The sequence below is a fragment of the Rhipicephalus microplus genome, chromosome 5, assembly GCF_043290135.1.
Source record: "Rhipicephalus microplus isolate Deutch F79 chromosome 5, USDA_Rmic, whole genome shotgun sequence".
Classification (NCBI taxonomy): Eukaryota; Metazoa; Arthropoda; class Arachnida; order Ixodida; family Ixodidae; genus Rhipicephalus; species Rhipicephalus microplus.
In genome coordinates, this window is record NC_134704.1 from 65665057 (window position 1) to 65737145 (window position 72089).

A 72089-nucleotide genomic window follows, 5' to 3' on the forward strand; every position below is an offset into this window, starting at 1 on the left:
TTTGTGGACATGGTTTTACCAGAACGTGTAGTATACAATCATTGGACCCGGAGGAAGGAAGGAAGCAATAGAAAGGGAGACGGCAGGGAGGTTAACCAGAAAGACATCTGGTTGACTACTTTGAGAAAAGATTTCAAGCTACACATGCTTGTTTTTAAGCAGAAGAGTCAATCTGCCGGGATTTATAGTCCTTCCAGTAGATGAACCACATCGCTGTTGGGTCACACTAGCGGTCATTTTTTGTATACTTTGAAGATAAAGTTAAAATTATAGTTCTGTTTTTCTGGGACAAAAGCATGCTCGTTGCCGTCAATATGATGAACGATCTTCTCGTTTGCGCCACAATCGGAGAGAGAGAGAAATAAACGTTCATTAAGAAAACAGTGTTCCGAGCGACACCCGGGGTCACCCTAAGGTGGGAAGGTTCCCTAGTCCAGGAACCCTCTGGCTTCGACTGCCCTCTTGGCCCTGGCGACGAGTTGTCGCTAAGCCCTCCAGGTCCTCGAGGACGAGCTGGGCCTCCCACGTTTCAATTAGGTGGTCGTCGTTTGTTCTTGGAGTTTGGTCCCGCTCCAGTTGCACGTCGTGGTTTGCATGGCACTGGCCTTCCAGGAGCAAGTGTGTCAGTGAGTGTCTGGTACGCTGCAGAGCGGGCACATGTAGCCATATGTCGTTGGGTAGAGGCGGTGCATTAACATGCCATGTAAGCAAGTATTGCTCTGTAGACGTCTGAAAATCAAGCTCTCTTCTTTGGTTAGTCTTGGGTGGGGTGGAGGGTACATTGATCGTAATAAAAAAAAATTGTTGGGTTAGAGTGAGTCGCTTTAAGGTAACACGCGCAGTAACGTGTGTGCCCGGGCGACCGGCTTTAAATCATGACGTCTTAACGATAATCACATGTTTTGTCACGCAATGGCAGTGTGCGCTTGTACCACGCAATATTACTGCGACATTACATGTTGTATAATGAAGCCCGTATGCCGGACGCGTGTGTTTGTAAAGCGTGCTAGTTTTTTCCACTGCATTTTCAAACAGAGGGAGTTGTTTTCGTTCTATTTCGCATCGCACGTGAGGCTGTGTGGTATAGAGAACCTGTTTGCCACGCAAATGACCTAGGTTCCATCCTCATTCGAACTCTTAATTTTTTATTATTTTATTTGATTATTTCTGAATTGTTAAATCATAGACAACCTCATGATTTTTCTCTCGCATCCAACGACGCAGACACATACGCCGGAATTCCTGCTAAACGAGCTCTTTAACATTGTCGTGTTAAACTCTTACCAACGTATTTCAGCGGTGTCATCCAACACACCCACATTGAATGGGAACTAGGTAGTGTCCCCATCATACGACGAAGCATTTAATTCTACGCAGAGGAAAAAGAGCAAGGAGCGATGGTGGTAGTGGTATCTTTGTTCTCGCTGACGAATCATGCATACGCACGCATAATTCGTAGCTATGTTTGTCAGGAACAAGAGATCTTTTTACCACTTGCTCAGCAACCATTTTTGTTTATTGGCAGTTTTATCTCTAAACTAATTTTTCAGATTGGCTTTAATTTCATTTTAGTTTCATTTAAGTATCCTGCCACCTGGTTTTTGGCCTATCCTCATCTGGGGGTGAGCGCCATCCATCTGAGGTCATCAGCCTCAGCATGCAGGACGTTTGTGAAAAGTTACAGAGCATAGTAATTTCAAAGTTTAAAACAGGAATTCATTAGGATTATCAATCCTCCATCTAACTCATGCCACATAATTATACTGGAGCTCCACATCAGAACACTGGAGCCACCCAGAACACTGGCACAGGGTACTGCATAAACGGGTCTCGGAAATGAGCTTCCGCATATTTTACGAGCTAAAGTGAAACATCACGTGTATGGTTGACCGGATTCATCTTGGTGTGACCTTTGATTGATTATTGATATGTGGGGTTTAACGTCCCAAAACCACGATATGATTATGAGAGACGCCATAGTGGAGGGCTCCGCAAATTTCGACCACCTGGGGTTCTTTAACGTGCCCCCAAACCTGAGCACACGGTCCTACAACATGTCCACTTCCATCGGAAATGCAGCCGCCGCAGCCGGGATTCGATCCCGCGACCTGCGGGTCAGTAGCCGAGTACCTCAGCCACTAGACCACCGTGGCGGGTTTCGGTGTGACCTTTGCAAGATGTTATGCGCGCTTCATCGGCCAGTGAAAACGATGGCGATCATGGTCACTAACAATTACAAGAAACACTTGAACGCATATATCGTGCGTGTCCAGAGTCGATTGAGCGGTTTCCTAGTAGACCATTAACCGATGATGGTGTTTTAGGTACTTGTCTCCGATGTAAACAACGCAAATGTGTTTATATTAATGGTAATATTCTTCTTAGAAGCCACTAGACTAAATGCGCGTGTGTAGATTTGCTCCACTATGACTTCGGGATCCAGAAACGTCCACAGCGTGATATCGTCGGCATAGATGACATGGCGCAATTCCTCAACTTGCTCAGGTTGTTTAGGGAGACCTGACATAGCGATATTAAAGAACGCTGGTGAAATCACAGCTCCTTGAGGTGTGCCTCTGCCTGGTCCAACCGTACCCCGTACCCCGGAGCAGTGGAAAGCACGCTTCGCGACGCGCTCTCCCCCCGAGGTCTGCCGGGCCCTCATTCTCAGGGCCTGGGCTGTTGCAGAGGTTACCATAAGTGTAGAGGTGTTCTGTAATAGGTACCTTACAAGTTTTCTTCGAATTTGCATTATAAAATAATTTCGTCGTCCAGCCTGACGGGACTATATTATCACTTCTCTAACTTACCGATGTCGTTCATCGCTGTTTTCTTCCACTTCCACCCTTCCCACTGTAGAGAAGCAAGCAATACACTAACTGTAGCTCAAGCAGATGTCTTGGCCTTTATATAAACAAAATTGTTCTCTATCTCTCTCTAAAAAATTAAGGTCATATGATCAGGCCTACACATTGGCCCCTGAATGGGGCAAGTGATCCGCCAGAAAGAGGGTATGTGCCAATCATACCAGAACGGTCATCATCATCATCAATACAAAATGATCAACAGTACGAAATGATGAGGTGTGAGTAGCCATTTCCCAGTGGAGAGATTCAAGCACTGGGCTTAGGGCGTCCAATAATCCAAGTGCGCTTCGAGCAGATGGTGTCTTCATATCTACGAACATCGCTCGGATGGCTTCTATGAGGGAACGCAGCACCGAGATCACTTGACGATCAGTTTTAGGCAAATCTTCCATGGCTGGAGACGACTCTGGTGTGGCCACAACCTGCAGAGGTTTCTTGGCAGAAGAGTGCGTCGGGAGCGTGGCCATTCCTCCAGAGAAGGAGGCTTCTCTGTTTCTTTCGTAGAAGTGGTGGGCCCTTTCGCGGCGCTACTGGATGGAACCGCTATAGAGTGGGAAATAGCGTTTCAGGAATGTGCCTTCTTTAAAGACTTTCGATGATGCCGACGTCGACGCCGGCGCCTGACTACCTCGGCTGCCTCCCTGTGTGTCGAGTTGTTTCGGGCCATTTGTCTGAGAAATGCGCGCTCCTTTTGGATTCGAGGACAGTCTTTCGACGAGGCAGCATGAGGACCACTGCAGTTGGCGCACTTCAGTGTAGTTGCCGACAGGCGTCTTCAGCATGAGGTTCAGCGCAGCGGGACACAGTCGTACGTTGGGGCATACGCCCTTGACGTGTCCTAGCCTGAAGCACTGATGACATTGAAGTGGCTTTTGGATGAATGGTCGAACCGGATGTCGGAAATGTCCATCTTTAACGTGGAACGGTATGCAATCTCCCTTGAAAAACACTTTTACGCAGTGCGTATTTCCAAGGCGCCGCACTTGCGTAATGACAGTTCCCTCGTTTGCAGGCTTGATGAGGGTAGACAAGTCAGCATTAGGAATGGCAGTGTCGATGTCATAAATTACACCAGCAATTAATTTATCATCCATCGGGATAAAGGGGCTCAATTTAATGCCGCCTAGCTCAGTCATTTGCTGCAGCTGTCCTAGCGCACTCACATCGTGCACGTCTACGGCGAGAATGTTCTTCCTTGGGTTTACTCGTACGTCCTTAATTTGATGTGACACCGCACATTCGAGAGCAACGGAAAGGGCTTGTCTGTTCAGAAGCCATAGGTTGCTTGATGGATCTTCGGACATGGAGATGATGACATGCGGCCAGCGCGCAGGCCTTGACTGCACAGTCGCTGTGCTTGCAGGAGCTGATGCTGCTGTATTCGCCGTCCTTCTCTTCGCCCTCTTACCCCGGACAGGTATAAAGCTGTCATCGGATGTGTCGTCTGCCGACATAGAATAGAGATCGGTGTCCTCAGTGTCACAAGGAAAGCCAGCTCGCTTCCTAGTGGTTGACGGGTGTTAGGATGTGTGACCAGGCGGGCCGCTGGCATGCTCCATGGCCATCACCGCAAGACGGGGAGGCGAGGCACCTCAAAGGACCGATAATTTCAAAAAAAAATACAGAGCGAAGAAACAAGCGTTCTTCTAAACAGACACTTCATCTTTCCCATGCCCGAAAAATATGACCCTGGCATGTGCCAGGGTCACAGAATTTTTCCCATGCCCGAAAAATATCACAAATGGGCATGTGCCAGGGTCACAGAATTTTAGCAGTTTCCACTAGAATGACGTGGCTTTCAATAACCCTGAAAATGAGTGCAATGAGAGAGAGAGGAGGAGGAGGAGAAGGAGAAGGGAGCAAGAAACAGAGATAATAATATCTGGAGTTCAGACAGTGAGACGAGGTGAAGGAGGAGGGAAGAGATTGAAACAGATATAAGGAAAAAAGTTATGGCTGAGAGAAGCTCGTAGTGAGGTGGAATTCGAACCCGCATACCCTCGATCAGAAAACGAACGTCCTAACTACTCGGCTATCCAGACACGCTAGAAGAGGGTAGCACTGCCTTGTAGAGTAACGCGTAGCAAGGAGTAGGAAAGAGAAATGAGTGACAGGAGAGATATTAATGGTGAGAGGAGGTAAAGGAGAGAGGCAGAGAAGTAAATAAACGTATAAAACAGAAAGAAATATTTGTGTGAAACATCTGTGATGAGGCGGGATTCGCACCTGCATACTCGCCATTCGAAAACAAACGTCCTAACCACTCAGCTGTTCGGGCACGCTAGAAGAGCACAGCACTGCCTTGTATAGCAACGCGTGGCATGGGATGGGAAAGGGTAATGAGTGGATGGAGATGTGGATGGTGAAAGGAGGTAAAGGGGGGAGGTAGAGACGGACATAAATATACAAAAAGGAAAAAAAATTCCCTGAAAAGTTCGCGATGTGGCTAGATTCAAACCCGCATACCCTTAATCCGAAAGCGAATTTTCTAACCCCTCTGCCATCTAAGGCTGCTTACGTTCAAAGCATAGTCGTGTGAAGTAAGGCGCAGCAAGGAGTGAGAAAGGAAAATATGCGGAATGAGAAGAGGGGTGGGTCCTAAACTACCTATCGCCACGCACACGCAAAAAATGGCAAGATCTTTGTGTCAGTGTTTGTTTGAAGCCGCGTTCTGCAATGGGTAACCGGAGAAATTAGGTTCATAATCAAGTAAAAGACCAATCAGCGCTACAATGAACACGACGGACGAGATTAGGAGAGGATATGTGTTGCTGTACTCACAACTCGAACACGTACAACATTATTTGGCGAGTCCCTACCAGGTTTTCAAAATCTTTTCTTTGTGTTGCATGTTCGCGAGGCCTGCTTGATTGGCAAGTTATAACCAGGTATTTTTTTTATTTATGGCATGATCGACTCGCTCGCTGGATTTCGTACCGAACGGTTCTGCCCTTGCGATCTCCGACGACAACGCAGCTCTGACCGACGGGCTCGCCCTACGCCATCTCCTGACGCCAAAAAGAGCTCTCGCCTAGTGGTGCCCCGTCCTCGAATGTCCATCTTTCCTGTCCTTGTGCCTCTCCCTATATCTATACCTTTTATTCATCCCTATCTTTTTTAATCCCTACTCCATCCCCTGCGCATAACTGTGTAGGTGCCACCATTGAGATTGACAGTAGTGGAACTTCGCTTATTTCTTCCTTTTCCCCGGTCAAAAGTCACCTATATATGGCATTATCAACCACTACGCCTGCTTAGGTCACCACGCAATTCTTTTAATTAAACTTGATTAAACGCATAAAAAATGCGAAACCACATTTTCGTCAAAACTTGTCGTTTGGCTAGTTGGCGCACGTTTGCAGAGTTGTACAAACCCAGTCACCACTGGTATGACGTTAGTCTTTTCGTCTTCAGAAAATGCAGTCGTGAGCCAAGAATCAGTCAAAAAAACAAGATTGCTTTATTTTCCTAGCTAATTGTACGTTTTGGGTAGGAGGGTAAACATGTTCAAGATAGTTTTCGGAAGGCATCTTTGTTGTTTCAGATGCGGAGCATCTAATACTCGAGGCTTGTAGTGCGGCGCCGTCCGCAAGCTTCCTCCTCTTTCTTCCACCATCTGTGCAGCCTTCCTCCTCTACACACCGCGTGCGCTTCTCCTCTTCACGAACATTCGCTAGCTGTATAATGTAGTGCGCATGCGCCGTCACGCTTCGAGAACATCGGCAGCTGACGCGCGCGCATGCGCCATCGCGCTTCGAGAACATCGGCAGCTGACGCGCGTGCATGCGCCGTTGCGCTTTTCCCCCTTCTCGAACATTCGACATCTGACAGTGCATGCGCCGTCGCGCTGTATATATACTCAAGGTCGGCGCTCGCTCGCTCAGTTGCCGCTGGTCGGTTGGTTTGTACGGCGCGTCGACGTCCAAGGCCGCGGTGAAATGAATTCCAACGAATCCACAAACACAATGATCGACGTCCCTTCGACCAGCGCCGCCCTTTCGCATACGTGTGTACGTGTTCACACATTTAACACCCCCTCCTACAACCACGTTAACCAATTTAGCCATCGACCCAAGTAAGTCGCAATTTAACACCCCATTTCACAACCACGTTAACCAATTTAGCCATCGACCCAAGTAAGTCGCACTTTAACACCCCGTTAACCAATTATATGCTCCGCATCCTCCTCAGTGTTTCCCCGAGGGAAGCTGCGGGCAATTTTTTTTATATCAGTGAGCATGTGCAATAACGTTTAGTTGAAAACGTGTCAACAGGAGGCGCTTCTCTTTACCAAGCACGACACAGGGACCGCATTCTAAATCTCTCTGTCTTGTCCGAAGCAGAAGCCTCGCTTTGCCTCTCATCTTGGGCAGGAGACCTCCATGGAGTCGTGGAACAATTCAGCGTCCGGGAGCAGCGGAAAAGACGAGTTGATGAAGGCCCTGCAGGTGTACCAAACGAAAGCCCGCGCCCACGTGGTGCTCGTGCCGGCGCTGCTGGTCACCATCGTGGGCTTCCTGGGTTCGCTGCATCGGAACTCGCATCTGCTCACCATCTACGTGGTGGCCGTGACACTGTTTGTGCTGCTGCTCTTCGCCATTTCTGCGCTCTGCATCGGCCCCGAAACGACGATTAAGCATGTGAGAGCTGCACCACGTGCCGTAGGCGTGCTCGAGCAAGGAATGGGAGCGATCCTCGCCGCCCCGTCCACCACCAAGTGCTGCCAGGGGCCCTGAAACAAATAACCATCGAATGTTTTCATTAAAGCACTTTAATTAATTTAGGAAATTCCGGCCACAGGAAATTAATCTGTGAAGGACGAGCCGAGGGACACTACAGAGCGAAACTATTTGCATATTAGTTATTTCAACTTCATAATCTGGAAAACACCATTCTTCTTATACCGCGACGCGAGCAAGCCGGAAAACGCGCGAAAAGAAAATGCGGGTGGTGACGTCATCATGAGAGTCTCTCACAAAAAGCCGTGATGTAGGAAATCTGGAGGGCGTCTACTGTGTCCTACCGAACTTTCAATATATAAAAAAAGAAGTACATTGCAATCTGTTGGTGCTATAGAGCTAGCGTACAAAAGCTGAGAAAATTTCATCGAGCCGATGCCGCGAAAATGTCAAAAATAAATTTTGATGTTTCTTATGTCACGCACAGCAGATATTTTGGCGCAAAATTTAAAAGTGAAACTTCAACCTTGCATTCTCTCCGCTAATAATGAACTTGTGATAGGGACGCATATGAGATTCTCAGACTGCACTTTGCTAATCTAAACGAAGTCATCGTTCCAGTTTAGCGCCCTTTTAATTTCTCTAACGCTGTAATTGCTTCCTTTCTTTCACCCCGGCGATGGCGCTGCAAGCCAAGCAGGCAGGGATGGCACTGGGGAAAGAAATTACGTCGCGGGCGCGTCATGACCTTGAGAACTTCGAACGTGCGGCTTACTTTCAGCGTGATCGCGAGCACGTGGGGACCTCGGTAACTACGCACCTCACGACGCTGACGTCAGCCAATGGTCGTAAATTTGGGTACATGGCGTGGTCTCGTGGGTATATGGCATCACTCGAAAAAAATGAGGGAACAATTTTTAGCTGACCTTTAATATTGACTGTTAATTCATGGGTTTCACTACAATGTTTCTATCGTGTTCTCAGAAGCCCCGAGAGCGTTTTTAGGTCATGCCGCGAAAGGGTTGCAGGGCCCCTTTAGGTTGCATTTCAAAAAGTGTTTATTCTGCGCTTTCATCCTCGTAAGCACGGGGCATAGAGTTTTCTACAAATGTTCTAGAGGGAACTGTGGAGCTAGTGTCTATGGGAGCATCAACGCACTTTGCTTCAGCCACCATGAGAATCATGGGTAGTAGACAGATTTGTCTAAGCTTCGTACTTCTGGCTGCGTTTGGCTCCGTGTTGCCTGAATCCACTTTGCCGCAAATATTAGGCAAAAGTTACGTCGTTACGCTTCACCACTGTGAACTTTTTTTTGCCTAAACATGCAGTTCCAATCGGCGCAAGGAGTTCACATTGGTCCGTTTTTTATTATTCGAAGAAAAATCAAAACGCAGCAAGAAGCTAAGCTGCAAGTGCGTCTGAAGCCCGCAAACATGAACGCAATCCGTGTACTACGGACCATCATTACCGTACAGTAGCGTACCAAGGAGTTAACACACCAGGCCCGTGCACCCCCCCTCACAGCCTAAGTTTTTTAGCCGGCACACAGAGCGAATAATGAACATTTCAAGGATATGTGCCTTCCCCCCACCCCCTTGAAAACAAGGTGTCCCTCTCTAATCCGAAAGAGATATCTGCTTACGCTCCTGTTCCCATTGCGGCTGAATGATCACAGTGCCAGTTTACACTAGTAAATATTGTAAGACTCCCTATGACATGGAGAACCAAAGGCAGGTCGTTGTCGAAATTACGTCATTGCCTTAGTTTTTTTTTTTGCCACCTTTGCAGTAGCGTGTGTACTGCGAAGCTCATTCTATTTCGGACTCTCCTAAAAGGGCGAAGGGGGACGGGGGTCCTCTGCGGCACAGCTTGCCCCCCTCCCTTTCCACATGATGGCGAAAGCTACGCACAAGTAATCCACACGCACTCTGCTTGTCCTAGATGGTTGCTTTTGAAGTACAACTTATGCGGTACAAGGAATGTTTATTGTTTCTGAAAATCAAGTGCAACAGGTCAGTGGTGCAAGTAATTGCTGAAGCCGAAATTGTAGCTGGCGATAAGGGGTGCATAGCCAGATCTGGGGGTGGGAAGGAGGGATTAAACTATGCGTACATATTATATAGAAATATATTACCAACTAGCCCAGCTATCGATTGTTCTACCGTCTTAATTTTCTGCTCAGTTGATTGTAGTAATACCAATGTTAAAAAGGCCTTCTCTCAGACGGAGTGAATTTGTTTGGTCAGAGAAAATTAAAACGGAATAATTCGAATCCTGCAAGCTGGTTGTTTAAAACTTATTAAGGGAAAAAAAAAGCCTTTACTTGTTCTTAGATATTGCGATTCGCCCGTTTACTTTTTTCAGGAATTCTATCGTCAATGTGGTTTCTGATATGTGATGTCCTTCTCCTCACAGCTGTGCCCGCCGTACGTCTCTTCCTTCGTGGAGGTGGTGCTGGTCGGGGGCTTTACACCATTGTGGACGTGGACGTCCTGGTCGGGCCCGGTGCACGTGATCAGCATAATCAGCGCCGCGAAGCTGTACGAGGCCACAAGCAGGGCCGAGCAAGTACAGGACCAGTTGGCGCAGGCCGGCTGACTCGGGAACGCTCTCCGCTTGGACTGCACTAGAAGCTGAGTTCCCCGCGATGCCAGGACGGCGCATATGTGTCGAGTGCCAAAGACGACGACGCCATATGGACGGATCCTATAAGGACGAGGCAGGCGTCGTATTACTTTTCTTTTTGTTCAGTCACGCAATACAATGTTTCCTTTTTTTCTTCGTTTCTTTGTCAATTGAGCATACGTTGCGGATGAGTTCCACGGAATACCGCCAGCCTGGCCGCTACGAAAGAGATAGAGTAACTGCGTATGGAGTTACACCTCTATGCACTAGAGTTGTGCATACGCCTTCCGAACGCCGTTTACAGCCATGCAATGTTACGTTGAAGTTGGGGCTGATTATTCTATTTCTCGACGCCGCCACCACTGCAGCGGAATGAATTGACACTATAGTCATCGGCATTCGAGTCAGCGGCAACAACTTCCCTGACAGCATTGCAGTGCCTAGACATCTTGGAAAATCATAACAGAACAGCTCTTTGGAAGCTGCAGAACCAAACCACGTGCCATCTGCTGCGTCATGAAATAGCACTAAGCTTTACTGACGGCTTTCTAATTCGCGTTGGTGATATAAATACCGCTCTCTTTGTTATGAGACTCGAAAAGTTGAGGAAAGACGAAATTAGAATGCCGTCATTCTTCACACTGAATGACTGCAATGACCGTGCGTGCATGCGCGCACGCATCCGCGCCCGCGTATGTGCGCGCGCATGCCGAAACGCGTATGCGCGTGCGAATGCCGAAACGCGTATGTGCGTGCGAATGCCGAAACGCGTATGTGCGTGCGAATGCCGAAACGCGTATGCGCGTGCGAATGCCGAAACGCGTATGCGCGTGCGAATGCCGAAACGCGTATGCGCGTGCGTATGCCGAAACGCGTATGCGCGTGCGCATGCCGAAATGCGTATGCGCGCGCGCATGCCGAAACGCGTATGCGCGTGCGCATGCCGAAACGCGTATGCGCGTGCGCATGCCGAAACGCGTATGCGCGTTCGCATGTCAGAAGGCGTATGCGCGTTCGCATGTCAGAAGGCGTATGCGCGCTCGCATGTCAGAAGGCGTATGCGCGCTCGCATGTCAGAAGGCGTATGCGCGCTCGCATGTCAGAAGGCGTATGCGCGCTCGCATGTCAGAAGGCGTATGCGCATTCGCATGTCAGAAGGCGTATGCGCGTTCGCATGTCAGAAGGCGTATGCGCGTTCGCATGTCAGAAGGCGTATGCGCGTTCGCATGTCAGAAGGCGTATGCGCGTTCGCATGTCAGAAGGCGTATGCGCGTTCGCATGTCAGAAGGCGTATGTGCGTGCGCATGCTGAAATATGTATGCGTGCACGCATGCTGAAATGTGTATGCGTGCGCACATGCCAATATCGAAGAGATAAGCCTCGAACTGGCCCCGCCGTGGTGGTCTAGTGGCTAAGGTACTCGGCTGCTGACCCGCAGGTCGCGGGATCGAATCCCGGCGGCGGTGACTGCATTTCCGATGGAGGCGGAAATGTTGTAGGTCCGTGTGCTCAGGTTTGGGTGCACGTTAAAGAACCGCAGGTGGTCAAAATTTCCGGAGCCCTCCACTACGGCGTCTCTCATAATCATATGGTAGTTTTGGGACGTTAAACCGATGATGATATGTTAAACCCCACATATGATGATGATGATGATGATGATATGTTAAACCCCACATATCATCATCATAGGCCTCGAACTGAAAGTGGTGTTCGAACAGACGACATCATATTGCTATATGGCGTCGTGGTGTAACAGACGACGCCATATGGAAAGTGGTGTAACGGACGACGCTATATGGCGTCGTCTGTTACACCACTTTCAGTTCACTTGTGTTCGTAAATACGCCTATTTTACGAACACAAGTGTAGCGGCAATGGAGAGACGTGAGACGACGTCGAATGCGACCGATGGGGTAGTGCCAATGGATACGTGGGGTTTAGCGTCAAAAAACTACCATATAATTATGAGAGACGCCGTAGTGGAGGGCTTCGGAAATTTCGACCATTTGGGGTTCTTTAAAATGCACCTTAATATGAGCACACAAGCCTACAGCATTTCCGCCTCCATCGAAAATGCTGCCGCCGCAGCCGTGATTGGAACCCGCGACGTCACCAGCTGTGTACCTTAGCCACTAAACCACCGCAGCTGGGCAGGGGCCGTGCCCAACTTGTCACTTTATTCCTCGTGGCTGAAGTGTAGCGGTGGCTGCCAGCGTCCGTAAAGCCAGGCGCGTGAACTCGTTCTCCTGGTCGTCGTGCTCAGGTGCAGATTTGGATGTTCGTGCGACTGGATCTGAGGTAGGGGGAGTCGTAGCAGGGGTAGCGCGGTCGCGGTCAATGGATGGTTGCGGGCTGGTTGGTAGTGCGCACTGCGAAGCAGTGGCGACAATTCGCGAGACCCTGAAAGCGGGCGGTACGTGAGGGCGTAGCAGGTGAGCAGCGCAGTGAAGATGGCGTCCTATGGCGGTGGGCTTGCGGTAGATTTTGCAGCAAGTTGGCGAAACTCGAGTGGCAGCTCATCCAGCAAGATGGCGTGCATAAGCGGCAAGTCCGCGACGCCAATCAATGCGAGAACGGCGTGGAATCACATGAGCCATGCATGGGGTAAGGTGGGGTGGAATGGCGGGACTGGCGGGCAGAGTTGCGGAAGCATGGTAGCCGGTAGCTCGTCGAAGGGCGTGTCCTTCAGGTCACCGTAGTGGGGACGGTACAGAGAGGCCTGAGACGATGACGTCGAAGGCGGCCCACGGGGCCGTACCAAACTAGCCACTTTATTCATCGGGACTGAAGTGGAGCAACGGCGGCTGCCAGCCTGTTTCTTCGTTTGATTGTAGCCTCTAATCTACGGCTCATACCCACCCTGGGGGATGGGCCAGGAGAACATTTAGTCTCATAGGGACGATTGCTTCACTATTGGTCACAACAAAAAAAGGAAAAAGAAAGTTGTAGAATGAAGACAGTATATTAAAAATCAAGATTTTGAGAGTGAAAAAATAAACATCAACAAGAAAATAGACACTAATAACTACACCTTGATTTTGCGAGCCGACCAGACAGCTAGTTTTGCCAAACTTGAAAAATTTGGTATGTCGCGGATTTATCCACATTTCGAAAATTACTTTTCGAGCGTCCGTCAAGCCTTTGCTTTGCTTTGCTTTCCTAGATACATGGCACGTACCCATTTAGGGGGCTTCGCCAAGAATGCAACGTAGAGACTTAAATGTTATTTTAGGTACGCTATGAAATTTGAAAGAAAAAATAGAGAGCAATAGTACATAAAATAGTGAATTTAATTACAAGTAATATGCTTTTCAGCCTGTATTCCAGACTGCCGTAATAACCTGAAGGAATACTTCTGAAAACTCACGTTTTATCTTAACATAATGAATAATTTTAGGTACGAGAATAAAATGATACTCGTAGTTATAATGAAATTGCACACTGCATCAAACGCTTCCTTTTGGCAGTATCCCAAACCTGAGGCACCGAAGCTCAAAACATTTTTCTCCGATAAGTTCAAGCCTATTTTTGTAAAAGGGATAATTAGATGTCAAGTTCTGATACGAGAATATATTGCACATGACAAAAAGTAATCTGCGATATTTTACAGTTCTCCGCAGAATTAACAGAGTGGTGATATCATCAGACCAACCCTGAAGCAATAAAAGTTTAATGGGAGCACACGACATCGAAATCTGGTGATCACCACTTGTGATTGTCGAGAATGGCTCCACTGCGATTTCCACGGATATTTTAGGTGGTTATATTCCGTCCACATGGCGCATGAACTCGTTCTCTTCTCTCGCAGCTCGAGCTATGCAAGAGCTTCGCGGGAGGCGCGGTGCTGTGGCTATGAAATGATGATGATGATGATGATGATGATGATAAATGGCGATGATGAGGACGCTTAAAGAAGTTCGAAAGTATTTCGCATCGTTTTCACGTGCTCTTGCTTTAAACACGCTATTCATTACGCAGGCAGCAGCCCAATTCAAAAGTTTCACAAACACAAGCCAATTCCAACTTTATCGATTACATTGTAGTCATCCACAGTTTGAACTTCTTGAATCACATCATAAGTGTGTGTGAGTGATTTTAAATGAACAGAAGAGAAAAGTGAGCCCCGTAATTAACTCTCAGGGGAAGGACACCTCAGCAGTAGCTCACGAGGGGTGGGGTAAAGGAGAGATTAAAAAGATAGGATTAAAAAGTAAAGAAATAGAGATACAGAGGAAGGAGAGCGCCACAGAAAACGACGGAAGTAAGGGGGAGATAGGAAAGATGGACATGGTCGCAGGAGTCCGAGGACGGGGCCCCACTCAGCGAGAGCTCTTGTCGGCGTCAGGAGATGGCGTAGGGCGAGCCCAGTCGGCCATAGCTGCGCTGTCGTCGGAGATCGCGGGGGCACAACCGGTCGGAATGAAATACAGTGAGCGGGTTCCACATCATAAGTGATACAATAAAGAAAGTATGCAATTAATGGTTCAAGTGCGAGCTAGGGACCGCATATCGTAATCTCGTAAGGTGCGCCTGCCATTTGCTTGTGCGAGAAAGCTCAGCTTTATTTCTTCCGTTCACACCTTAAGTACTTTTTGACCTCTACTCTTTACATTAGTCATTTTCAAAATTAAAAGTTTGTCGTCCGTGCAAAATACGGCGTCTACTGAACAGTGGTTTAAGAATACTCGTCTAAATTTGGCGGGGGTGGGGGGTGGGGGGAGTCAGGTTTTTAAGTGAAAACCAGCGAAACTACTGTGACCTTGCAAGAAAAAATAACAAGCTACTTCATTTGTGGCAAATGCTTCAGTACTAAACTGCATAACCTAGCGTAGCGTTCCCCTTTCCGAAAGCGTGTGGCAAACATATGTTCTTCCACCAGACGGCTTCATGCTCTCTCATAGTAGAGCATTATGTAGTCTAAATCATTAACCTATTTTTCTAAACACCCTTCGACGGACAGTGCTCTCCCATAGTAGAGTAACAAGCACTCTAAATTGTTAACCGTTTTTTCTATACACACGACGAAGTTAATGAACACGTTCAACGTGCGAAGAAAACTCTCCTGCTCAATCATTGCGACATTGCGACAACCTCTGAGGGGGCCGCATTGAATTTTTTGTTGATGCGGCCTCATCAAATGTGAGGCCTGAAGGACGGCTTAAGCTCTCCCATAGTTGAGTACTAAGTACTCGAAATCATTCAACACACATTTTAACACATTTTAACACAAAAGAATTTTAAGACGAAATAAAGTGTTTCTAAACACTGGCAATGCCGTGAACTTTTCACTCGTTTTCCGTCGGCAGTACACACTCCCACCTCACTTATGGCCAATGCTGTTGATCTTGTAGGCACAATTATTGTCAAAAGAGCCTCATCAAGTGTCCGGCCCACGGGACAGCTTTGAAATTAGGGAGGGCTTAGCGCACTCCCACAGTTGTGTACGTATCGCTCTAAAGCGTCAGCCATTTTAGGAGCGAATCCCCTTTCAGTACAACATTGTCCCGCGTCGTCAGTAAAATAGATGGCGCTGTCTCATAGAAGCACATACAAACTGCACTTGAGTGAGGATAATTTATATGGCACTGTACCACTACTCTACGATTAGCTGCTGCCCTGCCTGTGTCTGGGTGCTCGGGAACAAGTGCCTGTCTGTATCCTGGATCGTCGCCGTAAGTATCGGAGCATTGGTTGAGCATGAACGAAGCGGAGCAGCGGGACCCAAGGGCCACGGCGGCTTGTGCTCGTCGCCAGAGAGACTAACAGACTGGCAGACAGAGGGACGCATGGACGGACGGATGAATAGACGAACGCACAGACAAAAATAAGAAAAATAAAAATAAAATGAGTAGGAAGCAAAATTTACTAAAGCGAGATGAATAAAAATAGAAAAAGACCGGGATAAACGACAAAGGATAAAAGGGAAGTAAAGGGAGAGGAACGACCTGGGACCGCGGTGCCTACGGGTACTGTGTCCCTTCTGACACAGCACCCGACTACTAATATGACGAAGGCAGTGCACAGTCGGTACTTCCAAGATGAAAGTTGATTTGGCCGGACTTGTGGCTGATAAACGGAAAACCAGATTACAGCAACGCACATTCGCGCTTATAGCGACGAACTGAGTGTCGGCCATCGATCAATTGACCAGCTCTGAAGCACGTCGGCATTTATACATATGCGGTCGACTATTGAAGTGTTATCGCTAGCACCCACTTGAGTTCTAGAAAGTTCTAACGTTCGTGTTGCACGCGTAATCGCATCGGAATGTTCTATGATTATCTAGATGGATCTAGGTCATTCGACACACTTGGCGCAAGGCACTACACAGTGTAACGGGACGATCAATAAAGAAAAAAAGTATAACAGGACAATAACGAAACTTTTGGAAAAAATCTGGCACTATACTGTACATTGCACCTTACGCTGTTGGTTAAAATGCTCTAATTATATAAATTATAGAAGCACTGCACACGCGTTTCACGAGAACTGTTTTGTGGGTGTGCGCCAGAATAACAAGGATCATCATCATCATCATTAGAAATTTTATTGGGCCCTTCAGCGTAATAGGGATGTGTGCCACGTTGCCAAGCTTCTCTATGGTGTGCCTGGGTAACCGGGTGGCAAGGACACGCGCATTTGGATCATGCGCACGCGCGTTTAGACTCTACCTTGCCAAGATACTTTCCTTGGCAGAAATATGTTTTTCTCTCTTTCTGTACGCCTGCCGTACCATCTCTCTTTGTACTCGTTAGGTCACTTCAATTTGGCTTGCACTGTCTGCACTAGTTCTGAAAAGTGTCACAGCACGCGGCGTGTATCGATGGCGTTGTTTACCAAAACACTGCCGCGATGGCTGTCTTCATGCCATAAAAACTGAAACGAGTTTGACTCAACTATTTTCGCAGGCGTTCCCTGAAGCCCACACAGTGTCGTCTGCTCCAATCTTGGGGGGACGAAGGGGCGCACGCCATGCTGCACCTTTTTGCACCTCCTTTTGAGCAAGTGCAGGCCGGCCGAGAACTCGTGCAGCACTACCCTTGTGTCGCGACAAAACGAGGAAGCCAGGGCAGAGCTTGCGCGGGGCACCAGCAAATCGAGGAGAAATGTGCTGCACCCGTTGAACTGGTGCCGCCAGTGCAGGCAAATCGAAGTGACCTGTTCTCTCACCCATCAGAGTTATTGCATCTCGCGCCGGAAAAATTCGCACACCTATTTGGAGAGCGAATCGGAAGATGATGACGATGACGACGAAGAAGAAGAGAACGAATCGCGTGCCAGCATCATCATTATCATCACCATATATTATTAATATTATTATTATTATTAATATTATTATTCTTATTATTTTCTACCTATGACACGTGGTCGATTTCAACTTGATAAACTGTGCTGTAATACTAAATACCATTGATTATACACGCAAATTTCGATTAGCAATTTTGGCGACGCTTTCACTCACATTACAGATTGCACTGTTGAATAAAATGCTCTAATTGAAACAAAAAGAGAAAGAAGAAGCACTGCACACACGCGGTGTACGAGAACAGAACGCAAAGAATTAAGAATTCGAACACAGCGGGATCTTTTAGCCCGTGATGGAATCTAGAATGTGTCAGGGGGTATAGAAAGCAAAAAGCAGCTTGGAAAAAGCTGTTAATTAACCAATGCCCCAAACATTGGAGTGATTATAAATTTATAGCCACCGATTTTAAGCGTCTATTGCGCAAAGCAAAGGAAGACTATGATATAAATAAATTTAATGATCTGTTTAAGTCTAAAATAAGAAAATGCTTTTCAGGTTTTTACGTGCGAGAAAAATGAATCCACAGCCAGAAAGCAGTCATTCCAACATTATGTCTCCTCGCGAACTCTCTGAATTCATGGAAAATATTGCTAAAGGCTTGCAAATCAGGTTTACGACAATTATGCCACCAAAGTCCGTGGTGAAATTAAGGGTGGACTGTGATTTCCAGGAGCTATCTTTAGCTGAACTGGTGGATGTAATGAAGAGCTTACCGCCCGCTGCTCCCGGACCTGATGGGGTGACCTCTACAATGATTAAAGTGCTATACGAAATATTGCCACATGAAATCCATAGTATAGTTAATTATTCACTGAAAAATTTTTGCATTCTGGCCGATTGGAAGCTTTCCAAAATAATTCCGATACTTAAGAAACAGGGAATGGAGTTTACTCTGGATAAAATAAGGCCTATTTCATTGACATCTAACCTGATCAAGGTTGTAGAGAGAGTCCTAAATGCCCGTATAATAAACTACATCAATGAACATACAATACTAAACCCCAGACAAATTGGCTTTAGATCGGGATACTCCATTTGGTGTGCACATGTGGATTTCGAAAGTCGCATACAGCTGGCTCGGCATCGCCGCGAATACTGTGCACTAGTCACTCTAGACTTAGCTAAAGCGTACGACAAAGTGGAATATCCTATCCTAATCCAGCAGATGCAAGACTATCGCTTTCCAAATTATATAACAGCATGGATTACAGAGTTTGTGAAAGACAGAATTTTATGGCTTCTTGGTTAAATGCTTTTCTGAAAAGTATAAGCAGACACGAGGTGTACCTCAGGGCTCAGTATTATCCCCGGTGTTATTCAACATATTACTGAGTTCCATTCCAACTCATAAGGATATCCAAATTTACGTATATGCAGATGAAATTGCTTTCTTCGCAACAAACAGTGATCTGCACTCATTGTATCAGGCATTACAGAATTACATGAACATGCTAGAAGGATGGCTTGACAATATCCATATGTCATTGAACGTCAAAAAAAGTGCGCTTTTGCCATTCTCTTTTAAGGATCGTGTCAACATTTCCCTGTTGTATCGTACCGAGCTCATTCTCCAGATCGATTTCCTGAAATACCTAGGCATCGTATATAATAGGACGCTAAATTGGAAAAGCCATATAGACGAGGTTGGCTGTAAAGCGCCACGTGCCTTGGGGTGGTTACGCCAATTGGGAAACAGAAAAATAGGATTGCGTAGGAGTTCATTGATAATAATTTACAAGATGTATGTGCGGCCTATTACAGACAGATATCGGGTGTGTATTATTTTCAGGCAGCGCGGCTTACAAGATGAGACAATTAATATTATTAGAAAGAGAAGCTTTGCGCTTGTGTCTTGCACTCCCAAACTTTATGGCAAATAATGTTTTGTATGTGGAAGCACGCCTTCCACCTTTGTTAACTCGGTTTAGAGTACTTACCGTTCAAACTTTCTTAAAAATATACAATTCGCCTCTGCGACAAGCTTCATACGCTTTGATTCAAGAACCAACCGCATTCTTTGGAACACAGTGGTCCAGACTACACTCCCCTCAGATTAGGTTCGTCCAAGCGTCGATAGAACCTCTCAATGCAAATATTTATCAGATTTGCATAACGAAGGCACCTAATTCAAAACTTGTAATTAAATTTGATGATATTTTCCCCTCTAATGTGAAACAACTGCCCCTTCAATATTTAAATGTTCGGTTAAAAGATTACTTGACTCATCTGTCCATAAACAACATCATTGCGACGGATGCATCCGTATTGAACGAAAAGGCTGGAATAGGCATCTTCTGTACTTCTCTCTACTAGCATTTTTCAGTTCGATTACCAGATTACACGCCTATATTCATCGCTGAATTCTTGGCTATAATTCTAGCGCTCCGTAAACTTCCTGCAAGCGAATCAGAAGCGGTCATACTTACCGATTCTCTGTCAGTATGCACTGCACTATCTACAGCAAAACATTTGACCTTATTGAGTATGATTAGCAGTTTATTACCAGAAAACCTGAAAAAAATTTCACTTGCTATGGATACCCGGCCACTGCGGGATTTATCCAATCGAGATGGCAGACTCGTTAGCCAAAGCATCTTTAAGCGGACCACTCTTACCTATTTTACCTGATTTCGCCTACGTAACAGCACTCAAATATAGAAAGGCTTGTTTGAACAAAGAAAATAGAAAAATTATCATTGGATAAAGTCAGAGACTTCGTACATCTAAGATATTGCTGGAACAAACAGTGGTGTGTATCTCAGCAGTTAGAAATTACAATCACCAGATTACGATGCAGAATTCCGCATCTGAATTACTACCTACATAAAGCTGGACTAACAGCATCTCCATTGTGTCTCTTTTGCAAGGAATCGGAATCAATAGATCATTTCTTTTTATCCTGTCAACGTTATGCTTATCAAAAAAAAAGATACCTGGTCGAACCAATTGAGAAGCTAGCTTTAAAAATAAACGTGGAACTAATTTTATCCTTCAGAGGGATTACATTAGGTTATAGCCACAGGAAGGTTTTCTCTGCTGTGTGCGAGTACATAAGGGCAACAAAGAGATTACCCTCTTAGCCTATTATTATTTACGGCTACGAGACTACCTGAATGCCTGAATTAGCACACTTGATGATCCTGCCGCCCGGTTCTTGGCCGATTCCCCTTTATGCGCAAGTGCCAGCAAAGCTGAAGGTTCATCATCATCATTAAGAATTTCATTTGGCCTGTCAGCGTGGATCTGTGCCACAGTGCCAAGATTCAGCTCCAGTCTGCTCTGCTCAGCCAGTTGCAGTGGCTCAATCCAGCTGGCTGTTCAACCCGGACATTCGCCACTGTTCCACCAAAACCGTCCTCGGGTGCCCACTTGCCTGTGAGCGGCAACGCTGAGGAGCACACCGAGCTCTTCTGGATCAAAGGCTGACGTGATATCAAGACCCGCAGACACCACCCCATGGCAAAAAAACGGGTGGGGGCCAACCACGGTTCCCCAGAGGTCGGGCGAGCGAAGCGCCAGGCTGCTGCTGACGACAATGCCACTGGTCCTTCCAACGAAGCTCCGACAGGCAAACGTCCACGCGGTCGACCACCCAGGGGCCTGCCGGTGATGCCGCTAACTCCTAAGCCAATCGCTGCAGCGGCGGCTGGAAAGTTGCGGAAGGCAACGCAGCCCGCGAATCAGAACCCTTCCACCAGCGAGGCAGCCGCGACTAAAGACCCGAGAGTGAGCCGCAGGAAGCGCTCCAGAAGCTCCTCCCCGTGTAGCACCACGACGCGGGGAGCGAGGCTCAATAACGTCGCAGCGCCAAGAAAAAGTTGAGCCGTAAAGGTCGAGGCGTTCGCCGTCGCGGACGCGTGCGTAAGGTCCCAAGCAGTGCTCGGCCACGCGGTCGGAACAAACCCAAGGAAGACAGGCACAGCAAGAACAACCACCGTTCAGGAGCTCGACTGAGTGTGCGCTGGAAGAGCGGCAAGAAGCGTCGCCACGCCCACAGTCGTGCGTCCGAGGGCCATGCCGGGAGGTGTGTGAAGGCAAGCAGGGCTCCGAACAGCGCAGGCGATGGTCGGTCAGACTTGCAACTGCCTGAAGAGAAAGTATATGAAAGTCGAAGCGGTTCTTAGATTCGAGGCTTAATTTATGACTGATGCCTAGAGTATAGCTAAGCGAAATGAACGATTTGCATTTCTTTCCTACACGTTGTCAGATAAAGTGGCCCCTATAAACCCCAATTATTGCCTAATGTGCGCAGTGATGTTGTTTATTCGCTGCTGAAATTGCACGGAAGATGCGATTATTATTATACTCCACCAGTTTAGATTCATTTGCTCAACCTGAAATCTCACAATCCAGATTTTTCAATTATTTATTAGCAGATTCTGCGTAAAAGATAAGAATAAGAAACATGCGAAAAGAAGGTGACTGTGGTGTAATGCTTTTATTTAGCAAAACAAACGAACGGTAAAGATACCTACAAACGTGTCCGCAGAAGAGACATCAATCTTAGATGCAACTGCTTGTTTACATTTGCGTAACAATGTCCCCAGAAACATGGGAATTTCAGAAGTGGTAAGCTGATGCAGCGCTTCTGTACATGAGCATGGTAGTCCTGGACAGCATTACCTATATATACTCCGACTTCAGTAGAGGGCGCTTAAGTATAACTGACGTTTATAAGGCTTGCGACTGTATTAATGGAGTACACGTGTAATTTTCATAAATTCAGATGAGCAGCCATGCAACAAGAATCTACGTTTAACTAGCGTTACACCTGCATCTAATGGAACTTTTTACAATGCAGTTTCGAAACCTCGTGTGGCAGAATACTTCATTGGCACGCAGAATGCTCAAGTTCAATTTCTGCTAAGACTATAACTTTCGTTAAATTCAAAACTTTTCTAGGCGTATTGCAAGAGCCTTATCGTGTCCACGTATATAATATTAGGAAATTCGTCGTGAATGATAAAAATGGCGAACATTGAAACAGTTCAAGACACTGTCGGCGAGTTCTGCATAGCTAATATTGTCTTTTCTGTTCCTTGTTTCCTCTTCTGAACCGATTTGGCCAGCCCTACGCAGGATGTCACACTAACAAGTCCAGCAACTGACTAACTTGGAGTCTTTTTCTATATCATTCTCAAAATTGTTTCCCTCGCCTTCAGGCTTCTCTCGCTTTCTATCTATTTCTCCCCTTCTCATCCCTTCTTTCTAACTGTTCCTCTATGTCCATTTTATTCTTTCCCTTCTTTCGTTCTCCCACCTCCCTTTTTCTCCTCCGCACTCTAATTTATTTTACTAACCACGTGTCTACACTACACAATACAAAGATATATGCTATGTCTCGGTAGTGTGCCAGGCAACGGAGTCATGAGGACACTCGCCTTCAAATTGTGGGTACGCGAGTTGGAATTACGCCTTGCTAGGATACTCTTCTGGCGAAAATTTCTCTTTCTAGTCATATTTCGGCTTTCCCCCTCTCTTTTTCTAAACTGGTTCTCTCACCCATCAGAGTTATTGAATCTCGCGCTGGAAAATTGGTGGGCGTGTTCTGAGAGCGGATCAGGAAACGGATGATGAAAAAGACAACGAAGAAGGCGCGCGCCTGCATATCATGATGAAGAGAGCTTTGTATCTGCGACACATTGCAAACTACGATAGTAAAATATTTGCTATAATAGATACCGTCTAATATATTAATAACACTATTTATGAGCAACCTTGGTAATGCTCTTACTTACATTAGAGATGGCGCTCTTCAAATAAATGCACTAGTTATATCTGGGAGACGAGGAAGAGTTATTGCACGCATGCGGTGCTCGTGAAGCGAACGCCATCCATTGAGAATTCGATTTGGCTTGTTGGTGTAAATGTTTGGCACGGTGCCAAGGTCTGCTCTGCTCTGCTCGGCCAGTGGCAGGGACTCAGGCCAACTGGCTGCTAAATCCGGGCTTTCGCTGCTGTCCCACAGAAGACGTCCTCGGTAGCCCACCTGCCGGCCAGCGGCAACTCTCAAGAGCACGGCGAGCACTTCAAGATCGAGGGCAGACGTAAGATCGAGAGCTGGAGACACGACATCTTGGTGAAGAAACGAGCAGAGGCCACCCACGGTGCGCCGACAATCGGGAGAGCGAAACACTAGGCTGCTCCTGACGACAATGCCGCTGACCCTTCCGACGAGGCTTCGACATTCAAGCGCACAGGTGGTCGACCACAAATGGGCGTGTCGTTGGAGCCGATAGCACGCATCACTTCCACGGCCGCTGGAGTGTTGCGAAAATCAACGGACGCAACACAGCCCGCGATTGTGAAGATGTCCACCATCAAGGCAGCCGCATTATTAAAGCCACGAGGGTAAGCTCCTCACCGACCAGCACCAACGACACAGGATGCGAGGCTCTTAATCGTCGCAGCGCCATGAGGAAGAAGAGCCGCGCAGGTCCAGGTGCTTGTCCCGCAGTGGACGTAGCAGTCGCGCTCGTGAAGCTCCAAGTCGCGTAAGCTCGGCTACGAGGTCGGAAGAAAGCCGCGGAAGAAAGATAAGGCCCACCAAGAGCCTTTTCCATGCTTAGCCAAGAAGCTCTTTATCGTCTACAAGCGCGCAATAGAAGCGTGGCTAGAAGCTTCGCCACGCCCATAGTCTTGCACCCTGGAAGCCAGGTAGAAAGGGGCGTGTTGGCGAGGAAGGGTCCGGGCAGCGTTTCAACTGATATGGGAGGTTTACGAGTGTCGGTGAAACTTCCAAGAGCTTGAAGAGGCAGCAGGAGGCAACTGAAAGATTTGAATTATAGCTTCAGTAGGACTGATCAAGCTACGCCTAGAGCAGCATTCGGCAAAATGAACTATTTGTATTTACCTCCAACCATGTATTTACCTCCACCATTTTTTAGATAAAGTGGCCCTGTATGGTCCAACTGTTGTCTAAAGGGCGCTATAAATGATGTTGGGCTGACGTGACAAAGCGTAACCTTTGTCACGTCAGCTCCAGATCATTTTATTGCAGAAATGCTGGTTTGTATATGAAATTTACATAGGGCGACATAGTCTGATATATATAAGGTAAATATCCTATAGGCTATGTGAGAAATTGTATATGAAGTAATACGTAAAAAAGTTTTCAGAAACGTTCCAAGATCGTACAGAGAAAGTGGGTAGCGGGCCTTAAAGGGGCCCTGCAACACATTTAGAGCATGGTCGGAAAACGCTGCCGATCAGTAGTAGAGGCTCCCGACAACACGTGAGCCAAATATTATAGCACAACACGCGGCCTGGAATTCACAATACATTATCTAAGTCGGCTTAAAATTACTTTCTCTTCTCTCGACGAATCATGCAATAAGCCCAAAAATTACACGTAGCAAGCCTATCTGGCAGCCATTGGCTGATTGGAACACGGCTCGCTCGCTCGTTACAGAGATCGCCGCGAGATGCCGCATCTAGTACACGCGTGCGCTTGTGATCACACTGAAATAGCCATGCATTCGATGAAAAAAAAAGTGAAAAGTGCTCAAGGTCACAGAGCGCGCGTGACGTTTCCATCTGGCCCTGCCATTCCTACCTGCTTAGCTTCCAGCGCTATCGTCGGGACGAGAGAAGAGAGAATGCGATTGCAGCGTGTGATAAATCTTGTAACTCCTCTCGTATTGGACGGATTTTAAAATTTTTGCGGCTTTGAATTTGTGAGGCGATAAGCTCTTCCAGTGAATTCATTCTCTGGTTACTTGAAAAAGGGTTCCAGGGCCCCTTTAAGGGGCCATCCTGTATAATAAATTAGGGGACCTTAAAGCTTCCCCTTTAATATTTGAACGCGATAGCGATATTCTGTTGGTAGTGTGTACTTCAAATGCTTAGTGCATGAAACCTTTTCAAACTTGCTATGCACCCACCACGTAGCCTTAAAGAGACAGGTGTACTTTGTAGTGGTTTACCGGCTTTAAACCACGAAGTCGATATAATAATCACATCTTCTGACGCGTTAAATCTAGGTGGGCACCCTCCATACAGGATCACACTGGCATCAGCCGCGCTCGGAGCCTGCTCGACAAAGGCCCGTTGGCCGTCAGGTCCCAGCAGCAGAGCAGGGCTGTCTAAAGCATAGCAACGACCTTGAAGCAACCTGGTAACAAAGTCAAAGCAACCAGATTATTCAGTCTTTAAAACCGCCCAGTTTCACTGTTTCAAACCTTTCACGAGTTAGTGAGAGTTTCATCTTTTTTTTTTCTTTGCTATTAGGAGCTATTTATATACTGATTGTACTCCACGTTTATGATGAGCCCTCCTCTAGGGTATTACCCTCCGAAAGGTATTTTAAGGATATTTATCCAATATTGAAAATGCCCTTAGGTGGGGTATGGAAAATATTTTTAGGATTATCATCCTAGGTAAAAAATAAACACAAATGGCGCATCACAAAACATCGATACTGAACTGCACCTCTTAATTTCTATTAATATAGGTCTGGCCAGGTGTCATATACCGTTTGCTTTTACTGTCAAGGGTCAGAAAGCATCGACCATTTTTTTAGCCATTTACTGACATTTCACAGTGTATGAGAATAAACACCTACAAACTATATTCAGGAAATTAAACAATACCCTGAATTCTGAAAAAAAATGCTTTCCCTTAGAGGGTTCTTCTCTTTGCCTCGGCTACAGGAGCGTCTGGGAAGCAGTTTGTGAATTTTTCAGAGACACAAGAAGGTTTAATTGTGAAATTTTCTTTCCTTTTTTTCTTTTTTTCAACTAATGAAATTCTAGCTTTTGGGATTATCATTCATTTATTCCTTTCAACTATTAGTTGTTCGCCTACTTTATTTTTAACTCACCTTAGGATTAACCAATACTAAATTCCCTAGATGACAGAATAGTTAATTTTTCTCCATCAAAATTTCAATTTTGTTTGTCCCCATTACAATAACCGCTGGTTTCATGGCCAGTCACCCATATTGGGTATGATCTAAGGCATATAAGATTAAGCAAGGAAGCAAACAAACAATCGGCAGATCGCGAAAGATGATGTTAGTAAACATTATCTTGCTGAAACAGTTTTACGATAGTGAACGCTTTATTTTGCGCAGACTGCATCGAACATGTCAACAACTGATAGCTGAATTCAGCGAACGACTCATTGGAAGCATTTTCTGTTGCACTTTTGCGAAGTGTAAGAAGTCACTGATGTAGCAGTCGTCGAGCATGCGTTGTATTACCACAGATCGGTGACACCAAGCTATAGAGTCATTCGCTGTACAATATATAGGTTGCTTAAAGTAGTTCACGGTCGTTTAGCAGCAAAGTTACAGAATGCGTCAATCACAATGAAATCATAAAAGTTCTTCACAAACGTCAATCGCTTGACAAAAAACGTCAAAAATTACAACTGATAGAGGGGCCGCAGGTAGAAGTGACACTGCAGCTCTTGTACCAGTACTTCCCATCCTTCTACGGCAGTTCAATAGCGCCAATCAAGATAATTTTGAATGTGTTCACAGAACATTTACTAGCAACGTTCGTCTTGCATCTCTCGATAAAAGAACTTGCGAGAGCTGGAAAACGATCTACAAGTGTTCATTTCTTCGGTAAGACTCGTATTCTGAATAAGGTTGGGTCTTTGACGAAGGTTTCTATGAAAGCATCATTTAAGTGAATGTGAATAGTTTGGTCGTGTTTGGAAGTGCCTGCCTGGCTGCTCGAAAATTATGTCTACTCAAAACTCTTGCCTAAAACAATGATATAATTTTCCCCCTTTCTGTAAATATGTGCGGTGCAGTGCACAATTCATATTACGCGTAATATACACAGATATAACCAGAACTGCTTCAATATGTACAGACAGGCGTTGTTAAATGCATTTTTCTCCCTCCTCGTCCGCATGTTTTTCTTTGTTTGCTGTTGACGCTCATCCAGGTTGGCGCATCTGTGCGTATAGCAGCCGAAAGCGGAATCAAATGCATCGAAATAAGTTCAGTCACCATCAAAAGTTTATGCAGCATGAGCAACCAGAAAAAAAAAGTGACTAATTTCTCTGTTTCGGCAACTGCAGCCTCGATTTTAGATTTCACGCTTCTTCTAAAGCATCCAGGCGTTAAAGCGCAGTTTCACCGAATACAATCCCAAACTGCTGCAAAATTACAGTTTTTCTCTCCATACCTTTGAAGCCGACTGCCGATCAACTCTTGAACGAACACTGTCTCGAAAAAAGAGTAAAATGCCTGTCATAGCGCTTCAATTTTCCAACGAGGCTCGTCTTGCCCAAGAAAAAGGAATTGACAAAGAGCTCGTTTTTTTCACGTTTGCAACAAAACGATACCAACATACAATTAAGCAAACTATCGAGTATTTAACGTTTTTTTGTTTTTTTTTCTAAATATCTGCTTTTGCTCTCTCCACTATAGCCTATAGATGGCGTACTTTTTTGGTAATAAGTACGTTAATGAGGTACATCGGCATGACCGGTCTAAAGCATTGATTTCGTGAGGCTCCCCACGTGACCACATTAAGTTGAAGCGCAACCGTGAAACAAAATTCCCAGGCCTGCATTTCCAGAATACGCAGCACAGTCACAGTGAAAGCTGGAACAGCGTCCTTTCCAGAGCCCCTTGTGTAGGCTATCTTGGGGCAACGAATGCATGTAAATCTGCGATGTATCGACTATATTCGCCATAAACCACCGTAACGTTCAGAAAGTGTGGAAGCACCAAATATGTCATTGTCTTTTCTCTGCGCATAAGTGAGGTATAACCGTTTCCCACATGTAAGGCAATTCGCGCATTTTGTGCTGTGGTTGATGAGTGAGGAAATGCGACTTAGGTTGTGAAGAATTATGGCTGAGCATTGAATGACCCACTCGATGCGCAGTTCACATTGTGTGACACACGGTTGTAATTTTGCTCTTCCGCGATGATATATTATATATGTTAACACAGTTCCTTGCCCGACATATTGCGCGAAATTTGAAAAAATGAAACCAGAAAGATATTTCAAAGAGCGTCGGCTTGTCAATCAAGCATAGGCTCCTTAACAGCGGGCGAGACTCTGTGCCCTCAACATCGCTTCTCAATACCGAGCCATAAAGTCAACCTAGGTGACAGATGCCACCGGTGGCCTCTTACTTTTTGCCACCACCCACCTATCCAATGGTAAGCAGCCACTCCATGCTCTCGGCCATGACTCAGGTGGCAGTATTTTATTATATTACAGTGAAATCTGCATCGAGATCACAACAAGAGCAGATTTAAGTGCCGTAGCTGTATACATGCCGCTGCCAACGCTGGTGTCCGTAACCACGAGCGCTATCACTAGAAATAGAAAAAACCTAGTCAGAAAATTTTCTAGGAATGGATCGTATTTGCAACTAGGACCTGAGCGTCGCCGTAGCATATTCTCAGAAACACGCTGGTTCTTGAAACTCCTTCGCTAAAACACGATACATGCAGGTGTCACAACACGGTTACGCAGACCGGCGGTGATGGGCAATTATACCCCAATTCCACTGCCGTTGTGATCTGAAACAGCTTTTGCTGCAAAACAGTATTTCCGAATCAGCGTTCAGACTTTGCTCACTTTAGAGATTGGTACAGAGATGTTGATTTCCCACAGAAATGACGCCGTATATGGGATATGGGAAAGGGCTTTATTTTCAATGGCAGTATCTTCTGACAGTGCGCACGAACCGACTCACTGACAATGCGTGCTTCTCTCCCCCCCCCCCTCACCCCGGCTCTTACATTCTTAGAAGCACTTTTTGTGGAGCTAGTTGGTACATCATAATGAGGGGAAAATTCGTGCTTCTCTATGCGTTCTTAATGTGCTGAAATGGGTGTCTGAAAATTTGTCTCATTTTGTTTTTACGTTCCTCTTTGATCCTGAACTTGCAGGACGAAAATCGGCGACTAGCTGCTTGAGATGAGGTTGAGACCCCTGTTTAGAGCAACGGACACGTTATCGGAATGTTGTGTGAACCGGCAGGAAGTAGTCGTTTCGGCAACATTATTTACTGTTGTAGCGTAGTTACCATAGTATAGTTAAAGGCTACTGATAATGCCCTTGTATACTTTCGTGGTCTTCACTCTCTGCTAGATAACCGACGTGACGGCCTTATGCTGATGCTTATGGCGCACCAACAAATGCAGCGGCTGCATTTCAATGCATATAGGCGTGGTGCTGCTGGCCCGTGTACTGATACTTAGGAGCAATTCAAAGGACACTAATGGAGATGGTAGAAATTTTCGGACCTTTCCCCCAAGGCATCAGCCATAATCGTATCGTGGTTTCAGGACGCGAAACCACAACACTCGTTTTAAATGTTGTCCATTGGTTTCATCTGGTTGTCTTGCAGATGAATGTACATACGTCGTAGACTCGTTAGTAAAGACGTATTGTTCTTGGCTGCCGCTCCAGACGATTTCATTTTAGTCAGGCGATGCTTTTCAACGGCATGACTTCGGTGGTGGACTGCGCGGCGCAAAGACCTTCGAGGCGTCTGGAATCCGTCGAGCTGATTGTGAAGTTCAACAAGTGTGACAGGTGGCAGTACGAGCTATTGACTGGCTGCGTCAGGTAGGTCCCGTCACGTGCTGCTCTGAGAAAACATGCAAAATGAACTCTACTCGTGGTACTATCACAATTGCACGAACGTAGACCTACCTCCACTCCAAATGCGTAGACCTACCTCCACACGTGGCATATATCTTGCACCCTCAACGTCACTCTTACAGGGCCCCTGACCCTGAATTCAGAAACTCGAGATGCTCGCGTTGTTTGAGAGTCCTGCACGCGGGGCACTTCTGACCGATCATACACGACGGTTGTTGCCTATATTTTAGATCGGTTTTAAAATAGGAGTGAGTGCTAACCCGAGTATGCAGGTCCAACCGACATACTCGGCGGTTTGGCGCAGACAGGAGCCCCACGTGACGTTTCAGATGTCGGGCAGTGATTGCCGACGTCAGAGAGCATGTGGGGGGTGCGCACGACATACCCCGAATGGTTCCCCAGCGAGGACTATTGTTCATTACCCCTCTTAGATACCTACTGTTTGTGGCCTCTCTGAGAATTGTTCTCAATTAGCATTTATTGTACGAAGTTTTAGAACATTTCTGTTCAATGTCGCCAATACTAGACGCAAAGCTACAAATTACTGTAAGAATGTCCCAAAGAAACGTCGCAATCACCAGTCCCTTAAGCCCAGAAGCCCTGTTTTGCATGCTAGCGAGTTAGCAGCGGTGGTCGCGGCGTTGAGCGGCCGCGCGACGCACTGACCGGTACGGAAGTTTGCACTTGGCGGCGCCGCAATGATTTGGAGTTGCGGTTAGCTCCCGTCCCGCGGGTCTCCTCTTGTGAGTTGGCCTTTCATAACACGCTTGTGCGTGGCTTGGGCTGCGAGTTGCACAAGCTTTCTGCTTCGGTGCTCGATTTTCGGCCGCCGCTCGCACGTCACTCTTTGTTTCAGCGGCCTATACTTGTAACCATGTATCAGCGCTTTCACCCAGGATCTTAAAGTTCTTTGTTGCAGTTGCCTTTAGTGTTTTATAGCCATACTTTGGTTGTTCTCTGCCGGTATTTTTGTCCGTTCTGCCGTTCAAGCCCATTGAGGCTTTGCCAGGCCAATCTTGTATTGCACTCTTGGTCCCTCAAAATGTCAATAAATGATTGCATAACTATTATTATTATTAATATTATTAATATTATTATTACTATTATTATTATTCCTCAAGCTCGAACACAGCACGAGTCCGCGTTTTCGGGTTTGCGTGGTTGGCGACGACCGACACATCCGAGCAGTCGTGGACAACCATCTGGACTTAATGAACTTGCCGGCATTAAAAGAAGTCGGCAAGATCCCTGCTGTGGCCAGAGTTACCGGTACGTCAACGCTGTTATAGTACAGTAAAGAAAGTAACAGCCTTTCAATATAAAGAAATGCAGATGTTATACACGTACAACATTGCAATCATATAACGGATCGACCTCGAAAATACTTAAGTATAGGGCCATCCGCTAACGCACCTGGATCACTCTACAAAACGCCGGCGGCCGCTCAAGAAGCCGAAGTGGTTTCCATGCTGTAAGTGTTCCCAATTTATTGTTTTTGCTTCGTTAATATTATTGTGGATATGAATATTTTCGGTATAATTAGTATTTAAATCGTGAGTTCGGCTGTTTCTTTCACGTTACTACGCTCGTTAGCATTCTGATTATGTTGTGTGCATTTTTAATTCGTATTAACCTGAATGCCATGGGCTGGGGAGGGTGAGGGGTCACTTAAGCAGCAACTATATATGAACCTTGACTCCGAGGGCGTGGTCACGATCGCTGGCGAGCCATCTGGATAGCCAGCCATTAACGAGGCCCCGCCACGGTTGTCAATTGGCTAAGGGACTCGGCTGCTGACCCGCATGTCGCGGAATGAAACCCCGGCTGTGGCGGCTGCATTTGGGATGAAGGCGGAAATGTAGGCCCGTGTACTTATTTTTAGGTGCACGTGAAAGAACCCCAGGTGGTCGAAATTTCCGAAGCCCTCCACCACGGCGTCTCTCATAATCATATGGTGGTTTTGGGACCTTAAACCTCACATATCAATCAGCCATCAACGAGTTGCTCGTACACCCTTGTACGTGCTCCGCTCTCAACACGAAAAGAATGTGCGGAAAGAGCATCGCTTCCTGAAGCGGCGTTATACTCACTTACACCTGCATTCTGTTGAACTGCGCGCGATGGGATCCAAAAGAGGTAGCATCCAGCCTAACTTCGTTTAACATTACAGTTTGATATCGCGTTCACTGCTTCGCCCTTGAGGTGTAACCATACGACTTTTCCGTGAATGGGACAGTAGCACACCAACTTTGCCAGCGCATCGTGAGGAATGCGATGTGGTATAGCGCTTACGTGAAGCCCGTTATGGCCTGGTGCAGCGGCAAATACCGTGCAGTGGCACTGCACCGTATTTATACGAACACAGTAGACAAAGCACCCGGCCATATTTTCGCACTCGATTATAGCCCAGAGGCGTAGCAATCAGTGGCGTCTGAAACGCGACGGCCTAGCGTTATTCAACGTGCGCCTAAATCAATGCACACGGTCATACGGCAATTTGCCTCCATAAACACTGACCCCCCCCCCCCCACGGACTGGATTCGATCGCACGACCTTCGGGGGAGCAGCCAAACATTAGATCACCGTGGCAGGTAACTAAAAGCAGCTTCTTACTGTTCCTTCCAGTAGCGTCTCCAGAATTTTTTTCAAGAGGGGATGGGGGAGGAGGGCCAGTTGTGCAGCCATGCTTTTTATACGATTTGTGCGCGTGGAAAAATAACAGAAGCGTCGCTAGAATTTTTCTTGTTTGTGTCGATGGGATTCAACCATACTTAATGAATGTTCGTGGATGTGTATGGATGCGTGTGTGTATATGTACGCAAGCGAAATTGAAAAATTCTGGGCTGTTGAACCTCCCACAACCACGTCTTGGCTAAGCCCATGGTTTGTACGCATGCAAAATTCAAAATTATCAAGAGGAAGGGGGTTATCGCTTTCACTGGCTGCGCCAATGGTTGCTGCTGAGTTGTTGGCCCAATGTTGCTCCCGTATTAACTGCATGACGAATTGCACGAAGGAATACAGCGTTTATAAAATATACTCATTCACTGCAACGTACCTGTGACTCGAAGGCCAAGTAAGAGGAAGATACAGCATACTTTGACGTCCGTCTTTACCTATTCCTAAACACATTGGTTACTATTCCGTAATAAACCTTTCATCCCAACGCTTTTGATCTTTCCGGCTACTAATATAGCACTAAAAGAAATGGCATGGCTAATTATGCATAAGATAAGCTTAGGTTTTGGCTTTTTCATTTCAAATCTAACCAACGGCGATTCTAAGCACACACACAGTTTACTTACAATCAATGTGGGCATGGCCTTGGACAAGGTCGTAGGCAGAAATCTGTTTCAAGTGGGGGGATGTGATGGGTGGTGCGCGTTCAAAGTGCGCGCCTTCGAAAAGTGCGCGTCACGGAAAAAAAAAACAAAAGGAGAAATACCAGAGTGCACGTGCGGTGCTGCTTAAACAAGAATGACGACGTTAAAGAGCGTCAAGCACGAGGATGCGTGGCAGGACGTGAAGTAAACAAAAGGTAAAACATCCAATGGGCAGCGAACACGGAGATTTCAAGGCCCAATGGCTTGACACCACGAAACAGTAGTATCTCCAATGAGAACGAGACAAGTGGGCCAGAGCTGAAGCAGGAGCCTGGGGAGACGAGAGCAAGGGGAATTCGAGGCAGGCAGTGCAAGCGGAAGGTCGTCACCGGACCGGGCGCTGAAGATGGGCCGTTGGGTTCCGGACCCGAGCCTACAGGACTTCCACCGGCCGGGACCTCCTGCTGTCGGGTTCCCGCTCCAAAGGACCGTGGCCATCCGGTCCTGAACTCCTTTCCAGAGCCTGCGGACTTCGGTTCCGGCAGGCGAGCTACAGCCGTCGGGCTCCGGGCCCGAGCTGTGCGCCCAGCTGCTTGACTAGGTCGACCCTAGTTCCCGGACGCGTCGCCACCAGCCTGCGTTCTCCCGTCTCCGACGTGTCCACGCTCCTCAAGCCGAAACCATCACGATTTGGTAGGGCTTTTCGACGTGTCGCCAGCAGCCAGCGTTCCCTCGTCCTCGTCCAGCCCACGCACTGACGCAGGAGTCACGGCGTTCCGGTTTCTCATCACCGCCGAAAACCAACTTGTGGGTGAGACTGCACCGATACTCTTGCGCTACTCCCATCACTCAGCCCCTTTCGAACGTTAGGTTTAGTTACTGACTTTGAACGTTTTTGTTGGGTGTTTACAGATGTGTTTCGTCATGTCCAGTCAACTGTTTATTAAGTGTTTTGTTTTGTGAGGAATCTTTGCCTTTTTTCTTTTCAATTAAACTTTTTGTGTGTTTCTTGGAAACCGAACGGCTTTGTCCTTATTAACAAAACTCTCTGAGGCTCAGCCCGGGAGAAAAACAAATCAGCAACAAGAACCCTGCATCACAAATTGGCGTCCGCGACAGGACAAAGTCGTTTGTTTTTCCAGTAGATTTTTTTGACGCGGTTAACACGATGACGAACACGTGGGAGTTAATTGAGTTGGCGGATAAAATGGGACTGACGGGAGCGGAGTTTAGAGTATGGTACGAGGAGCGGATGGAGAGGGAGCGTGAGCAACGGGCTGCAGAACGAAAGGCGGCGAAGGAAAAGCTTGAATTGGTGCTTAGAGCTAAGAAGGAGGAGCTAGAGCGCGTAACGCGTGAAAATAAAGTGTTGCTAGAGCGTCAGACACGCATACTGAAGCAGCAGCTCCAATTAGAGAGGGTGGACTTCGAGCGGCGACTCGAGCTTGCGATGGCGAAAAGGGGGCAGCTGGCGATGCAGAAGGTCGAGCAAGCGGTGAATGTTTGCTCCGATAGCAGCGTTTGCTGGAGGGAAGTCGATTCCTGCAAGGTTGGCCTCGAGCCTCGCGACAGCCTTACTTCGGAGCGAGAAGCTCAGATAGAGGAAGGCAGAGAGGTGGACAGCCAAGAAGGCAGGAGTCATGAGGAGTTTGTTGAAGCGACGGAAAGCTTCTCTGGCTGGGAACATATTACTTCCGTTAGCTGCTTGGGGACCTCTGAGAGGCCAAGCACCTATGAAGAAGAGCGCCTGGATATGGGCGACCTAGAAGCTGTGGAAAATGTGGTGGAGCAAAGCTTCGATAGCAGGGAACAAAGAAGTTCCATTCAGAATGAGGTGTGTATCAGAACGTCTCAAAGGCCGAGCACATTTCGGGAAGGGGTAGGGCTACCTCTCAATAGCTCCATGGAAGGAGCGCTAGAACGTCATTGGGAAGATGGCAGCGAATGCCATGAAGGCTCTGATATAGTGGCCACTGATTGTTTTGTACCGACAGAGGTAGCAGCAGGCACCACGTCAATGGTCCTAGACCATACGTATATCTCACTCAGAGAGAGAGGGGATTCTAGTTCACAGGATAGCGTAACTGCTATTTGTCCGAGAAAACACGATGGGAGTGCTGAAGCACTCTTCAAAATAAACAGTATCGAATCGGAGGTGGGCTCGATAGTAGGTATGGAGAATGCCAGACAGGGTCTTGAACCTGAGAACGTGATTGGTTTTGAACCTATAATTAAGTCCACTCAAGATGAGCTGTATAATGACCGAGCACAACGGCATCCCTTCTCAAGAATCCAGGAACCTCACACGCTTGTCGGAGCGTTTGGGCTTGCTGAGGGCACCCCGAGCTTGTGTTCATTAGATGGTGAACTAAAAGAAAGCATTTGTGTGAGAGATTGTAGCATTTGGACATTCGTGTCTCAGTGCGTTTCGTGTCGACGCCGACGGCTCGAGACCGCGCCCTGTTCCTCTGTGACCGGTAAGCGTTCATGTGGCCGGCGGGGGCGCAGACACGCGTTTCAGCGAAAGTGCATAAAAGCATGTTTGCCACAGTTACTTTCGAAACGTGCGAGAAGGGCAGTGCGTCTGGTTTGGGACGCGATAACCTGAGTGTAGGGTTAGAAAACCGGTAGCTCTTTCTGGACTTCGACTTTTAGATGCGGACACAAGTAGCTTTGTCCATAGTCGATTTTGTAGTAAAAAGGTTTATTCCGGGTTTCAGAACTTTTAAATGCAATTGGGTGAATCTAAAGTTTAAGTGTGGACATTTGGACGATGTAGCGAACTGTAGCCCGGTGATGTGTTGAACTGCGTGGTGCAAATATGTGGTTTAATTGTGACGTAGTGCAGAACGCGCACTCATCGGCAGTTTTTTTTTTCTAAAAAAAAAAAAACTTGAATAAAAAGGGGGCGTATGTGATGGGTGGTGCGCGTTCAAAGTGCGCGCCTTCGAAAAGTGCGCGTCACGGAAAAAAAAAAAAAACAAAAGGAGAAATACCAGAGTGCACGTGCGGTGCTGCTTAAACAAGAATGACGACGTTAAAGAGCGTCAAGCACGAGGATGCGTGGCAGGACGTGAAGTAAACAAAAGGTAAAACATCCAATGGGCAGCGAACACGGAGATTTCAAGGCCCAATGGCTTGACACCACGAAACAGTAGTATCTCCAATGAGAACGAGACAAGTGGGCCAGAGCTGAAGCAGGAGCCTGGGGAGACGAGAGCAAGGGGAATTCGAGGCAGGCAGTGCAAGCGGAAGGTCGTCACCGGACCGGGCGCTGAAGATGGGCCGTTGGGTTCCGGACCCGAGCCTACAGGACTTCCACCGGCCGGGACCTCCTGCTGTCGGGTTCCCGCTCCAAAGGACCGTGGCCATCCGGTCCTGAACTCCTTTCCAGAGCCTGCGGACTTCGGTTCCGGCAGGCGAGCTACAGCCGTCGGGCTCCGGGCCCGAGCTGTGCGCCCAGCTGCTTGACTAGGTCGACCCTAGTTCCCGGACGCGTCGCCACCAGCCTGCGTTCTCCCGTCTCCGACGTGTCCACGCTCCTCAAGCCGAAACCATCACGATTTGGTAGGGCTTTTCGACGTGTCGCCAGCAGCCAGCGTTCCCTCGTCCTCGTCCAGCCCACGCACTGACGCAGGAGTCACGGCGTTCCGGTTTCTCATCACCGCCGAAAACCAACTTGTGGGTGAGACTGCACCGATACTCTTGCGCTACTCCCATCACTCAGCCCCTTTCGAACGTTAGGTTTAGTTACTGACTTTGAACGTTTTTGTTGGGTGTTTACAGATGTGTTTCGTCATGTCCAGTCAACTGTTTATTAAGTGTTTTGTTTTGTGAGGAATCTTTGCCTTTTTTCTTTTCAATTAAACTTTTTGTGTGTTTCTTGGAAACCGAACGGCTTTGTCCTTATTAACAAAACTCTCTGAGGCTCAGCCCGGGAGAAAAACAAATCAGCAACAAGAACCCTGCATCACAGGGGAGGGGCACCTCTTTTGTCTGAAGTGGGGTCAGCGAAGATAGATGTGGTCGTGTCACATCTTAGGTTCTGTATGCCAGGGCAAAAAAAAAGAGAGAGAGAGAGAAGGGGGACGGCGACTTGGTGTGTTAACCTTGGCGAGGCTGCTGGCTTCAATTTAAGAGTGAATTCAGTAGAACGTGGGCAAAGAAAACGAAGCAACCCACCACACGGTGATGGAGTCCGTCCTGTCAGACGACCCTGGGTATAGTCCTCTTCGGTATTAATGCAAGCGACCTTCGCTGATGCGTGCAACCGTCCGCACGGCGGATCTTGAACACCGTGGCACTGATGAAACAGTGTAGAGCTGCTTGGGCTTTCAGTATTGCATTCTGAAAGACCTCCCCCCCACTTTGTGTGTGTGTGTGCAGCGGGTTTCAGGAAAAAAAATTGAGATGGGACATGGTGCACACTTACAGCCAGTTCTTTGCTCAGATGCAGGAAATATATATACCCAATCGGACGGGCGAAGATGTGACGCGACAGCGAGAAAGGGAAATGCAACGGCGTGTGTGCAGAAAAGGCTGTTCACAAATTAAAGTGACACCTCTACTCAAGAATTACCGGTATTCATTATCTAACAAGTTCACAGGCACGGCATTTGCACACACTGTTCCTGCCTTGCGAAGACAAAGGAAAAAAAGAAAAACTCGTATTTCACGTGTCCTTTTCCCCCTATATCTGGATATGAGTGAGTGCTTCCTCCTATCTCTAATTTTTCGTGAAACGTGTGGCGCACAAAACAAAAGCGGGGAGAGAGGAACGGGATGTGAACCATCCTTGAAAACTTGCATGAAAGCCAACTAAATAATGAAGCACGGTTCGTTTTCTTCATGGCATTGCAAGCAAAACGAAATCGCCGAAATATCTTTCGTTCATTCCCTCAACGGTTTGCAACTTCGTCTTACGCCAAACTGATGACAGGATTCATCACAGAGTAGGAATTGCTATCGACCACATTGTACCACGGGGTTATCAAAGAACCATGCGTGTCTTTTCATTTTGCTGTGGTTTTAGAAGAAGGTTAATGCACAAAGCTGATTTGCTATCGCTCTAAAAAAAAGAGTAGTATACGTATGACTATCGCTCCCAGGAGTGTAGCCCCAAATATTTTTCGGAAGGGGGGATTTAACCACACTCATGCATGCTTGTGCGTGCTTTTTTATATATGTGTGTGTATATGTACGCAAGTCAAAGTTAAAAATTTTCGGAGGGAGAGGGGCGTTGAGAGACGCCCCCCGTGGCTACGCCCGTGACCGCTGCACTCTTATCCATGAAGAGGTAAAGGAAATGAAGTGATAACGACCCTCCGTGCGAAGTACTCGGAAAGCCATTCTCATTTTCGTTAAATACGTTAATTGTAGTGAAATAAGACACGACGAAGCGGTTCGCACTTCAAGTAATTGCGCTGAGACCTGCATCAATTGCGCTAAACCAAGGCCTTGGTGCATTAGAGGTTCATGTATACGTGGCAGGGAGCGCACACTTTTCAAGATGCAGGCTCCGCCGACTGAAAATGAAGGTACGCGAGGCGTTCGTTTAAACGCCATTGACTTAGCCGGAGGGTCACGTGATATCGCTTTGCCCGAGCAAGTGTAAGCGCGGGCATTTTCCAACTACTAACTAGAGACAAGTTTGGGACACTGCGTGATCCCGCTGGCCCATGCCACATACGCTCGCGCGCTCACAGCTTCGATGTCCGTTTTACAGCGTGTAAAGCGCTGAATTTTTAATGTAATAATATTACGTGTTGCTTAAGGCCCCAAAACCACCATATGATTATGAGAGACGCCGTAGTGGAGGGCTCCGGAAATTGCGACCACCTGCAGGTTTTTAATGCGAAGCATTTGTTAGCAAATTTCAGTGGCTTTCAGCAGCGTATCTATCTATCTATCTATCTATCTATCTATCTATCTATCTATCTATCTATCTATCTATCTATCTATCTATCTAGCCGCGTAGGACTTTTAGCTCTCCTGGCCGTTTCGATAAAGGTATTGATACCAAACTTGGCATGGCATAACACTACTGTATAGATAACATATTTGACTAGTCATAACATGAAAATCGTGACATGTATGTCAGGAGTATCATGATCTACATTACATGGTCATGCAGCTCTTGCGGTGGTTTCGCTCACATGGCATGCGGCAAAACTGGTATGGTTTTACAAGATTGCCTGGCGAACACAAATGACAGACCCTAACATGAAAATCTTGACATGCGTGTGATGTGACAACATGACTACATGCCACACAAATGATGCGCTCACGGATGTTTCGCTAGCGTCACATATACCAAATTGGGTATTACAGTATGTGAATAGAAGACGAAGGTATGTAACTGGTGCAAACATAACCATGAGATGCGTCTCATGTAACATCATGACTGCATGCTACGCTCATGATGAACTCACGGTCATTTCGCTAGCTTCACATGTACCAAACTCGATATTACGCGACACCAATGGACAACATAGGTAAATGACACATCCAAACATGATAATCACGACATGCGTGTCATGCAACAACATGACTACATGCCACACTGATGATGCGCTAGCTGCCGTTTCGTTAGCTTCACATATGCCAAATTTGGTATTACGTGACGTCAATGGATGGCGAAGGTATGTTGCTTGTGCAAACACGATAATCATTAGATATGTGTCATGTGAAAACTTTACATGCCACAGTCAAGGCGCTTATACATTTCGACGTGACGCGGTGCGCGTGCTCGCCGGCGTTGATTTCGTCGCGTCACGCCGGCGTTGCCACGCCAGGGGCGCCGGTCCTGCTATATACTCACAGGCGCACGCCACGCTGCATTCCTTTGACGCATGGGCGTTTCAGCGCATCCGGCATCCCTTCGTCACGAAAAGAGAAAGACACAGTGTTGCCTGGGTAATGCATCGGTGCGAAATGCAGCAGCATGTTGCATCTCGCGCCGGTTACCATCGGGCCGCACCGACGGACGCTGGTGGCGCCTGGCGTCAGACTACAGAGTGCTCGCGTTTCGCTAACGTATGGTCCCTGTGCCCAGAGTGCGCACGCGTCAACGCCACATTGGAGTATATTGGGCCCTTCATGATGCGCTCGCGGCCGTTTCGCTAGCTCCACATATACCAAATTTAGCGTTACGTGACGTCAATGGATGACGAAATATGCGAAGGGGGAAAACATGATAATCCCGACGCGCGTGTCGTGTAACAACATGACAACATACCACGCTCGTGGCGTGCTCACGGCCGTTTCGCTAGCTACATATATACTAAATGTGGTATCATCTGACGGGAATAGATGACGAAGGTAAACGACAAATCCAAACATAATATTCATGACACGGAAGTCAAGTACGGCATCATTTACCTCCACCTCGTAACGTTGTGCTGATTTTGAAGTGACATATGAACATTTCTTATGCGTGCTTCGCATATCATCAATTCCCGCTGTACGTGGTATCTGCCAAGTTTTGTCCCCGAGAAAAGTCAAACCGGGAGTGAACCACAGCTTGAAACTTATCCCTGGCGATTATTGACACATTACACTGTTTTTGGCACGCAGTTGCTCGCTTAAAAAATGTCGTAATTAAAGACGAAAAGACTGTTTTCCCATCTCTCTCAAGCCCACGGGACGGCTTTAGGCTCTCCCATAGTCGAGTACTAAGTACTCGAAATCGTTACCCACTTGTTCTAAACACACGTTTGTGCAAACTTGTCGGAATTTATCTCAGGTCTCGGGACGGCACTATGCTCTCCCATAGTAGAGTACTATGTACTCTAAATCATTAAACATTTTTTTCTAAACACGTCACGCACGGGACAGCTTTCTGCGCTGCCATAGTAGAGTACAAGTACTCTGAATCGTTAACCATTCTTTCTAAACACTCATCAAGTGTGAGGCCCACGGGACGGCGTAATGCTCTCCCGTAGTAGAGTACCAAGTACTCCGGATCGTAAATCACTTTACTAAACGTGCACGCAATTCGTAGCACACGGGCCTGCAGCTATTTTGGTGCAGCATTTTTCTCCAAGGTTTTAAAACAAACGGACTGCCGCTGCAAACCCGTGTTCGAGAACGTGGAGGTCGTGAGCAAAGAAAAAAAGTGAAGTAGCTAGGGAAATTGTAGAGGCGGCTGCAGTAATCGATAGGGAGGAAGTATGCAGTAGTTGCACATCGGTTGCTCTAGCTTTGAAAGCTTGTAAGTATTAACACGTGACACTGTTTCATTTTCCTATCTTTTGTTGCTCTTGTATAAGTGAATTAGTTGCCTCTGCTGTGCTCTTGATTTTGTATGTTGCAAAAGGCACACATCAAGTGCGTACAACACGGAAGTCGACTACTGAAAGCGATTCGTCCCATAATAAAAATTGTTTGAAGTTTAGCGCTTGTGTCGTCCCTTTGTGTGCGTGTTCTTTGTGTAACCTGTTGTGCGCTGCCGTATGCTTAAACGTCTCTTAGGTCCTCTGTAATGTATCACCAAAAGAAAAAATGACATCATTTCTCACCGCCTCAGCTCAGAAGTACGACGCATTCTTGGTGTCGAAGCTTGTGCTGAGAACGTTCAACGCCTATTTTGGCTACGCCTTGGCGGCAGCAAGCACGGAGCCCCCCTTCAGCTTGTCCGTGGAGCGACCCGTGATGGCCGGGGTCGAGGAGGCCAAGAACACAGCCAGGATCCGCAGGAAGGCATGTTGTCGCCACTGTTTCTTCACGTCTTTCCACACAAGAAAAGGTCCCGAAAAACATATAAAAATACAAAGCACGAGCGCGATTTTCTCTGGTGTCGTTTCCGGTCTTTCCGGTTCAACCGAGTTCAGCAGTCTGGTCTGTCTACGTAGCGTTGTGGGAAAAGAAGACCTAGATTGGTCAATACACGAGAGATAGCTGTTGCAGAATGTCACCTACGCATGCTTCATCATCCACCCGAACGCCCATGTGACTGCGTGACATCGTTTTGTGCGGTTTCGACTACGCAAGCAGAGATAACAGCCTGTAGCCGGAGAGCGCCACAATCTTGCGATGTTTTATTGAGAAATCAGTGGCGAGAAGAAGATAGCACCTGAAGAAAGGGTAACAAAGACTAGAAAAAACTTCGCTCTTTTTTTTGAAGTAGAATTGGTTTAACAGTTTAAGGGCGATGTCATGCGCCCCAATCCAGCCATCTTTCATGATACCAACAATAAAGCCATCAGCCAGTGCGAAGGGGTCGGTCTTGTATTTCGTATCTTATTTTCGCAGTGCTATATCAATATATTTTGCTAGCCTGCCTCTAGGGAGATTTGCGACCAGAAATACTGTCATCACAACGATTCCATTTGATAGCTTTATCGCATCAACTTCATCGTTGACACTGACTGGCTAGTTTAAGATCAAGCGCAGTCTCTGGCAGGTTAACGTGCCTTCTAACAGTGCGCGCCGGACGCTCTGCTTCTTCTGTAACTGGAACGAACCTTCGAAACTTTGCAAGGTCGCAAACATTGTAGCTGCGACTGAAACTTCGGCCAAAAAACTCGTGCTTAAACTGCGCATCAACACCACTAACCTCAGGTAGGGACCGCTTATGGTGTTTTGCAGGCGCTTCCCACTCTCTCGCTGTCTCCGGGTCCGCTTGCCGGCGCTGCCATCTCGCTACAATTTCGCGAGCCCTCAACTTTTGGGCGACTTGCCTGCACTGCCGTTTTGCTGCAGCTGCGTGAGCTCTCACCACCTCTAGATAGACTTGCGGGTGTTGCCGGGCCACTGCAGCTTCGCGGGCAAGAGGGCCACGTTTGTTTTCATCCATGGCAGGAAAAACAAGAGCCTGGAAACGGTGGCGCACAGCAACGCTAGGGGATTGGCCAGGAACCGGGTAGTTCTAAAGAAATACTTTAATTTTGTTAGCTTACGGCTTTTAAAATAGTGAGAGGACTCAAGGAAAAAATAAATATTTAAAACTGATGACTATAAATTACGAGTATTGAAAATGGGGCACATTATTTCAGCAACAACAAAAAGGAATATTTGAAACAATTTGGAAACAAGTAAATCAAAAGTTATAATTTGTTCTACAGTATGAATCTCCGTGAACCTTTAATAAACTCCTGAAATGCATCGGCAACTTTCCCGTCACTGAATCCTAGGGACATAGCCCCCAAGGAAAGTACATTTGAAGTGTTTACTCTTATCTTGTGAGATGGAAGGAGGCAGCTGGTGTAATTTTGCGCGATGCGGCGTATCTTTTACAAGATATTAGGTGAAGATCTGTTGTGTCAGGGACTCCACTGGCAAAACAAAAAATCAGGGGAAGCAGCCAGAACTGCTCTGCGTAGATAAAATTATAGATAGGGAGTTCCACCACAGCCAAGTGATTGTGAGTGTAACTGCACGCGTACGACGCATTTTACCATTTCAACGACGATTTATGTAATGAAATTTTACTGTGGTCATTACGGACGGCAGAGAAAATTCTTCAAAAAATATTTTATTCTTAAATCTAGCCCCTATAATGAATTTAAATGCTGGAAATAAGTGAATAACTGGGTCAATTAACGATGACTTTGCTAGGGCATGCACTATTTCATTGAGAAGAAGTCCCTTATGTTCTGGCATCCAGACCATTAACCAAATGTGTTTGCGGTGGAACTAATGATTTGAAAGCAATCAGCACTTGTGAGATCTCATTATCAGTGATAGAAGAACACACCGACAGCGATTCAGTTAAAATTACGTCTGAACTAGTTGATAGTGTTAAGTTTCGGAGAACTAAAATTGTCGCGAAAAATTCTGCTACGAAAATGGGTACGAAATTTTGAATTCGCAAAGAAAATGACCAATTAAGAGAAGAAGCGAAGGTGCCAATTCCGCATTTTTGTTTTCATATCACGAAGCAACAGCCGCAATGACTGTCTTTATTGGTAAACGAGCCAGATAATCACTCAGAACAGATTTTAAAAGGCGTCACGGCATTAGTCTTGCTTGCTTTGGAAAATTTTCGTCAAACTGTATTTTGAAACAGTTGTCTGGAACGCACGCTTACTCTTAATCGTCATCAGCCACAGCACAATGTGCACATAATGCCTTACACTTGCGTAGCGGTTACCTCGCTTATCAGCAGAATGATGAATGGAGTAGGGGCATAGTGGGAGTTTCATCGTCATCATCATGACGTATAATGGTTACCTTGCACGCGCTGTTCCGTGATGGCAGAAAGAGAACATGAGGTCTGGAACGCTCTTGCTGTTCATCGTCATCAGCGTCATCGTCATCGAGGGACGACAGTGGACATGCCTCGACCCTAGAGAGCTTCGCCTCTGAAAAAAAAAAGGGAGGGGGAGGAAGAGAGAGAAAACCAATGTAGTTTTGCAATTGGTTTGCCAAGCCTCAAAAATGTGCGAGCCTAGGCGTGCTTCTTCGTTTCTTCATTATTCTGTTTCATTTTTCTATCTCTTTAATTTCACGCAAGTTATTTTATCTCCACCGGGCAGATCAGCTCAACGTTTTTGAGAGCGAATGAAAAGACGAAGAAGAGGAACGAAGAGGAATGTGAGGACGAACTATTTCACTCTTTCTGTCGTTAAGTACGTTCTTCTTGTTGAATTGTTTAATTCTTGAATGGCCTAAAAGTTCATATACCGAATTTTCGGCCAATCCCCCTGAGTGGGTGCGGGCCATGCCTGAGGATCGCACCACCACCCCCATCATCGTCATCATCATCAATGCATGGCGCATGGCTACCGCATTTTCTCTTTTAAACCTGACGTCTTGTGAGCCTCGATAATGAGACGTGTCATTTTGGTAGTACTTTGTTTTGCGATTTTTCGTGAAACGGCATGCCTCACTACGGGAATAAATAGCTATGAGGTTTAAAAGATAAAATGCGCGAGTCATGCAGGCATCCTTCTGGCTTTCTGACCAGAAAAATGAAGTGTCTGAGTGGTACGATGCGTGTTTATTGAGGGATGCCTGTTGCTGATATTGCTAAATGCATCGTTATCGTTTATATATACAATATATGCCTCTTCCACACATGCCTTTATTGATGGGTCTGTGTTACCCCCTGCTTTCAGAGGGGCAATCGTCATAACCTGTTTAAAGACCAGTGAACGCTTCCCTCTAGACCATCGAACAACAACGTCAACGGCGGCAGAGATCGTGGCCATCCACGAGGTAATTCGTTATATATCGACGCTGCCTTCTCGCAGCTGCGCTATATTTTGTGATTTTTAACACTTAAGGTCATAGTTCTGCGCCTAGACGAGGGCTATATCTTCTCGCTTGAGAAGTGAATAAATCACGTGATGTAGCCCTGAAAAGTGGCCAATGTAAACAATACAAGTGGATTACAGGACACTGCGGCCTACATGAAAACGATCAAGCCGATGCGGAGGCAAACATGGCTCACGATAACGTCGCAATATTTGCTATTCCGGTTTCACGACCGGATACTAACACTGTTGTGTATACACTCCTCCGAGAAGCTACAGCAGCATATTGGTCCTTTCCAAGTCACCATCACTGCCATCTAATATAAACTCCAGATGTTCATATTACATTACCGCCAACCTTGACAAGGTGCAGTACAATCTTACTTCACCGGTTACAAATGTGTGTGTTGTTCACTCGGCGTTACCTATACTTTATCGGCCATGCAGAAAGCCCTCATTGTGGGGCCTGCAGCATTCCCGAGACAACTGAACAGATTTTTTGCGTCTGCCATCAATATCTGGCGCAAACACATTCGATAGCCACTGTCTTGATGAATTGTATGAAGCGGAAAATTCCCCAAAAAAAGTTCTGTTGGGACCACCATCTCGTCATCAGCGCGATATTCTGAAAGCGCTGATCAAGTTTCTATGCATTAAATACAAACCTTGACAAGAAACTATATATTTATCCAAGATCTCGCTTCATCGCGACATTCCTCCTCATCATCGACACCTTCTATCTCTCCTTTTTTTTTCACCACCTTTCCTTTCGTAATGCTCTGCAGCAGGCCAGGGAATGGATTCTGGCCGACTTCTCAGCTTTTGTCCCAAAGATTAAATGTCCCAAAGATTACTTTGGGACATTTCGCCTCTTCATTTATGTCAAATTGGCTTGAGCCCGTTGTACCTGATATTCTGTGGGCCACACCCATTTTCTTTTTAGGTGTGCACATGTCCATATATAAGGGAACAAAAAAGCACACACAAACCCATTCGGTATGGTAGACATTCTTTGGCAATGCTGCCCAACGCGCATACGGCATTGTTACACAAGGGAGAAATCCCTAAATATCATGTCTTTCGTGATGCAATACCATCTTATACTGTATACAATAAGGGCCACAGGTCGTCTGCGTAGGGGATGTAAATAAAGTGGAAATGACGGATGAGCTTAGCAAAAGAAGTAAACCTGGTGTTTGAAAAAGAAAATGGAAGTAAAAATTGGGGGACCCTTAGGGCCAAACCTCATAAGCGCGAAAAAACACGCGACAGCGACGAGCTACGCAACGTAGATCGGCTTCGCACGATCAGTCGCTAGCGCAGGCAAACCTCATTCACGCGACGGCTTCGGCGAGCGAATTCCACTGTTGCTGGCATGAGGCCGTCAACTCACACCAAGAGAACCCCGTAGTGAACTGTATGCAATTTTAAAATAAGATATATTGTTGTGTAAAGAAAGGGAAAGTGTTTATGAATGCCTTGCAGCACTTTTTTTATATGCACATGCGTAAACATTGCGTTATTTCTTGTTGCGCATACGTGACTCGGGCAGGGGCACGTGCACCTATGTAGTCTTTGTCTTTTCCGGTATTTCGCTATTGGCTGCTTGAGCCCAGCACTTCCGGGCGATGAGCGACGGTTTCCAAATCTGTAGAACCGAGCGATCGCGCGAAAACGCGCACGCGACACGTCGCGCGAACGCCCTGTTTCGTCGCTCATAGCGTCGCTCGTCGCTGTCGCGTGCATTTTCGCGCTTATGAGGTTTGGCCCTTAAGCCGCCTTCAAGAGTTGAATGCGATAGCGAAATCCGGCCCCTAAGGCGCCGTTCAACCGCTAAGTTCATACTTATTAATATCTTTTGTTAGATACACACGCACACAGTGGATTGTGTGTGCGTGATACACGCCGCGCACACAGTGGATTGTGTGTGCGTAACACACGCCAAGATCCACGCCGCACGCTCGCCATTTCAGAGGCCATAAATAGTCTCACAATGCCTCACAGATGACAGCACATTATCCAGCATTTGCTGTTTGCTTGATCAAGGCCTCTGGAAAGGCATACGTTATCCACTAGATGGATATAGTTGTCTAATTTTAGAACTATTTGAAAGTTCCTGTGTGTTTTTAGCAGTGATGGCAGCACTATTTTGGCATTTTACGACATAGTTTGAGGCCTCCCAAATGCACCTAGAAGTCACCTCATGGGCTCGTTTTCGTCGTGACACCTGTCGAACAAAATGCGTCGAAGCGGTCCTGAACCACCTTTGCAAGTAACCATGCAATGAATTCACTAGAAAAGGTTATTGCCTCACGAATTCAACGCCGCAAAAATTTTAAGAATCTGTCTAGTGCGAGTGGAGTTACAAAGATTTGTCGCATGCTGCAATCGCATTATCTCTTCCCTCGTCCCGACGAAAGCTCTGGATGCTAAGCAGGAAGGGTTGGCAAGGCAAAGAATCTACCGTGCCTCATGACCTTGAGCACTTTTTTTTTGTCTTTCGAACGCGCGGATTTTACAGTGTAATGGCGCGTGCACGCGTGAACAAGTAGCGGTCCCCCATGGCGATCTCTGTAACGAGCTTTTTCGCTCATGGACGATTTTTCGCTCACAACCAACGGGGCCGACGCCGACGGTGGAATATCTGCGACACGAGCTCTCTAACACTATCGCGTTAAAAAATTTGCTTGGTGGTGTGGCGTTGGCCCCTGGTCCCAGCGCCAACCTTCTTGATTTCCGTCGTTTTATCGGACGGAGCAAGGAAGATCTGGAGCGCAGGTTTTTTGTTAAGCTCCTCTCGCTGACACTTCCTTTGAATTGAAGCCGCGTGGAAAGCAGCAACACAATGATGCCTCCTTGGTACGCATTGTAAAGAAAATGAGCCTACTTTATACTTCTTCTGTGCTACTCTTCACGGGAACATTTATTCTTTAGTATTGGTGAGAGCAAAATGTTTCCATCTTCTTCCTTCCTTCACCAATCTCATTTTTTAAATATTTTTTTCTTTGGCAGCATCTTCTTCGTACATATAATCTGTCTTTGTCGCGTTCCTGGGCACAAAATAATGTTATTTTCATTCCTCCTTCCATTACTCTAGGACTGTTTGTCCACGCACATAATTATATGTCTTTCGTTTCACTGAATTCACCATTTTCACTTGGATATTGGAAGTATTCTTGAAGACAATATCCTCTAGAGAGGCAGCTATGTATATGGCCTTGCGGCACATTTGATCACTAACATAATTTTCGGCTTTTTTTTTTCGGCTGGTCACACCATGCGTTTTGTCCTTTCCTTTTTTTTATGCTTTGCAGCAGTGATATGTGCCATTTTTTATATCTCATGGTGAAAAAAAGCGAATATGTCCATTTAGGACAACCTAAGTAAGTTCGTTCTGGAATCTCTGAACCATGCAGTGGTAAACCGATAGCTGTTCGGGCGCACAAAATGGGCATAATGGGGCTCTGATGCGGGGGCCTCTAAGAAGTGAACTCGTGGCAAGAGAAGCCGGAGGTATCGTGATTCCCTCCACAGCAGCTGTCTCTTTTATCAGTGATTGGATTAAAGAAGAGACTTTTATCTTTCTGCCGAAAAAATGGCATTGAGCAGCTACTTTCCGGAAACCATAAAAGGTGGTCCTCAGAGTCGCGTGAGTGCCCGGCCTATTCTGAGACTATTCTTTCAGTAAAGAAAACACTTTTGATGAAATTACGCCTAGCACTCCAGTCTGGTATTTTGGAAATTATCATTTCGCTGCTGTATCACCCTCGTAGCGAGGTTGCTCTTTTACTAGTCGTCACGCATGCTTGGTAAGCGTAGGGGGAAAGGTATACGTTCTGGTGTTTTGACAGGAGCGGGGGGGGGGGGGCGGTGCTGCTTCAACAACTCTATCTGTAACTGACACAGCTGTGTAAGTGTCAAGCGCTATACAACTTTCGTTTCGAAGATTCATTCGTTTCGGTGCGTTGGTAATTGATTTCTTGAACGTAAGCTCCTGCTTGTCTAAATACGTTGATACGCGTGAGAATTAAACATGACACTGTTTTTCTGTTAGGCATTTTTTGATTGATTGATTGATTGATTGATTGATTGATTGATATATGGGGTTTAATGTCCCAAAATACCATATGATTATGAGAGACGCCGTAGTGGAGGGTTCCAGAAATTTCGATCACCTAGCGTTCTTTAACGTGCACCCAAATATGAGCACACGGGCGTACAACATTCCCGCCTCCATCGGAAATGCAGCCGCCACAGCCGGAATTCGATCCTGCGACCGGCGGGTAAGCAGCCGAGTACCTTAGCCACTAGACAACGGCGGCGGGGTTGTTAGGCAGTTTTTGATCATTTACCCCAAAATATTGGTAGGGAAGGGTGTAAATCGCAGAAAATTTTGAGAGGGTGGTGCATACCACATCCCGCTTGATATATAAGCAGCTGGAACATTTGCACGTCAAAAAAAAAAAACATGTACTTGTACGTAGCCACGCTGCTTGTTGGGCGAAATGAAACAAGTCAATCATAATGTAGTGCAGCACAAAAAACGGACACCAAATGAGCGAGAGAACGAAAACACACACTGTGCCCTTGTTCTGTCTGCCGTTTGGTGTCTGTTTTTTGCGCAGCACTACATTGTGTATGATTGTACTTGTACGAAGAATAATGATGAAAAAAGAAGGGAAGCTCGCTCTTCATGGAGCAACTCTGCTAAGCTAATTTGTTCATCGCCGACTTGCAAGCAGACACGTGTGGTTTGTTCGCATTTCTACAGAGTTACCACACTGAAAAAGCATAGCAGTAAAAAAAATTCAGAGCCGTGGCGGGCGAACACACGGGACAGCTGTCGAAGCCCAGTTTAGGAGAGTCTCACCTCGCTCTCCGCTGGGCTTATTTGGCGGCTAGTCACGAACATCGAGAAATCGAGAGTCCGACAGGCAGCAGCCGCTGGATTGAGTGTCCGCGTTTGAGCTACGTTGCAAACATAAATGTGCGGATCATGACGGGAGAGAAACGAAGGAGTCTCATCCGAAGACTTCCGATAGCGTACGGCTATATCCTGCGCCAACATGCAGATGACATTGATAGATTGTCCCAGGGGGATATAGCTTGCCGGCACTCTTTCTTTATTTCCAATATTTTATCTTTTACCTGCATATTTTGAAGCTTTCCTTAAGAAAACTGTTTTTTTTTTGTTTCCTTCAGTGCGGTGGTTGTACGCATGGAATCATCTCTGCAGTGACTACGTATGCTCCATTCGTTTCTAAAGTTTTCCACTCACGATCCTATGACGAGGTTTACCGGTTTTCCTGAGCAGTGCCGGCAACGTCCACACAAGATACGAATGTTCAACTTCTTGAAGATCAGTGGGGTGGTGTGGCGCAATCGGGCCATAACTAGCCAAAGAGCACCATGTTTTTTTTTTATGTGGAGTTGGCGATGACCAACATTCTCGATGACAGTGTGTATATGACTGTATAGATGGCTAAAATCCCTCATTATAAAGAAGCGTAAAAGCTGTATATAGAACATAAAATTATGGCAGTGATATGTGATGTAATGCAAGGGTTTGTAATGAATTACAGCTGATATCAAATATATACAGTTGAAAGATGGACAACAGTCGCGATGCCTCCTCAACGCCTTTGAAGCCTCAAAAGCCTTCTTGACCACGTTTTTTTTTAATTTCGTGAGGTGATGTGTATACATCTATGTACAAGAAGATAGTTCACGCAAGGAAAAATATTTACTTTAACAATGCAAACGGAAAGAATAAGTTAGGAAAGAAATGGAAGCTTGAACGCATGTAACATATTTGATCAAGAACTGCAACCAGCATTTCGAGACGTGGATTCATCTTCATCATCGAAGAAGTTGTGGGCCTAGAACACAACTTCTTTTGCGCAAATGTGCGCAGTTACCTTGCTTGTTGAACTTTTTACAGTTAACGCCATAAACTACTCGCATACTTAATTACATCTTCTCGTATGGTCTAATGAATAAGCTCTTGAAGTATAATTGATATGTTAACAACGGTTTGTAAAATCAAATAAAGCGCAGTGACGTGAGGGTTGGCTTTTCGTGTCGAAGCATGCGATGAAGTTTTTTTTTTTACTAAACTATTTCTTCTTATTTCGGTGCAGCAACATACCCAAAATTTTGAAAACCACGGAGCTTGGCAGTCATACACTGCAACTTTACCAAAATGCACCACTGTCTATGTTCTACACAGCAGCATGACCACATTTTAGCAACTAGTGTTGCAATATATAATATCGTTTATTGCCTGTTTCATATCCAGGCCACCACGGCCACCACCAAGATGTGGCGCCACATGCGGGTCCTACAAACCATGTCGTGGTATGAGAGTGCTTGTTACTTTGTTACGTTTTCTAAGCATATATCTAGGCAGCCCTCGTTCATGGTTTTCAACCCGAAACGTGCGGTTCTTTGCCGACTTATTCTCCTTGAGACGACGTACACCGCTCGGTGTGGTGCTAATATTTGCCAGCCAGACAGCTGACTTTTTTAACGAGGGGAAAGGCTTAGAAAAATGCCTCCGCGCCTAAGAAGTGAAAAAAAAAAAAGAAAAAAGAAACCTACACACCTCGACTGCATCGCCCGCAGGGCTCAAAGCCGTTCTCTATATGTTTTTTGTGCACCCGTTTTAAGCCAAGGCTACATTTTATCTACTTTTTTATCTTTAGAATTTGTTCTTCACCTGTCTTACGAGGTACTAGAAGCGACGGAGTCTTAGCACGAAACGTTTTAAGCAGCTGGTGAGGGTTTTAATGAAAGAGCTCGTAAAAGGCAGTATCGCAGCGTGTCCCTGCGCAGCTGTGGGCAAAGCGAACGCCTTCATGCGGCCAGAGTTCGAAAACGGAGCTGCGATAAGGGAGTGCGTCGTGGCATGAGTTAATGACTACCGCAAGAGCGGATGATTTTACTTTCTCGCTGTTGTTCACTTTTCGCAGAACGTTCTTGCGGTATTCAATCTCGTTTCGTTTTTCTATGCTTTACTCTTGCGTTATGAAACACGTTCAGCCGAGATACACGTTGGGTACTGTAACGAGCCGAGTGCACACGTGAGTGGCCGATGAAACACTGTAGCTTATGAAATGACTGCGGCTGAACACTCTGAATGTATATTTGAAATATATTTGTAAGCTACCTCTTTCATTTGGAGACACATTAGAGGAAATATCATATACATTCTGCAAACGCTCGTACATTCGCCCCTCATTAATTCGGAAAATTGCATAATCTGGGCGTGTTATCTGGTCGTGCGTATTCATTATTGCATCAAACTCTTGTTAATTCGGTGATATCTGGCCACAGCACGGGTAATTCCCACGATTTTAGAGATTGGTGGGTGCCAAGCGCCGCAAGTGAGCGACGCAAAGCACTGAAAACTGTGTTTGCGAATAGCCTAAATCGCCACGCACCTTCAGAAAGACACTGCCAACATGCGTGATTGTGCATTTGCGAGCCAATCTCTTTGATCAGGAGATGCGTTGCTCCGCAGATGGCCGACACTATTTAAAGAATTAACAAAGAAGAGGTAGTTGTAAGCCTTTGCAGGTAGTCTTGAAGCGTCACGCAACGAGTTTCTTAAAAGAGGCACTCAGGCTCTCCCGTGGGTCACCCGACTCTGACAAGAGAGTACAATGACCCCCGAAAAGAGTTAGCAGCGCGTTTTTGAAGAGAGCCGTGTAGGTGGCGTGTCAGGACTACCTGGAAGGAGTCGTAGGACTTGTTTTTCTCCTCTGAATGTGGAAGCTGTGATCATGTCTCTAGCGAACACCGTTTTGTTCACAGACGGAGCTGCCTGCAGTAGTCCCGCAGTAGTCCCGCGGGTCGTGCGCACGTGACGTCACGAAGCTCAACCATAATGTAAACTGTTAAAAAAGACGAACTTCAGCCCTGGTCTTTGTGCTGGCATAAAACTCGTTAGCTACATTGTGATGGACGAATAAACCGTTGTCCATTTTTCCGGTCACAGAAAAAAAAAAACAATTTACGTGTGCGGGGTAGCGTAGGTGGAAGTACAGGCCAGACGGTTGCGAAAGCCAAACCAAGCCGAAAAAAGGAAGTGTACACAAATTTGCTTACTACCAGTCGCCCCCACGCTGGCTGGGCGGCCACAATGCGACCGATGGCAGTCGGTATAGCATATGGCCGCTCTCGTTGGAAAGCGGCCATTTTGCCCCACTCGCTCACTGCTGTTTTTCTGTCGAGCGACTTCACTGGCAAACCACTTCTGCGTAACAAGGCATCAGCTTATTTGTGTAGACCGTCATATTGCCAGCAGACCTCAATACGATGTGTCGATGGGTGACACAAAGGCAGTACGTTAGACTCCAGTTGCAGCGGTCGCCTTTCTCTGAAGCCGAAATACAAGAGGCTTGCGCTCTGTGTGCAATGACAGCACACGTTAAAGAACACTAGATGGTCGACATTTTCGGAGCCCTACACTGCCGCTTTCCTCACAATCATATCGTGGTTTCGAGATGTGAAAGTCCAGTTATAAATACCATCGGTCGCCTTGAGGCATATCTTTGGTCAGCCAACTCAAAAGTACGTGTGACCTGCACTAGTTGCCAGTGTGAATGAAACTTGGGTGTCTCTTACTAGCATGGTCGTCGAGTTATCTGTCATTTTCTCAATTTGAAGTGCTTCCGGCGTGTTATAGTCACATATCGGTGTCATAGGCCATCTTTAGTCAAACATGTTTGTTTAACAATGCTACGTGCCCTAATACGAATATAATGTTCGCCTTTAGATATTGCGTTAATTTAGTGGCAACAGTGAGTAACGGAAAATTTATTTTGTGCAAGAAAAACTACGCCAGGTATTCTATTTCTGTATTTGCGTACTGCCTTTATTTTTCTTTCTCATGAAAAATTTCGTCTTCTATACGAAATCATATTTGTGTGTGATCCTTCTTGGTTGCTGTTCAAGTTAACTCATTTGAGTTTTTATTACTGCCACTAAAGGAATTCTGTCGAGCTGTCTGCAGCCCGCAAGGATCGAATTGCATTCAACTTTGGATTGGATGACAACCGCAACTTACTGAAAACCGCAGCTGTCAGTGCAATTCATTAGATTATATATGGCATCTAAGCATATAAGAACAACAGTTATAAGCGTTTCTGCGTTTTAATAAAGTGCATGAGGTGGTAACAAAAACAAGGACAGAAGCTAACGTGTACTGTGCTTTTGAAGGGTACTGTGCTTTGTACGCTTACGTTCTCCTTTTCAAAAGGAGAACGTAAGCGTACAATTATATTGCTGCAAAGGAATGACGGATTGAAGGGCCGACTACATTTAACAAGGACGTATAACGGCTAATCATCCTCACGTGATAGCATTCTCTCATTGCCAGTGTTTTTTTACACAAGTCAACCATTTCGTTAGTTCAATGTAAAACTTTGAAGTATGCTCCAGATTTACCATCATGATGCGTGTATTACGACACACTGCTGAACACACTGCTCTCTGCTATTCACTATATTGCGGAGAACGTAAGTAATGCACACGTGGCAACTTTAATCATCTGCACCGTTCACAAAGCCATTACAAAAGTAATACTTCAAATTCTCGCGGAAGCACTGTGTTTGAAACTTGAAACGCCCCCACTTGGGACTAAATAGTGGACAGATTTTTGTCTATGGTTACTTCCCTACAAGGCACATGCATGCCACTTGAATAAATGCTACCATAGGCGACCATTGAGTATCGCGCCCATTGGTGTGATAATTGCTTCTAGACTTATATTCGAGCAAACGTCGCTTTCACTAGCCATGAGGACGTGGCGGGTTTATATCATTATATTTTGAGCACTTAAGTATACCAGTAGTCGCATTTCAAGTTTTCACGCCGATTTTCACTCCGTATGCTTGGTATACTGTATGAGGATTAAACACCCATCGCTTCTTCCTTGTGTCTTGGTTCCGCGAGCGCGTAAAAGAAGGCAAAGCCTATACGTCACCATCACAACATTGTGGGTGCACGCGGCGCTGACGTGAAAGCGGAAATGTCATTATAGGCTTTTAGTAAGCTACGAAAACACGTTATAGAAATACGACATGGTTTCTTTTATGCACCTACAATTGTCGCGCATGCGCACTCGTCAACCGGTTCCTTGTTGCCGCCTTTCCGTAACGTGGTGGTGGTAAAAAACATTTATTTCAGAAAAAGTTTACTAGAGAGTGCCGACGTGGCCCATCGGCGTGCTAGAGTGGCAAGACCCTATTCCGGGACGCCAGTAGAGCTGGAAGCTGCCCTTGCGCGCTCCACCAAGGAGCGTTGTGCAGCCAAGGTAGAGCAGCCGAGCAGGTGCTCCTCCCAAGCCTCTCTAGTTGGGATAGGAAAAGGGGATGAGAAAGGGACGGGATTAACTGGGCACGATGCTACGACGTGATATGTGTCGGCGAGCACATGACAGGTCGAGCAGGTGCTATTGATTTCCGGCAAAAAGTGCCTGGCGACCGCCGGACTGATAAAGGTGTTCGTCTGCAGGCGGCGTAGCAGTCGTTCGTCCGCTTTCTCCAAACCGCGTGCGGGGTCCGGGTAGAGGCGGCGCGAAGCCCGGTAATAAGCCAAAATTTCGCGAAAGCGCGTCAGGTTGGTATTGCCAGATTCCGTCTCGGGACATGGAGGGGCAACGGCCCGGACAGGAGAAGCGCGGGCAGCGGCATTTGCCGCCTCGTTGCCGGGCAGGCCCGAGTGGCCTGGGGTCCACACTATACAAATGGGATGAGGGTTAAAGCGCCAAGAGGCTGCCTGTAGTAGGCTAGCCGCCAGCGGAGCAATGGAACCCTGAAGGTACTGAGAACAGGCCGAGCGCTAGTCCGTCAGGATGGTGCGTGAGGCAGGGTGAGAGGCGGCCAAAGCTATGGCAACCTCTTCAGCGTGCGTTACTGTGTCTGCTCGAAAGGAGAGGCCATCTACGTGTTTGCCCTCTGTAATCACGGCAGCCGTGAAGTGACCCGAGGGGGAGGGACCCGAGACGTCCACGTAGAAAACACCAGGACGATCGGAGTGTCGCGTATGAAGGGCCGCGGCGCGTGCTAGTCTACGGCCAGGATGGAGGTCGGGGTTCATATTACGGGGTAGAGGTTCCACCCATAGCTTTTGACGCCAGAGCTCTGGTACCGGCTCCAGAGGGTCTTGGTCAGATATCGGGTTAAGGCCAAGTCTGTGTAGAAGACGGCGCCCTGAAGGCGTCTGCGACAGTCGATTGATTTGGTTAACGCGATGAGCTTCGCGCATCTCTGCAAAGGTGTTGTGTACCCCCAGAGCCGTGAATCGGCTGTTGGAAGTTGCAATAGGTAGGTCCAGAGCGCGTTTGTATACTGAACGAAGAAGGACGTCTAGCTGGTGCTCGTGTCTACGACGCAGGCGAAGGTAAGGCAAGGCGTAGAGGACGCGACTGGTCACAAACGCGTGGGCCAATCGGAGGGACTGAGACCCGCGGAGGCCACCGCGCTTGGTAGACACTCGCCGTATCATGCGGCTCACCTGTTCGCTGGTGCGTCTGAGGCCTGCTATTGTGCCCTTTGGATCCAAGGACGATGTGAGGTGAAGGCCAAGAACCCGAATATTTTGCACTGACGGGACGGGCCCGGACGGAAGAAAAATTTGAGGCGGCGGTAGCGGAGAGACTGAAAGAAGAGCCGATTTAGCTGGAGAGCACTCCAGGCCGCATGAACCTGCGTAGGTGTCCACCAGAAGGGCAGCCTTTTGCAGGCGTTCTTCGATTTGCGCTAAGGAGCCGGTGTTGGTCCAGATTGTGATATCGTCCGCATATAGTGCGTGTTGTATTCCCTCGACCTCGCTTAGAAGAGAGGGGAGGTTCATCATCGCCAGGTTAAAAAGCAGAGGAGACAGGACTGCCCCTTGAGGTGTACCCCGCGTGCCTAATAAGTAAGGGCCGTGTTCGGTAGAATTAAGGCGAATGAAGGCGGTGCGATGTGATAGAAAGGCGCGAATGTAGTTGAAAGTCTTCTGCCCGCAGTTTGTGGTAGACAGGTTAGTGAGTATAGTGCTGTGTTTGACGTTGTCGAACGCCCCGCGGAGATCGAGAGCGAGCACGGCTTTATGGTTATGGCGCATAGTAGTCGGCTCTATGATATCGTGTTGAAGCTGGAGCAGGACGTCCTGCGCCGACAGATGTGGGCGAAAGCCAAACATCGTGTCGGCAAAGGTCCTCCTGGCCTCCAAGTAGGCGGAAAGGCGTTCGCGAACCATGGTTTCCATGAGTTTGCCTGCGCAAGACGTAAGTGAGATGGGTCTCAGTGCCTCAATACTAATGGACTTTGCCGATTTGGGAATGAATGTCACGACCGATGTGGTCCATTCCGTTGGAAGCGGAGAACCGTCCCATATCGAATTTATAAGGTGGAGTAGCGAGAGGTGTGCTTGGTCGGGAAGATTTGCCAGGAGCGATACTGTGATTCCGTCGCGTCCAGGGGCCGTGCCCCGTCGCATTTTCGTGAGTGCAAATCGTAAATCAGAAAGTGTGTATGGGGCGTCGAGGTCGGTGTTCGGGGCGCCGGAATACGTATATGCTGGGCCTGCGGGATCAATTGTGCGGCAGATGTAGCGGTCACAAAGTTCTCGCGCGAGTTCATCCGTAGTGCCCTGAAAGGCATGCAGAACACGGTGGAGCTGGCGTTGCGTTTCTCCCCTGGTGGTGGAGGGATCGAGAAGGCTTCTAAAGAGTCGCCACGCACTCTTAGAGCTCATCTGCTTTGCAGCCTTCGAACAGGTGTCTGCCCAGTTAGCATCGGAAAGTTGTGCGGAGTATGCGGCCGCCTCTGCAGTGAGCGCCTCAATGCGAGCGCGAAGTTTCCGATTAAGCTTGTTGCGTTTCCAGCGCCTTATGAGCCCGCGGCGAGCGTGCCAAAGATGTAGGAGGTGTGGATCGATTGCAGGAGTCAAATTAGAGGTTGCAAGGGTGCGAGTGTTCGCTTGTTTCATATGAAGAGCGTATGATGCCCACGCTGCATATTCGGTCGAGGAGAGGCCGGCGGGGAATGGTTGCATTCTGAACCGAGTCCAATCGGTGAGACGGGCTTGGCCCCAGTGTTGGCGCATTTTCTGCCGCGGTGTGAACGAAATGCGGAGTAAAAAGTGATCGCTGCCTAGGGTTTCGCCTAAATTCTCCCATGTAGCATCGCGGATGTGACGGGTGAGGGAGAGGTCGGGGCATGTGTCTCGCGTGACCGAGTTGCCGGAACGTGTGGGTTGTGCCGGATCGGTAAGAAGCGTCAGGCTCAGCGAGGAAATGAGCTCCTTGAGCTCCCTGCCCCGGGCCTTCTCGTAGTGGTAACCCCAGTGAGGGCTGGGGGCATTAAAGTCCCCGACAATCACCAGTGGTTGTCGGGCCGCTATACGCAGCGCCCGGTGGAAGAGATGCGCAAACGAAGCCCTTGCAAGGCGAGGGGGACAGTACACGTTTAATATATGTATTGATGGTTGGCCCCTCCGCTGAGACAGCACTGATATCATGCAGTAGTCGTAAGGAAGATCCAGATCGAGGTCAATCTGTACCGCCGTGTAAGCTTTATGCACGAGGAGGCATGTGGTGGTGCCGCCTACATAGGAGCAGTATCCAGAAAGGGATGGAGCAGGGCCAGATTCTTGGAGCGCCAAGACGGCCGGCTGAGAGCCAAGTGAGCTGAGGAAAAGGGAAAGATGTGAACGCTTTCGCCTGTTCCCGAAGCCTCCAGGGTTCCACTGTATGATCTCGAATTTAGACGCAATGTTTGAACGGGACGTACGATTGGTAGCCATCGTGACTGTCTTAGGTTTTATATTTGGTCCTCCATGTCCCGCTCGGATTCCTCAGAGGCAGGGAGGGGCACGGAGGCCGGATTGTCCGACGGCGGGGTGGTGGTAGCCACCTTACGACGACGCCGTGGAGCTGTACCCTCACTGCTCACCGAGCAGGAGCGGGAACGTGAGGCCTTGGGTTGAAACTGGGTGATTGCCCAGGCTTGAATAGCCTGGGTAACCTCTACTACTATGCGTTGGACCGAGAAGCTGGTGAGGAGGTGATTAATCGAAGCTTCGATGCGCGTGAGGCGTTCCTCTACGCGCGGGGTGCGCTCTTCGCTAGGGAGAGTTTGGTTAGCGGGCATGGAAGCATCGGCAGAAGCATGTACTCATTCATGCTTCCCTACGTTTTGCAGTTTCTCGTCGAGTGCCTGAGTACAGCCAACGCCGGAGCATTGCTACCGCTCAGCGTACATTCCAGCGTGACTTTCCCTTCGACTGCTAACAGCACCTACCTGGATACAACCCAGGGTCCGGTGCTCTGCACTTTATCTCATCAGAGCTGGTTCTTCGAGGGGAGGGATCTCGCACGTGCCGCAGCAAAATCGTCATCGGCCACGACGACAGCGACACCACTGGCCCCTTTAAAACCGTGTTGCACGCATGCCACCGGCAGTGGGCATGGAAGCATCGGCAGAAGCATGTACTCATTCATGCTTCCCTACGTTTTGCAGTTTCTCGTCGAGTGCCTGAGTACAGCCAACGCCGGAGCATTGCTACCGCTCAGCGTACATTCCAGCGTGACTTTCCCTTCGACTGCTAACAGCACCTACCTGGATACAACCCAGGGTCCGGTGCTCTGCACTTTATCTCATCAGAGCTGGTTCTTCGAGGGGAGGGATCTCGCACGTGCCGCAGCAAAATCGTCATCGGCCACGACGACAGCGACACCACTGGCCCCTTTAAAACCGTGTTGCACGCATGCCACCGGCAGTGGGCATGGAAGCATCGGCAGAAGCATGTACTCATTCATGCTTCCCTACGTTTTGCAGTTTCTCGTCGAGTGCCTGAGTACAGCCAACGCCGGAGCATTGCTACCGCTCAGCGTACATTCCAGCGTGACTTTCCCTTCGACTGCTAACAGCACCTACCTGGATACAACCCAGGGTCCGGTGCTCTGCACTTTATCTCATCAGAGCTGGTTCTTCGAGGGGAGGGATCTCGCACGTGCCGCAGCAAAATCGTCATCGGCCACGACGACAGCGACACCACTGGCCCCTTTAAAACCGTGTTGCACGCATGCCACCGGCAGTGGGCATGGAAGCATCGGCAGAAGCATGTACTCATTCATGCTTCCCTACGTTTTGCAGGTCAGTTATTTTAACAGACTACCGTGTAGGAGTTTTCGATCTGACAACCCTTTTATTATGGTGCTTCCATGCCCAGAAGCCCTGTTACAGCCTTTTTGTGACCTTTTGTTGTTAATATGTGGTGATGTCGAGCAGAACCCGGGACCCAAGGATGATCAAATTACTGAAATACATAAAATGGTGAAAGATATGCAAGAACGTTCGATTCGCATTGAAACCACGCAAGCGGTAATGTCAGGTGACATCCAGGAGCTTAAGCAACATCAGCTTTCGCTTACTAAAGACATTTCCAACATATTGACGCGCCTGGAAACGGTTGAAAAGCGGACATCCATTATAGATAACATTCAGCGCGAACTGACGGCAACGAGTCAACTTACAAGGCAAGTGCAGGGCGACATGCTTGGTCTACGTGCGCGTCTCGATGAGGCTGAGGATCGCTCTCGGAGGGATAATCTAGTATTCTTTGGTATCGCAGACAATGCCTCTGAAACTACGCAGCAGACTGAGGAAACTATCTTGAGCTTATTTCGCCAGTCCCTTGATCTAACTTTATCTGGTGATAACGTTGCACGCGCACATAGAATCGGCCGCTTTTCCACTAATAAAGTTCGTCCGATTATAGTAAAATTTTCCACCTACAAAACGAAAGAAATGGTTCTTTCAAAACGTCACATGCTCAAAGGAAGCAAAGTGGTTATGCGGGAGGATTTTTCTGCTAACACTCGCCGTACTAGAGCAATGCTGACCAACTTCGCCAAAGAGCTTCATTGCCCTTTCAGTGTGCGCTATAACAAACTTTTTGCAAATGAGAAATGTTATGGCTACGACTACGTTACTGATACAGTGCATGAAATCGGGCCATCCAGACGCGTAACTAATAACGCTAGTGTCGCCAACTCCTCTTCTCGGCAACTTCGTTCTGGTCGACAATTTAATGCTTCCTCGGGAAGCTAGGATGAAGCAAGGGGTGGTGGCACTTGCGTTGACCACAGAAAATTGATCGTGCTGTCTACTAATGTTCGCAGCCTCCTGTCCAAGAAAGATGAAATGAGTGCAGCAGTTAATGATTCAAACGCCGATATTATTGTGGTAACTGAAACGTGGCTTTGCGACAAAATACGAAACGAAGAGCTGCTGTGCTGTGATAAAAAATACAAAATATATCGCTGCGACAGACCTAATAGATGTGGCGGTGGTGTTCTTCTTGCGGTGAATGAGAGCATTGAAAACTACGCTGTTGCAATAGACTCGGTTTTGGAGGCAACATGGTGTTGCCTCAACGTGGCTTTTAGAAAAGTTGTCATTGGCATATGTTACCGCCCACCTTCAGGAAGTGCAAACTTTTGCAATGACCTACATGATTGTCTGAGCCATGTGAAGGTTTTGTTTCCTCGCGCAGCTGTGATTCTACTAGGCGATTTCAATTTCCCTAACATTGTGTGGTCAAATTCTTATTCATATTCCTTGCCTAACTCAGCGGAAGCGGAGCATTTTATTCGCATCTGTTCAGATTTTGGTTTGACGCAGCTTGTTAATTTTCCTACGCGCGTTACCGATACTACGTCATCCATTCTTGATCTTATATTGACATCAGAACCAGATATTGTATCTTCAGTGTCCAATGTACCTGGTATCAGTGATCACGATATTATTCAAGCAAATATATTGCTGCCATTTTCACGCATGCGTAAGCAGCTTAAAACTATACGGGATTACAGAAAGGCTGACTTTGACTCAATTAACAAGGATTTGGGCACATTCCTAGATGAGTTCTTACCCAACTACCCTGAAAGATCGGTGCAGAGCAACTGGGACTTATTTAAAGCTAAAGTTTCAGAGCTAACCGTTAAACATATCCCTATAAAACAAGTTCTTTCCAATACACGTGCTCCATGGTACAACAGATACATAAACCGCCTTTCAAACCGTAAGAAAAGGTTTTATCGTGCTGCTGTCAAATCCCCGTCTGATAAACGTTGGTCTACTTACAAATCTGCTGCCACAACCTATTTATCTGAAGTGAAACGAGCTAAGTCTTCCTTTTTTAGTCACACTCTACCGGTTATGCTGAAAAATAACCCTAGACAGTTTTGGAATTTCATGCGTGGCAGCGAGCGCCGCGCTATAGCCTTGCTGACAGCTGAAGGGCATCCCGTGCCCGACGTAGAATGCGCATCTGTACTAAATGACACATTCATAAAAGCTTTCTCTCACCAGGCGACCATCAACCAAATCTCCTTGCCGTCACCCCATTACCTACCTATGGACGCTATCTTCGTTACCTCGGAAGGTATTCGTGCGGTCATTAAGAAACTTAAAAACTCATCATCATGTGGAGTTGATGGTATCAATGCTAAATTCCTGAAGAACACTGTTGAATACTCCTCTATTATCCTGTCATGCATTTTTTCACAGTCCCTGCAGCATTCTAGCCTTCCGGAAGACTGGCTGGTCGGTAAGATAGTGCCAGTTCACAAATCAGGGCTAACACACAATCCATCAAACTTCCGTCCAATTTCACTGACATCTGTCCCGTGCAAAATACTTGAGCATATCATTTTCACCCACCTTGTTAACTTTCTCGAGTCTAACCAGTTTTTCACACCCTCGCAACACGGTTTCCGCAAGAATTTTTCTTGCGAAACGCAGCTCTTAGTCTTTACAAACGACCTGCATGTCCTACTCGATTCTGGATTCACCATTGACTGTATTTTTTTAGATTATTCTAAGGCATTCGATAAGGTCAGTCATCAGTTACTACTTCTTAAGATGAAACACTTAAACCTAGACCCTAACGTGTTTAACTGGATTCGAGCCTTTCTTTCCAACCGAACACAGTTTGTTTCTGCTAACAATATTGATTCCCCCGTCCAGCCGGTGCTCTCGGGTGTTCCCCAAGGCTCTGTGTTGGGACCCTTACTGTTCTTAATTTTCATGAACGACCTGCCAACTAATGTCTCATCAAAGGTATGCCTATTCGCAGATGACTGTGTAATTTATCGGAAAATAACTAACCAAAATGATGTTACCTCGCTCCAGACGGATTTAAATAACATATTTACCTGGTGTCAATTATGTAACATGGAACTAAACATTTCAAAATGCAAAGCAATGCGTGTGTGCCGCACCTCACTTGCGTATCCAGATTATCATCTCAATGATACCCACCTCGAGTCTGTTTCATTTTACAAATACCTAGGTGTTCATATTTCCAGTAACCTGTCATGGAACCACCATGTGGAGCACATCATCGCCAAGGCTAACCGTTCTCTCGGGTATTTTCGCAGGAACTTCTACATGGCGCCCTCATCCCTTAAGAAACTTCTTTACACTACTTATATTCGTCCATCACTTGAATACGCATCATCCGTCTGGGATCCTGGTGGCACTACACTTACACATGAATTAGAAGCAGTCCAGAATCGTTCAGTTCGCTTCATTTTAGCCAATTATAACCGCACGGCCAGTGTTACCTTAATGAAGTCCCAGCTCAACCTTCCTGAACTCGCCATTCGGCGTAAAATAGCCCGACTCAGTCTCCTTCATAAACTTTATCATAGCAAAAATCTTCGTGAACAGTTTATTAAACCCCCCTCATTCATATCACCCAGATTGGACCATCTGCAAAAAGTTCATGTTCCCCGCTGCAGAACCGTAACCTATTCGCATGCCTTCATTCCAAGAACCACATCCGAATGGAATCTACTACCACAATCAGCTACGGCTATTACCGATACATCACGTTTTAGGGCCTTTTTGCAAAACATGTTTTGCGATGTTTGATTTTGCTTCGTGTTATATATGTCGTGCTTTTTTTTTTTCAAAATCGTTGTCATGTATTCCCGCTGCTACATTTAATTCTTTGTTACTGTGTGTTTTTGCCAACCGCTTTGTATTTTCCCTTCTTTTCCTTTACGTTTTGCCGTTTTTTTTTTAACAAAATCGTTGTAATGTATTACCGCTACTACATTTAATTCTTTGTTACTGTGTGTTTTTGCCAATCGCTTTGTATTTTCCCTTCTTTTCCTTTACGTTTTGCCGTTTGCTGTATTATTTTGTATTGCCACTCCCCTCTGTAATGCCTTCGGGCCCTGAGGGTACCATAAATAAATAAATAAATAAATAAATAAAAGATAACCTGAGGTGCCCCAGGAGCCTCAAGAGCTTCTGGAGTAGATGTGGCACCGGTTCCGAGTGCTGGAGTACAAATGGTTGCTTGAACCGGCGGTTTAATGGGAGTGGGCTTAGCGCTAGGACTAAGCTTGGACGTAGCTGGCGTAGCCGCCTGGACAGAGGAGGCAATACCGGATGGCCTTGCAGTGCACTGTTGTTGGGGTTGAAGTCGCTTATTTAAGAGTTCGAGTTGTTTAGTTAAAAGAGAATTTTGCTTTTGAAGTGCCGCAACTTGCTGGCGAAGGGCCGCAAGTTCGGGAGAAGGAGGATCGACAGAAGGGGGTGAGAGAGGCTTAGAAGCAGCTTTCCCTGCCCAACTGCTCACCTGAGGTACCACCGCTGGTGCTTCGAGCGGTGGGAATGCCTGAGTGTTGGCGTGGAGTGGTGGAGCCGACTGATGCAGGTTGGTGCCGCTGTCTGGCTGTGACGAACATGAGGTGGTCCCTCGAGCAGATGTTGAGGGCTGCTTGCGTTTCCGATATTTTCGATATTTTGCCGTGCAGCCACTGGTCCCAGTCTCATGGGCGCCGTGGCAGAGGAGGCACTTGGGGTGGCAGTCGTGGGCATTGAGACCTGCAGGTGCGGGGGTTCCACATTTGGCACACTGCGTTGGAGCGGGGTGAGGACACTGAGGTGGTCGATGGCCGATGGTACCGCACTTGGTGCAAACCGGGACCGTTTTCTTGTAGGCGCGGATGTACGTCGCCACGCAGTGGTAGAAGAGGAAGCGGGGTAACTTCGTGCCCTCGAAAGTCACCACCGCCGCCGCGGAATCTCCGAGTTTGCGGACCGCAAGGATAGTACCTCGAGGCCAATACAGTTCAGACTTTATCTTTTCCGGGCTTTCAGCAGGGTTTACGTTGATGACGCCCCTGCATGTATCCCCTGGTGCCTTGGCGTGGCCTCGAACGGGCAGCTGCTGATCCCCCACTTGCAGCTGGAAGTCCCCGAGGAGTCGCTGTGCCATAGGCAAAATGGTGGTGCTACAGACCAAGATGTTCTGTTCCCAGATTGGCCACACTTGAATTTGCGTGGTAGTCCGGTCGCCGAGGTAGCTGCGGATGGCGTCGCCCGCGCGATCGGCCGGGACAAATGTGCGTAGCTCGCAGGGAACGCGAGGTTTAACTACTACGATGTAGTCGTCGCGAGAGAGGCGAGGAGTCTGACGCGGACGCCACTTGCGTTGCCTCACTGGCTGCGAGGACGGAGCAGAGGTAGGCACACCACCGGAGGGATGGAGCGCCGGCGTTCCTTGCAAGGCTGGGGAATGGCGGCCAGCTGTGGCGTCTCGTTGTTGTTGAGACGCAGGCTTCGATTTCGCTTGCTTGCGTTGCCACAGTCTCACCATGTCGTCGAGGTATTCATCTTCTGATGGCATGGTGTTTTCGGAGGATGAAATCTCCATAGACAGCATTTGGCTTGAGGTAGGATCATAGCCCGTAACCACGTTAGCGGCCGCCATCGCCGGGCTGAGAGCCCTTAGCGAGGCGGCGTTGTAGCCGGGAGTGAAGGACGTCCCTCAAGTTGTCAAAACTAGACCCACCTGGACGAAGGTGTTGTCTAGGCGAAGCGGAGAACTTGGCGGTGACGATAAATCCAAGTTTCAGGGGTACCAAGGTGGATGTCCGCAGAAATAGCATAAAATCTACGGAGGCGATGTGGAGTGCGTCCGTCACCATCGAGCGCTCGCAGCGCCCCCCTTTCCGTAACGTGTAGCCTGCTAAAAACTCGCAGCTTTGCCGCAAAGGCGAAGCAATGAACGCGATAACAACAATTTGAAAGGCCAGCGCAGAATGAAAGCAGATCGAAACGTGCCCCGCTTTTCTCGCGCACAAATTATGCACGAAACGTACTCACAGGTGCGGTTGCATGCGGATAAGCGTCTCATTTGTTACTTCACTGAGTCTGAAAAGCGCGCGCTTTTCGCGAGCGGAGACTGCAATGATTGCAGTGACTTTTGTGCGCCCGGTAACAGCACAATCGTTCCACGTAAAGCCCGAGGCCAGCCAAGGCGTACGATCCTCGCCTCCTCGCCTCTGCGAGATAAGGGCGCGCGAGGGAGCGTAGCTCCCCTTCTTTAAGCCGGGCAAAGTACGCGTAGGAGATTAGAGCAGCTGCAGCCGCGGTTGCACGATGTGGCGACGTGCGTTCATTGCGCCATCTTTTATAGTAATGCCAAAAACCTAACAACGGTAAGTGGTAGATATAAATAGCTTGCCAGTTGAACGGTGGATTGGCTAATTTTTTTTAAGATGGTGGATTGGCTCAGTGATTTACGCTTCGGTTTCACGGCGCAGAGGTCCCACGTTGTATTCTGCGCACCGGAGGGCATTTTATTTTTTTCTTTCTTGCGTTCTCATATATATAGATACGTATACATATACGGTGCATGATGTCGAAGCTGACGCCGGCGGCAAAATCCAGCCGATAGTGTCCATATAATTGCTATCGCCATAAAATCACTAATATTCGCGCATGCGAACTCGTCAGTTGGTTCCGTGTTGCCGCCTTTCCGTAACGTGTTTATGTAGCTTGCTAAAGGCCTCCTTTGTAGCAGCGGGAGCAGACATGTCAAGTTGTGTTGAAGCTTTGTTGACGCGATAACATCGGCAGGATTAGATTTTTTTTCCCACGTATGTTTTTTTCACCAACAGATACAAACGACAAAGGTATGGTACGAGAGCCACTGGGCATGTCTGACACGAGCCGCGCACGGAGAGGGTGTACTCCCATAATCTCATGTTCCCGCGGAAGATGAAGACCTCTCCAGGGCGCGAAACACATATATCAGTGTCACAGGCACGCAGAGCCTCTGGCTGCTTGTATTGTGTTCGATGACGACAGCTTATACTTCGTATAAGCAGCGCATTATGGGGTGGCACAATGTGAGAACATTAACAGCGCTTTTTACGGAAAGATATGACTGGATGCAATAAAGCATGCTTACAAAAATATTGATCGGATCCACCGTCGGTGAGTGAGGCCTCGAAGTAGACGTAGGCTTAAGGGTAACCCGTTCTCAGTAAAATTTGTATGAAGGAGAAAAACGCCGACGTTATGCAACCGAACTGCTGGCTTTGTGAAAGTCATTCCGGTGCTCATCAACCCGGATGACAGTTTTTGAGACTTTTTCTTTACGCTCTAGAAAACGTGGAACCTTGCAATAAAATCACGATCCTTAAAATTATGCGCATATATGCGAAATGCTAGATGCCCCTTTGCATGCAGTGTCAGTGCTCGTTAAAGGATGCCAGGCGGTTACTATTTCAGTGACCCTTGACTACGGCGTGTCTCATAATCATACCGGGCTTTTCCAACGTAGAGCCACCCATGTCAATCATAAAATTATTTGCAAGAGTGAAATTCTGGGGCCAAGTACAAAAAAAAAGAGCTTCTGCAGTTTGTAGCCTTGCTATATTTCCCATTTGTCACTAACATTCCCAAAACAAATTGAGTTCGGGGAGGGGGGAGATGAACATCAAATGCACACAGAAAAATACCGATGTCCTTTATATCAGCCGTCTGTGCTACGTCAATCTTGCAGTCAGTTCCATTGCAAGTGTGACCACTACAAACATACCTGTATGTTTGGCACTAAATAAAACGCAATTGCAAAAATGCCTGCTATAGCAACGACACTTTCACTCGATGTACTACGTAATAGACAGCTTCGAAATACCTTCTGAAGATATTAGGTAATCTAAAGGCGAGTAAACGTTAGAACGCTTTAAAATTCAAACAAGCAAACAAAAATGGCATCATGCTTATGGCTACGAAGATTAGCAAAAACAAACAGTAAAAAAGGGAACAGAACTCGCCCAGAAAGTTCCAAAGCAATTAGCCAGGGAGTCTTAGGCCGCATTGACACTTGAGAAGTGAAGCCAAAACAAAATTGCCAGAGCGGCCGTAAAACCATGACCGCGCACGTCGAGAATGTTCACATTCGTCCTGCCTATGGCGCTACCGCAGCCGTCGCTACCTTGAGAATAACTCGATTTTATCTGCTTTCTGAGCTCTAAGTTTTGTATTAAATAGTTATTCAAGCAAAGTATGGAAGCGAAACAGGTCGCACCTTTTCAAACGCCATTTCGGCAGATAAGCCAGCAGAAATGACCCGAGCGACCGCAACGGCGGCGAATTCAGCTGGCTGCAGCGGGTCGGCACGCGCCAACGCGAGACACGTTCGGGCATGCCGACCCGCTGCTGCAGCACTGTCTAATTCCAGAGTTCTCGGCGATCATAATCCAAATCAGGTTCTCGATGAACGCCTCCCCGCTGGGGCCGTCAAGCTTCGTCGTGCTGCACGGGTAATTGGCGCTTTGAGCCGATGCGAGCCACTGCCGACGCCTTTGCCGCCATGTTGATTCTGCGGCCGACTGGTTAAATCACGTAGTTTGATCTGGCGCTGTCAAAGCCGTGAAGCGCGAACCGGATCTACTTTCGCGTGGCGGGAAAATCGGAAATCGGTCTCTGACCGATTCTTGCGCGCCGACTGCGCGGCGTGGTTTTCCGGCCGCTTGGGCGGCGAAACGAGCCAGTTTCCAAAGAGTTTTGCTGCTTTCCCTCTTTTCGAGGCTATGTGTAAACGCGCTCTTATAGTACTCCAGAATATAAGTTACGCGTAAACAGTTTCATTATCCAGAAGTATGAAAATGACGTATTCAAGCTCAGCGGAAGCACACGAGAACTATAGTCATCACTAATATTCACACGTGATGGGTGAACTATAGGCAATGCGGTGCAGGGCTCCAGTTCAATCATAATATCCGTTTATTTATATTGCCACGCCCGTTTTCTATGTTTTCTTTTTATATAGTCAAGCGGGCCCCTGCACCCTTGCCCTCCGCCCCCCAAAACCCGAAAAATTTGTTGCTACGGGCCGGACTGAAATGGTCGCTTATGTTTGCTCGACGTTTCTTATTTTGCAGGGCTTGGGTTTGACTATCAAACATTATTTTAGAACCTCTACTTTGTGTGGTTCAATGCAATAGATTTTTTTTGTGACTGCTCACCATGAAGTGCACAGAGACTGTCCCTTTGGAGCACGTTCAGCAGGTTACACGGCCCACCTTTCTCAGTAGAAAGACTTCATCGCTAGTCACATGACACGATAATACACAAAGAGACCGCAGAAGCGCTGCGCTTCTTGCGAGGCACTGGCCATTCTGAACTACCGCAATTACAACGCATTTTCTGAGTGTGATCTTTTTCTCTCACTTTCCGGAGTTTTTTTTTCTTTTTTTGGTACTTCAAGAAGTTCTTCCCAAAATATAATTCCCTAGCCCGGTATACTGTATAGCAAACCGAATGATAATATCTTCTTAACTTCAGAGCCTTCCTTCTCACTTGTCGTTCTATATTGTCCTGTGGTCGTGACGTTGACGAAGGCAGTGACGGCGTGTCCGAAATTAAACCGTTTATCTGACCAAATTTGTGGCCAGGAAAATGCAAATTAGAAGCAATGCGCGCTGTACTCTCATATCGGTGAAGAGAGATACGGCTGTCGATAAACACTGGTCACCGTTGACACACGTCGGCTTGTATACATCATGCATCAAATTTTTCAATCTAATCACTGCTCAGCCCGCAAGGTCTGGAATTTATACTGCTCGATTGTCCGCGTCCTGCGCGCAATCTTAACGATCTACTACGATCGTGAATTTTATGGACACCAGCTTTAGGCAATTTGTTTTGGGATTTAGCTGCTCTGCTTGCCTTGAGTATAAATTACTGTATATATATATCTAACTAATCTTTGAAGATGTTTTTTTCCTTCGCTATTGTATTTACTACAATACGTACAGGTGACGTACAGGTGACGTACGTTTTGTTTTAGGAACAAGAGAAAGATTGGCCAGCCATGTATTTGGAATATAAAAATTGCCCTACAATTATGACGTTTTCATGGCATTATGAGCGCTACTGTTTGCTAGTGAAATAACCGCGTTTGTCGACAATAACAAAGGTTGAATGCACTCAGACTGCGCTGTTTACTTCTCAAATGGGCTATTCGAACTAAAGAAAAAAAGCAAAAAAACACAGCATATCCACGGGGTGAATCATGATGAGTGGGCGAAATCGGGAAGGAATCATCGGTAAACCGTGAATCTTCCGTGTAATTGCCGAGTCGATCATCATTTGAAGACGTGAGAATGCTGTGTGTGTATGCCGTGCCGCTTGGGCCTCCCGCTCTCGCAAGGCAGGATCTCGGCAGCGGCGTCACGCAGCTTCACGGTGCGCTTCTGCCTCGAGGGCTCGCAGATCGGGGTTCTGTCTGCGAGCGCGCGCTCGCCGCTCTGCAGCCTTGCCCATCCGGCAACTCCGAGCACGTGCCAACAGCGAACGATGGATGGATGCATTGATATGGCTGTACTCTATAGATCGGGCGGTGGCTAACGCCACCAAGCCGTAGTACTTAGTGAACCAAAAACTAGATTTTTTCCTTTAAATAGTGAGGTTCAGGACTCGTACTTTGTAGTGAAGGGTTTAATTTTTACTCGTGCTTTGACTTTAGCCACCAATCAGATAACCTCCTTCTAGTTAATTATACCCGCTTAAAGTCTATTTTGCCCTCCCTGTCTCTAAACCCCAGGGCTTTGAAAAACTCTGCGCCATCATCGTGAACTATAGGGTGAAGCCCTTTACAGAACATTCTCAAGTGTTCGGTAGTTTCCCCTTCCTCGCCACACGCACTGCATACCGTGTCTACCAGTTCGTATTTGGCCCCATATGTCCTGGTTTGCAGTACTGCCGTCCTGGTCTCAAACAGCAGAGAACTACCCCGAGTATTATCATAGGTCCTTTCCTTGGCAATTTTCGGCTTAAAAGTTCGATAGATCTCTAGTGCGGACTTCTTAATCATGCCAATTTTCCACATATCGGTCTCAGCTTTCTTCACCTTCTTCTTAACAAATAATTCTTTTCGGTTTGACCCCCTGCTGTTTTCTAAGTATTTACCAGTCAATTTTCTGGTTCGCTTGCTCCATTTTGTATCGACATTCTTCATGTACAAGTGGCTGAATACATTCCTCGCCCAACGCTCCTCCCCCATTTCTCTCAATCGCTTCTCAAGTTTGATCTTGCTGCTCCCTGCCCTCAAATGATGTCCATCCCATATTACCCTGTACGCCCTGATTCGGTGTATTCCCGTGAGCTCCTAAGGCAAGCCTACCTATTCGAT

The 72089-nt window shown here is 47.2% G+C and overlaps 1 long non-coding RNA gene across 1 annotated transcript; it reads right to left on the reverse strand.

The window, feature by feature from the left end:
• Positions 1–7026: 7026 nt before the first annotated feature.
• LOC142817280 (uncharacterized) lies at positions 7027–42261 on the reverse strand. Its single transcript, XR_012895144.1, has 2 exons — positions 41907–42261; positions 7027–7599 (listed from the first exon to the last, which is right to left on the reverse strand). It is a non-coding gene; the product is annotated as an uncharacterized LOC142817280 (long non-coding RNA).
• Between the last annotated feature and the right edge of the window lie 29828 nt (positions 42262–72089).